This window comes from Macaca fascicularis, chromosome 1 (assembly GCF_037993035.2).
Source record: "Macaca fascicularis isolate 582-1 chromosome 1, T2T-MFA8v1.1".
In the NCBI taxonomy this organism is placed as follows: domain Eukaryota; kingdom Metazoa; phylum Chordata; class Mammalia; order Primates; family Cercopithecidae; genus Macaca; species Macaca fascicularis.
The window spans coordinates 209,569,808-209,630,569 of NC_088375.1; the positions used below are offsets into that span (position 1 = coordinate 209,569,808).

The 60,762-nt window shown below is 53.3% G+C and overlaps 1 protein-coding gene across 11 annotated transcripts; it reads right to left on the reverse strand.

Annotated features, from left to right (window-relative positions):
- Window positions 1–1,849: 1,849 nt before the first annotated feature.
- On the reverse strand, window positions 1,850–48,506 carry LDLRAP1 (low density lipoprotein receptor adaptor protein 1). Of its 11 annotated transcripts, none has more exons than XR_012424388.1 (10): window positions 48,306–48,506; window positions 38,755–38,897; window positions 37,773–37,885; window positions 35,533–35,647; window positions 33,644–33,707; window positions 29,982–30,054; window positions 29,545–29,628; window positions 28,907–29,037; window positions 27,494–27,525; window positions 23,513–25,553 (listed from the first exon to the last, which is right to left on the reverse strand). XR_012424388.1 is itself a non-coding variant. In XM_074016496.1 (10 exons), the coding sequence occupies exons 3-10, from the start codon at window positions 38,848–38,850 to the stop codon at window positions 25,409–25,411; spliced, it is 789 nt and encodes a 262-aa protein (XP_073872597.1). In that variant the 5' UTR covers window positions 38,851–38,897; window positions 45,678–45,879; window positions 48,306–48,506; the 3' UTR covers window positions 23,513–25,408. The 11 variants fall into 11 exon arrangements, 9 of the variants coding, with proteins under 9 accessions (XP_073872620.1, XP_073872597.1, XP_045233645.2 ...); XR_012424387.1 differs by having other exon boundaries at window positions 27,494–27,528; XM_074016496.1 differs by lacking the exon at window positions 33,644–33,707 and adding an exon at window positions 45,678–45,879.
- Window positions 48,507–60,762: the final 12,256 nt, after the last annotated feature.

A 60,762-nucleotide genomic window follows, 5' to 3' on the forward strand; every position in this document is an offset into this window, starting at 1 on the left:
TCCATCTCTACTAAAAATCAAAAAAAAAATAGCCATGTGTGGTGGTGAGCTCCTGTAATCCCAGCTACTCGGGAGGCTAAGGCAAGGGAATTGGTTGAACCAGGGAGGTGGAGGCTGCAGTGAGCCAAGATCACACCACTGCACTCTAGTCTGGGAGACAGAGTGAGACTCCATCTCAAAAAAAAAAAAAAAAAAAAAAAGAACAAAAAGAAAAAAAATGTGTTTTGTCCAACTTCCCCTCTAGAATGAAAAGGGAATCAGATAAAATTAATAAAAACAAATGTATCTTATAGACAATTTCAACTTCTAATAAACCCTTTCGAGAAATTAAGGCAGGGCGCGGTGGCTCACGCCTGTAATCCCAGAATCTTGGGAGGCCAAGGCGAGCAGATCACCTGAGGTCAGGAGTTCAAGACCAGCCTGGCCAACATGGCGAAAATCTGTCTCTACTAAAAATTGAAAAATTAGCCGGGCATGGTGGTGCATGCCTGTAAATCCCAGCAACTCAGGAAGCTGAGACAGGAGAATTGCTTGAGCCGAGAACCTGGGAGGCTGAGATTTCAGTGAGGTGAGACTACGCCACTGCACTCCAGCCTTGGAGACAGAGGGAGACTCCATTTCAAAAAAAAATTAAAAATTAAAACAGGGTTAGGAGATTTTTTTTTAAGGATAATGATGGCAACAACAGCTGCTATTTTATTTTTATTTTTAAACTTTTCTCAGTATATTATACCTCTTTGTGGCTGCTAATTTTGAGTGGGGTCAGATGAGGCTTCTCTGAGGAGGTGACATTTGTACAGAAACCTGAAGGAAGTGAGGAAAAGAGGAACAATGGAAGAGCACAGGTGAAGCCCCCAGAGGCAAACCAGCATGGCGTGTTTAAGGACCACCTAACTGGGTCGAACCACACACTGCACCCCTGCACACCTGGGTCTGACCGCACACTGCATCCCTGCATACCTGGGTCTGACCGCACACTGCACCCCTGCACACCTGGGTCTGACCGCACACTGCATCCCTGCACACCTGGGTCTGACCGCACACCGCATCCCTGCATACCTGGATTTGACCGCACACTGCATCCCTGCACACCTAGGTCTGACCGCACACTGCATCCCTGGGTATCTGGGTCTGACCGCACACTGCATCCCTGCACACCTGGGTCTGACCGCACACTGCATCCCTGCACACCTGGGTCTGACCGCACACTGCATCCCTGCACACCTGGGTCTGACCGCACACTGCATCCCTGGGTATCTGGGCCTGACCGCACACTGCGTCCCTGCACACCTGGGTCTGACCGCACACTGCATCCCTGGGTATCTGGGTCTGACCGCACACTGCATCCCTGCACACCTGGGTCTGACCGCACACTGCGTCCCTGCACACCTGGGTCTGACCGCACACTGCATCCCTGGGTATCTGGGTCTGACCGCACACTGCATCCCTGCACACCTGGGTCTGACCGCACACTGCGTCCCTGCACACCTGGGTCTGACCGCACACTGCGTCCCTGCGCACCTGGGTCTGACCGCACACTGCGTCCCTGCGCACCTGGGTCTGACCGCACACTGCGTCCCTGCGCACCTGGTTCTGACCGCACACTGCGTCCCTGCGTACCTGGGTCTCACTGCATACTGAAGTAGAGTGAGCTTCCAGGATGCAGCAAGCCTGGGACTGTGGCACTCATTCTGGAATTCAAGAAGGAGGCTTCCCTAGGCCTGAGAACATGTTCTGAGCAAACAGGAAGGAGGAAGCCTTCTTCGCCAGCATGCCAGTCAGCACGCCAGCCTACTCTGAGCCCAGCCTAAGAGACTGCCAACGTTTGCAGAAATACTTCCTGTTAACATTTACCTTGGCTGATGTTTATTAATCGGGTCTATTAATAGACTTTTTGTTTGGCCTTTCCTAAGGAATAACTTCTAGAAGAAGCATTCCTACCCAATTATGCCCTGCCTTGCACAATGCTTAGGGTTTGTAAATTGCTATTCCATCCTTATCTCTTGATCCATTCATTTATTTATCCATAGCACACAATTATTGAGCAGGGAACAAGACAGACTCAACCCTGCCCTTGTGGAGCATATATCTTTTATGAGAGACAAGTGTGGAGGCCCCTGGTGGCTCATTTTCTTCCTGCCTTTGGTAGTTTAGCAGAGCTGTCTCCGCTGGACCAGGCCAGGCTGCAGGGAATAGCTGACATCAGCTTTGGCGGATAGCAGCGCTCTTGTGTGCAGAGGATTCTTCAAGAGACTTCCTGAGTCCTCGGCATGCAGCCCTGGGCCTTGGTGTATTAGTCAGGATCTCTGGAGAAACAGAACAAATAGGATATAGAGAGATATACATATAACAGGGTATTTATTTAATTAGGAATGGAGTCTCCTTCTTTCATCAGGCTGGAGTGCAGTGGTGCAATCTTGGCTCACTGCAACCTCCGCCTCCTGGGTTCAAGTGATTCTCCTGCCTCAGCCTCCCAAGTAGCTGGGACTACAGGCTCGTACCACCATGCCCAGCTAATTTTTTTGTGGTTTTTTTTTTTTTTTTTTTTTTTTTTTTGAGACGGAGTCTCGCTCTGTCGCCCAGGCTGGAGTGCAGTGGCCAGATCTCAGCTCACTGCAAGCTCCGCCTCCCGGGTTCACGCCATTCTCCTGCCTCAGCCTCCCAAGTAGCTGGGACCACAGGCGCCGCCACCTCGCCCGGCTAATTTTTTGTGTTTTTAGTAGAGACGGGGTTTCGCCGTGTTAGCCAGGATGGTCTCGATCTCCTGACCTTGTGATCCGCCCGTCTCGGCCTCCCAAAGTGCTGGGATTACAGGCTTGAGCCACCGCGCCCGGCCATTTTTTTGTGTTTTTAATAGAGACAGGGTTTCACCACGTTGGCCGGGATGGTCTCGATCTCTTGACCTCGTGATCCGCTCGCCTCGGCCTCCCAAAGTGCTGGGATTACAGGTGTAAGCCACCGCTCCCGGCCTGTAAGAGGGTATTTATTATGGGAGTTGGCCCACACAATTATGGAGGCCAAGAAGTTCCATGATCTGCCATTTGCCAACTGGACAGCCAGGAAAGCCTTGGTGTAATTCAGCCCAAATCTGAAGACTCAAAAACCAAGAGCTTCAATGCTGGAGGGCAGGAGAAGTTGGATGCCCCAGCTAAAGCAGAGAGAGAGGGAGAATTTACCCTTCCTCCAGCATTTTATTCTATATATTATTCCTCCATTCTTTCATTCTATGAGAGACTGGATGGTGCCCACCCACATTGGTGTGAGTGGATCTTCTTTACTTAGTCTGTGGATTCAAATTTGAATCTCTTCTAGAAACGCCCTCACAGACACACCCATAATGATAGTGGGTTTACCAGCTATCTGGGCAACCCTTACCCCAGTCAAGTTGATACATAAAATCAACCATCACACTTGACAAGCATACTCCTTAGTGTTGCTCACTCCCAGCCCTTGATATATTTATTTCTTTTTGAGATGGAGTCTTGCTGTGTTGCCCAGTCTGGAGTACAGTGGTATGATCTCGGCCCACTGCAATCTCCACCTGCCAGGTTCAAGCAATTCTCCTGCCTCAGCCTCCTGAGTAGCTGAAACTACAGGTATGTGCCACCACGTCTGGCTGATTTTGATATTTTTAGTAGAGAAGGGGTTTTGCCATATTGGTCAGGCTGGTCTCGAACTCCCGACCTCAGGTGATCCCCCTGCCTTGGCCTCCCAAAGTGTTGGGATTACAGGCGTGAGCCACCACACGCAGCCCAGGAAGACTTCTTAGAGGAAGGAACACTTCATCTTGCAGCTGCAGAAGTGGGCATGGAAAGAGGAGTGGTCCAGGCAGCGGTGAGAGCACACAGGACCTAAAGGCAAGATGGAAATGACACTCTCAAGGAGCTCCATGACCCAAGAGAAAAGCAGGGCGGACCCACTTTACGATGGAAACACAGAACCTCTGTGAGGCCACTTGACCCATCCAAACTAAGGTTACTGACACACGGCGGAGCCTAGATTTGAACCCCAGCTGTGACTGCATCCAGAGTCCTCCCACCGCACCCGTTCCCACTGTGGATAACAGTTCTTGGTCACTCTTTCTTTTCTCTGCGTTGGCCATTTCCATTCTCCACATTCCCACTCCATGCCTCTGTGCACAGTTTGCACGGCTCTGCTCGGTGAAACACTAACTTTCCTTCTGGTTCGAGCACAAGTCCTGCCATGGGAAGGGATCTTGGGCTCCCATTTGGGCTAGGTTTGAGGTTAACGGTTGGTTGGTTGTTTGGAAATTAGGGGTTAGACTGTGGTCACAGGCACAGATCAGCTAGGGATGGAGGTCAGGACTGAAATTAAAAGTGACTCATGGCTGGATGCAGTGGCTCACACCTGTAATACCAACACTATGGGAAGCTGAGGCAGAAAGACCACTTGAGGCCAGGAGTTCAGGACCAGCCCAGGCAACATGGTAAGACCCTGTCTCTACAAAATAAAAAATAAAAGCAGGGCATGGTGGTGCATGCCTGTGGTCCCAGCTACTTGGAAGGATGAGGCAGGAGGATAGCTTGAACCCCGGAGGCTGGAGCTGCAGCAAGTCAAGATCACACCACTGCACTCCAGCCTGGGCGACAGAGTGAGACTCTGTCAAAAAAAAAAAAAAAAAAAAAAAAAGGCTGGGCGCGGTGGCTCACGCCTATAATCTCAGCACTTTGGGAGGCCGAGGCTGGCAGATCACGAGGTCAGGAGATCGAGACCATCCTGGCTCGAAACCCCGTCTCTACTAAAAATACAAAAAATTAGCCGGGCGTGGTGGCAGGTGCCTGTAGTCCCAGCTACTTGGGAGGCTGAGGCAGGAGAATGGCGTGAACCCGGGAGGCGGAGCTTGCAGTGAGCCAAGACTGGGCCACTGCACTCCAGCCTGGGTGACAGAGCGAGACTCCGTCTCAAAAAAAAAAAAAGTAAATAGAAGTGAATCATTACAGAATTTCTGATCAGAGTCAAGGTTTAGTTAGGGGCCAGGATTAGAGTTTAGTGTATAGTAAGGGTCCAGCCTGGAACAGAGTTCAAATAATTGTCTAAAAGATGAGGGCTCAGTTTTAGAGCAAGTTCAGGGCTCAGCCTGGAACCAGATTGAGGATCCACCCTGGAACCAGGATTAGGGCTCCGTCGGAGCGGGGGTCAAGCTCACTCTCGGGTCAACTTCGGGTCTCAACTTAGAACTAGAGTCAGGGTTCAGCTCAGGCTGGAACTCAGATATGTGAATCTGCGTCTGAGAGTGGATTGAGGACTATCAGGGCTCAGGCATCCCTGGTCAGGGCCCCCATCTGCTCAGGCCTGGAGTGTGCCCTGTGCCCAGAGTGGGAGTGAGGCAGGAGAAGCCCAATGAGGGTAAAGACACACGTCAACAGAGCCCCCACCCCTGCTGCAGTGCTGTGCTCCAGACCTCCTAACTCATCCCCTCCCCGACCCAAAACACACACGCACACACAGGCACACACACATGCGCATGCGCGCACACACACGTGGGAAACAGAGATCTAGGTATATGGCCCTGGGAAGTGCTGTGGCCCTGATGGACGCTGGTATCTGCAGGGACCAGTCCGCCCAGATCAGATGCAGCTGCAGCACAATCAGCTCTCAGGCAGGCCCGGAGATGAGTGCAGGGACAGGGAGGGGCTCAGGCTGCAACTCTCCAGCCAGCCCACCATGAGAGCCCCGGGCCACCCAATCTGAATACCAGTCCTTGGTCACTCTTTCTCTCCTTTGGCTTGGCCATTCCCATTCTCCTATCACGAGAGCTCCTCAGCCACCTGTCTTCAGAAGTCTGGGCCTCCACAAAAACCATCCGCCTTGTCTACAAGTTGGCCCCTTGGACTGGCATTGCCCAGACCCCTGGAAAGATGATGGCCAGGTATAGGGGAGACAGCCCTGGGCTTGGTGCTGGGCTCCTGGGTGCCACTGTCTTGCTTCCCTTCTCTGGGCCATCTGTAAAATGGGAATAAATGACACTGAAGGAGGGTGGGTATTTGACAAATGAAGAAACTCACAATCAGAGAAAAAGGAAGAACCTGACCGAGGGTCGCACAGCCCAGTGGGGGGCAGTGTGGGGACTAAAACCCAGGCCTGCTGACAGCAAAGGCCTTACTTCTCTTGTCAATCAGGCCTCCTTTGTCTCAGAGGCTGACCTGTTCATGTCCACCCCAGCCCCTCATGCAGGCTCCTAGGAGTAGGCAGTAGAAAAGAAGAAGGGGTGGGTGGTTAGGGGCGGGACAGACTGCCCCCTCCTCGGGTCTGCTAGGATCTCGGAGCACAGGAGAGTCGAATAGGCCCAGAGGCCAGCTCCAGCTCTGGACCCAGGTTAAAACCCCAGCTTCCCCACACACCTGCTGCATGCTGTCAGGTGAATTGCCTCACTTCTCTGAGCAAGATTCGAACCTCCGTGTACAAAAGAGAGATAATCAGAGCTACTTCCTCTTTTGGATTATTAAATAAGAAATGCATAAACAGAAATGATCTATAAATGTTGCTGTTGCCACTGCGCCACTGCCAGCCTCAACTCTCACCGCTCTGTCCTCGGTCTCACCACCCCACACTCACCGGTCTTCCCATCTCCCCAAGTGCCACACTCCTTCCTGTTTCAGGATCTTGGGACATGCCATTCTTTTGACCTGGTCTGACCTCCAAAAGTCACTTCCTCAGAGTGCCCCCAGATGAGATCAGAACATTCTCTGCCCTGCCCTTTGTCGCAGTTGCCAGGACTGTAACATGAGGCTGGGGTTTTATGTGGAACAGGATAGCAGCAGGAGCTTTTCCATTCGCCCCAAAACTGACAACTGGGGTGCAGAGCCAGGGTGAAGTATTGCAGAACACCCCAAATCCTGAAGACAGGCCCCAACAAATAGGTCCAGATGCTCCCTCTAGGGCTTGCTGAGAAGGCAAGACTGGCCCTCCCATCCCTCTACTTCTAGATTTATATGGGGGAAGGGATTCTTCAGGGATATGAAGCTTCAGTTTCATATGGAAGCTGTGGATTTTCTCTCCTCTTCCCCACCACCCGAGACCCCTCTCAACCAAGCCCAGTGGGAGAGGCACCAAGAAAATCACACGTTATTATGGAGGTGGGAAGGCCCCTGCTGAGAGGCAAGACTGGTATCTCCCTCCTGGGGACCTTTGCTGGTGTGGCCAACTTGTTCTGTCCCTGGGCCTTCTGAGCAGGGGAAGACAGTAGTGGAGAGAAATGGCAGGGTGGAAGGGGCTGGCAGTAAGACAGTCTGCATGCTTGCCATTTGCTGAGGCCAGCAGAGAACACAGAAAAAAGAGCTGAACTTGTACCATCTTTTGGGACCCAACCAAGAAGACACCCACCACACAAGGGGCCCCAGCAACAGGAACCATGGGGCGGACTGCTGCAGGCAAGGGCAGGGGGTTGGGGGGGCATTGGAATAGGTTATCAAGAAGCCAGATAACCACATCAGGTGACTGTGGAGGCTGAGGCTCCCACAGGACCTCCAAAGAGCACACACAGGCTCCCACAGAGCCAGCGTTCAGACACCTGCCATGCAGAGGACATTGGCTGCTGACAGGCTCGACCCACAGACAGGAGCACGGTCCGGGTGGATGAAGAAGGAGATATTGCCTGTTGAGCCCCTGTTCTCTCAGTCCCTGTGCCGGAGAAGCCAGATGTTAAAAATAGGGAGGAACGAAGCACTGGCATGTGCTACAACATGATGAACCTCGAAAACATCCCACAAAGCAAAAGAAGCCAGACAAAAGATCATACAGGTCATATGAATCCATTTATATGAAATGTCCAGAACAGGCAAATTCGTAGAGACAGAAAGCAGATTAGTGGTTGCCTAAGGCTGGGGGAGTCGGGAGTGTAGAGACATGGTGGAGGGTGGCATAGGGGTTTATAATGGATGGGGATGGGAAGCTACAAAAGGTGTAACTTACATATAATGGGCATACCAGAAAGAGAAGACAAAGAGAAAGGAACGGAAGAATATTTGAAACAATGACAACAGAATTTTTCCAAATTTATGTCAAGCATCAAACCACAGATCCAGAAAGCTCAGAGAATACCAAGCAGGATAAATACAACAACAATAACAAATCTACACCTAGCATATTGTTTGTAAACAACAGAATATCAAAGATTTTTTTAAATCCCAAAAAAAGCTGGGCGCGGTGGCTCACGACTGTAATCCCAGCACTTTGGGAGGCTGAGGTGGGCAGATCACTTGAGGTCAGAAGTTTGAGACCAGCCTGGCCAACATGGTGAAAACCTGTCTCTACTAAAAAAGTATAAAAAATTACCCAGGCATGTTGGTGGGTGCCTGTGATCCCAGCTATTTGGAAGGCTGAGGCACAAGAATCACTTGAACCTGGGAGATGCAGGTTGCAGTGAGCTGAGATGACTCCATTGCACTTCAGCCTGGGACACAGAGTGAGATTCTACCAAAAAAAAAAAAAAAAATCCCCACAAAAGCCAAAGGAAAAAAACACCTTACCTACAGAGGAGCAAAGAGAATTATATCCAACTTCTCAGAAACCATGCAAACAAAAAGAGAGTGGAATGGACTTTTTCTTTTTTTTTTTGAGACAGAGTCTCACTCTGTCCCCCAAGCTGGAGTACAGTGGTGTGATCTCGGCTCACTGTAACCTCCGCCTCCCAGGTTCAAGTGATTCTCCTGCCTCAGCCTCCCAAGTAGCTGGGACTACAGGTGTGCATCACCACGCCTGGCTAAGTTTGGTAGTTTTAGTAGACACAGGGTTTCACCATGTTGCCCAGGCTGGTCTCGAACTTCTGACCTCAGGTAATCCTCCCACCTCGGCCTCCCAAAGTGCTGGGATTACAGACGTGAGCCATCGTGCCCAGCTCGTTGTACACTTTAAATGAGTTGTATAATATGTGAATAATATCACAACAAAGCTGTTATTTTTAAAAGGAGGGGGATTCAAGTTTAAGGTGATGAAAAAGTTCTGGAGATAGCGGGGAAGGCTGTACAACAATGTCAGTGTATGTAATGCCATTGAACTGTACACTTAAAAAGGTGAAAATGGTAATTTTTTTTTTTTTTTTTAAGATGGAATCTCGCTCTGTCGCCAGGCTGGAGTGCAGTAGCCCAATGTCGGCTCACTGCAACCTCCACCTCCCGGGTTCAAGCGGTTCTCCTCCCTCAGCCTCCCGAGTAGCTGGGACTACAGACGCCCGCCACCACGCCCGGCTAAGTTTTGTATTTTTAGTAGAGACGGGTTTTCACCATGTTGGCCAGGATGGTCTTGATCTCCTGACCTCGAGATCTGCCAGCCTCGGCCTCCCAAAGTGCTGGGATTGCAGGCATGAGCCACCGCGCCCAGACCATTCTACCATAATTTTTTGAGACAAATTTTAAAATAGAGGGGCAGAAGTATCCTATAACCAGATAATGCACCCCCAAATACTAGAGTCAGTGGGCCAACGATGGACCACCGCAGTCAATGTCTGATGAAAGAATGAAGAGCTTCCCCTATTTGAGAGACAAGAAAACTGAGGCCCAAGGGGAAGCCACAGCACTGCCCAGGGCTGCACAACAGGGCCAAGGCAGAGATCTGGACCAGAATCCAGATAAGTTCCAGCCCCGGGAAGCCCAGGCCTGTGCTGGGCGGGGTTGGATTTCACCAAGCCCCTCCCCCAGCTGTGCACATCTGTCTGTCTCAGTGGGATGAGGCCATTGCCCAGGAAGCTGGCCAAGGACTCAAACATCCAGGACAGAACAACGGAGGCGCTTCCAAGGGGCGGTATTGGCAGCCTCGCACTTGAACCTGGGCCCTGTGGGGCTGCCCGCTCCTGCCTGGCTCTGGGGGCTGTATTTCTAAGGCCACACTTACTCTCCTTACCCCAAATCCTCCTCCCTCAGCAGGAGCACCAGGATGCAGTCCAGGTCAGCTACTCCCTAGGGGAGGTACTCAGCAGGTCCCTGCCCCTCCCAGGGTCTCCATTTCCACTTCAGCATAGTCAGGTTTCATCCAGCTCTGCCGGTCCCACTCCTCAAATCTGAGCAGCCTTTCCTGACATTGCTGTCTTGGAATACTTAGCGCTTCACTGCCCTAGTCGGAGGGAAGAGACGTGCTGCCGTTAGAAGCCTCAGCCCGAAGTTGGAGACAGAGCCCTGCACACAGGAGCTCCCGATGTGTCGGAGGAGCGAGAGTTCTGCCCTTAGGAGCCTCCAGCCCAAACGGACCACTCCGGATTCAGGAACTCCTGATCTGATGGGGGAGACCTGAGCCATCGCCATCACAGGGTCTCCTGTGTCAGTGCTTGGGCCCTGGCTGGTATCTCTCTTTTTCAGAAACTCTCTCCTCTCCCCGGCTCAAGAGGCCAGGGGCCCGTATCTACCTCTCTGCTCCTCAGAATTCAGCCGCTCTCCTAGTTTACTCAGCAGGGCCCCCACCCCAGGCTGCTGGCTACAGCGAGCATCACGACAGACTGCCCATGTGCTGAGGCCCGGCAGAGAACACATGTTCCTCACACCATATTTGCTTTTGGTGAGAAGCTCTCCACCCCAGCACGGCACCCTCTTGGTCCAGGACTGGCCCCCAAGCAGGCCAATGGCGTAACATCTAGAATTAGGAAGTACTCAGTCTAGACAGGCTCTTCCTGCCTTTGCTAAGGCCAACAGACTAAGGCTGGCCTAAATTTAGGGAAGCCCCTCCAGAGCCTGGTTCTGAGCCATCCAGGATTCACGGTGTCCTGCCAGGTTCTCACAGTACCCCAAAGCCTGGGGTTACTACTGAAGAAACTCAGAACCTGTTCCCCATCTATAAAATGGGGTTGATAAAAGCAACACCTCTTGAAAGATAATTGTGGGCCAGGTGCAGGGGCTCACACCTATAATCCAGCACTTTGGAAGGCCAAGGCAGGAGGACTGCTTGAGACCAAGAGTTCGAGACCAGCCTGAGCAACGTAGTGAGACTCCATCTCTACAAAAAAATTAAAAAGTTAGCCAGGTATGGCAGCTCACACCTGTGGTCCCAGCTACTTGGGAGGCTGAGGAGGGAGGATGACCTGATCCCAGAAAGGTCAAGACTGCAATGAGCTGTGATTGTGCCACTGCACTCCAGCCTGGGCAACAGAGTGAGAGCCTGTCTCAAAAATAGTAATAATTGTGAAGATTAAATTGAGATAATGAAGCCAAAATGTTAGCACAACGTCTAGCCAAGGTGAATATTTTCTTTTTTTTTTTTGAGACAGAGTCTCGCTCTGTCTCCCAGGCTGGAGTGCAGTGGTTCGATCTCGGCTCACTGCAAGCTCCATCTCCCGGGTTCACACCATTCTCCTGCCTCAGCCTCCCGAGTAGCTGGGACCACAGGCGCCCGCCACCACAACCAGCTAATTTTTTGTGTTTTCGGTAGAGATGGGGTTTCACCGTGTTAGCCAGGATGGTCTTGATCTCCTGACCTCGTGATCCGCCCACCTTGGCCTCCCAAAGTGCTGGGATTACAGGTGTGAGCCACCGCGCCCGGCCTTAGGTAAATATTTTCTGGCTTTTGGTTTTGTTTTGTTTTTCTCACTCAGCATTCAAACCCCTTTTTAAAAATGTTTTGTTTGTTTGTTTTAGAGACACTCTGTCACCCAGGCTGGAGTGCAGTGGTGCTCCTTAGCCTCCCAGAGTGCTGGGATTACAGGCAGGAGCCACCGAGCCCGGCCTCAAGCCCAGTGAACCTTACAGGAGACAGCTCTGTCTTCCCGTGCAGGAGCTGACGTTCACCCTAGTCAGCTAGAAGCAGGCATTACAACGACTCCATCCACCAGGAGCCTACCCTGAATCTGTGGAAAACAGACAGAACAGACAGAAGCAGACATCTGTAGGGGCACCCTGCCTGCGTCCTGACTGCCAGCTTCCCTCAACAGCTGTTCTCTCTCTGAGCCCACTTCTCCAGCCGATTGCCTGAGCTCCTTGGTGTCTTTCCAATAAGTTCCTTTCTGCTTAAATTAGCAAGGGTCAGTTTCCATTGTTTTCAACTTGGAAACCTGGCGGGTTTGGAAATTGGTTGGAGGGGGTGGTTTCACACTCCATACCCTCGGGAAAATGATGATCTGGTCTAGTCGGAGCTGAAGGAAGGGAAAATCCAGTTAGTGTTCAGGGATGAGAATCTAGCAGCTGTGGTATGTAGTGGTGAAACAGCTAATTAAGTTATATTAATTAATTAAATTATGGCCTGTGGCCATCTGGGAAAAAAGCGCCATCGAAGGTAGAGCTTTGAGGGTCTGAGTCGACACTGCTATTGAACACATGAATGGCATGAAGATTTCAGAGATGGGGTAGCTGCTTCTGTGGCACTGGGCAATTCAAGGAAAAAGAATAACAAGCTTAAATCCCTAAATTCTTGGCTCAAGGCATAGACTGGAGCCTAGGAACTTTCTATAACTGTGCTGAAAAAAAATTCTCTTATCTTTTATGGCAGCAGGATTAAGTCTGTGAAAAAACAAATGTAAAATCTGACCCTTGGCATCACCACATTACTGTGGCAGCTGAGCTCACGGCCTCCTCTTCCTCTGCCTGCTGCACAAATCCTGTCCGTTCCTCTGGGCTGCTCCTGGGTTTTCTTCTCTTCTTGCCCTGCAGTCCTCCAGGGTGTGGGATGCGTTTGGCCCCGAGTAACAGAAAGCTGCCCACGGAGGCAGATCCGTGGTGCAGATCTGTGTGCAGGTGCTTTTCGCTCCCAGCTCTGCTGTTCTCAGGGCTGGCCTCACCGAGTGGGGTGCTGGAGCCGACTCTTCCTGGCTTGCAAGAACAGACTGTGTGCATCTTAACTCCAGGTTAAGCGATGTCATGTTGGTAGCTTGACATTGGCCATATTTATACTAGGAAATAGACAAACACTACAAATCAAGGTTTTAAACAACACATGGAGAGGTGGCATACTGCATACTGCTAGCTTCTTCCCAGATCTGGTCCTCTGAAGGGGTAGCATGGGTCATGTAAGACAAAGTAACGAATTTAAGAAGCCATGTTTCTCATTTCTGCATGCCAGCATCATTTCACAAGCCCCTGATTCTGTGACAACGTGCAGCAATCCAGGAAGATGCTTTAAACACAAACCCCCTACGTCTCTTGCCTGAGTCACTATATTCTTTAAAAGATAAACGAGACCGGGGCGGTGGCTCACGCCTGTAATCCCAACACTTTGGGAGGCCGAAGCAGGTAGATCACCTGAGGTCAGGAGATCGAGACCATCCTGTCTAACACGGTGAAACCCTGTCTCTACTAAAAATAAAAAAAAAATTAGCCAGGCGTGGTGGCGGGCGCCTGTGGTCCCAGCTACTCGGGAGGCTGAGGCAGGAGAATGGCGTGAATCTGAGAGGCGGAGCTTGCAGACAGCCAAAAGATGGCGCCACTGCAGTCCAGCCTGGGCGACAGAGCAAGACTCCGTCTCAAAAAAAAAAAAAAAAGATAAATGGCCACACACCAGGCACAGTGGCTCACACCTGTCATCCCAGCACTTTGAGAGGCCAAGGTGGGTGGACTGATTGAACCCAGGAGTCTGAGACCAGCCTGGGCAACATGGTGAAACCCTGTCTCTACAAAAAATATATAAATTAGCCAGGTGCAATGGCATGTGTGCCTGTAGTCCCAGCTACTTAACGGGCTGAGGTGGAAGGATCGCTGGAGCCAGGGAGGTTGAGGCTGCAGTGAGCCATGATCACAACACCGCACTGCACGCCAGCCTGGGCGACAGGGTGAGACCTTGTCTTAAGAAAAAGAAAAAAAAAGAAAGATAAACAACCCTAGTCCTTGCCTTTTCCTGCACATAAGGTAATGATGTCTAATCTAATGGGGTTAGCGATGATGCCTCTGTAATCTGTCACCAGATGGGTTCCTGCACCCAAACTTCGATGTGATTTTGCACTACTGAACCTCCACCAGCTGCATATCAGCAGTGGGCTCAAATGCTGTGCCGTAGTCGTCTGACAAACCCTCTCTGGAGGGTTGCTTGTGGGCCATAAGCCTCTGTCTATAGTCATCAGCAAGACTTCTGTATAAAACTAATTTTAATTATTTAAAAGCTTGATTTTTTGTCTTTAGTTGATGGTCACGCGCTTCTTTGTGTGCTCAAGAGAGAGGGACAGAGAGAGAGGAAATAACTCTCCCAGTGTTCCCTGAAGTGCAAGAGCCCTGTTGGGGTCAGATCTCTGAACAAAACTGTTTTTTTTTAGGGAATGAGGAAAGAGGAAATGGAGGTGGGGGGGCTCACCCACACCTGCTGCTTCACCGATGACACAGCTACGTCCCCAGCCCAGAGCCCCCTGAGCTCCTGACTTATGTAACTGATGACCTGCTGGAGACCTCCACTGTGACAATCCTAACAACAGTCCCAACAGCTCGTGCACACACACTGACGCATGCCAGGCGCTGCCCCAAGTGCTCTCTGCAGCTCCTCTCATCCACGCAAGAGCCTCACCATCACCCCCATTTACAGATGAGGAAGACGAGGCTCCGAGGGGGGCATAACCTGCCCAGGTCACTTGCCAGAGCCAACTCATGGTGATACCGGGACGTGAGCCAGCCACCCGGCGCCAGGCCTCTGCCCTGCACCCTGTCTTGTCCCCGCCAGGTGCCTCAAACGTTCCACCTTCCCTCACACCTGCTTGGAGCCCTTCCCCTCCTCGTCGAACTTCAACACAGTGAGGTCTCACCGCAGGCCTCCCTGCTCTAGAAAGCTTTTCTAACCGCACGCCAGGCTCGACGCCCATCTCTGGCTGGCACGTGACTCTGCCTCCTGCACTGGGCGTGGTAACTGTCTGCATGAACCCTGAGTTCCTTGAGGACAGGAAACCAGCCCAGGACCTGCCCACAGGGCCACCTGGTAAGGAACAGGTCAAGGAAAGCCCAGCCCAGGCCCTGGTGGTCTTGGCACGTCCCTTCTGCCTAGACATCCAGGCCTTCATCCTGGCAGCCCTCCCCCACTCCACCTCCCAGCTGGGTCTGCTCCTCATGCTCAGCAAAGCTCCCCTCACCTCCGTTCATCAGCCTCCTTCCTGCTCTACTCTTTTATTAAGATTCTAATTAAATAATTCTAATTAAATGTAATGAGCTGAATCCACAAACTTATTGCAATAAAGCAGCGTTCAGAACATGCTTCCTCCCAATCTTTCTCAGGCAGTGGATGCAGGGATGGCACAGGGTCTCTGCTGCCTGGGGTGACCAAGTGGGACTAGGACTGACTGCCACGCTCACAGAACATCGCCACAGGAGGAAACCACTGGCTGGATATCCATGGCCCAGCAGGACCTTCCCACGTGGAGTCGCCCCAGACTCCCTGAGCCGGGCAGAAGTTTCTCTGCTCTTAGAGACAGCAGGTGCGGGCCTGGACCACCCTGCTGGCTCCTCCTTGGGTCTGTGTCTCAGGCCACTCCTAGTGCCTCTGCCTGATGGCACCATCCTGCCTCCTCCACATCAGGAGGGGCGGGCACCACTCCAGGCCTACAATGGGGGCTTGCTAAGCATATGGGTGTCTGTCTGCCCCTCAACCCTGCTCTCTGAAGAAGCAGCAGCCCTGGGCCTGCAGGACTGCTTCTGTGTGACCTTAGCCAAGTCCCACCCCAAATCTGGGCCCGATCTCAGTTTCCACTGAAGGGCAGGCCAGATGGGGTGGGAGAGAGCCTCTGTGAAAGAGAAAGTGGATGGTGTGTTGGGTTAGGTCCAGCCTCAAATCTTGGCCCTGTTCCTTCCTGGCTGTGTGGCCTGGGGCAAGTTGCTTCACCTCTCTGAGCCTCAGTAGTAACAGCTACCACTAGCCAGGTACCCAAAGCCAGGTGCTCTGCTTTCCTTTCACTGTCTCGTGCTGCTACTTTTGTTTTTGTGTGTGTGTGGTTTTTTTTTTTTTTTTTTTTTTTGAGACGGAGTTTCACTCTTGTTGCCCAGGCTGTAGTGCAATGGCACAATCTCGGCTGACTGCAACCTCTGCCTCCTGGGTTCAAGCGATTCTCCTGCCTTAGCCTCCCAAGTAGCTGGGATTACAGGCATGCGCCTCCACGCCCAGCTAATTTTGCATTTTTTAGTAGAGACGGGGTTTCTCCATGTTGGTCAGGCTGGTCTTGAACTCCTGACCTCAGATGATCCACCTGCCTTGGCCTCCCAAAGTGCTGGGATTACAGGCGTGAGCCACCGTGCCCGGCCTACTTTTGCTTTTTTTGAGGTGGAGTCTCTGTCACCCAGGCTGGAGTGCAGTGGCACAATCTCAGCTCACTGCAACCTCTGCCTCCTGGATTCAAGCGATCTTCCTGCCTCAGCCTCCTGAGTAGCTGGGATTATAGGCATGTGCCACCACACCCAGCTAATTTTTTTTTTTTTTTTGTATTTTTAGTAGAGACAAGGTTGCACCATGTTGGCCAGGCTGGTCTCGAACTCCTGACCTCAAGTTATCCGCCCACCTCCATCTCCTAAAGTGCTGGGATTACAGGCATGAGCCACCGCACCCAGCCTCGTACTGCTACTTTTGAAGTCAGGCTGCCTGGTTCAAATCCAGGCTCTGCTCATTCCCAGCTGAATGACCATGGGCAACTCACACCGCCTCTCTGGGCCTCAGTCTGCTCTTCTGCAAAATGGGGCCAGTACCCATTCCATGGTTATCATGAGGAGGCAATGGGGTGGTTTGTGCAAAGCTCTCAGCCCAGGGCTGGGTATGTAGTCAGTGCTCATTTAATCTCCACACTAGGTCCAAGAGGCCAGTCCTGCCTCTGCAGATAAGGAAACTGAGCAGCCATTTGACTAAAGTTTTGGAACTAGGAAATGACAGAGCAAGTGTTTGTTTGTTTGTTTGTTTGTTTTAGACAGGGTCTCATTCTGTGGCCCAGACTGGAGTGCAGTGGTGCAATCACAGCTCATGCAGCCTCAACTTCACAGGCACAAGCGATCTTCCCACCTCAATTTCCTGAGTAGCTGGGACTACCAGTGCATGCCACTACACTCGGCTTGTTTTTTTTGGGGGGTTTTTTGTTTTGCTTTGTTTTGTTTTGTATTTTTTGTAGAGACAGGGTTTCTCCATGTTGCTCACGCTGGTCTCAAATTCCTGGACTGTAGCGATCCACCTGCCTTAGCCTCCCAAAGTGCTTGGATTACAAGCGTGAGCCCCTATGCCTGGCCAGAAATGGGATTGTAACTCAGGTACTTCTGACTTCTAACTCTGTGCTCTTTCCACAGTGCCGGAGTCCTGGCCTTCCCAGGAGGCCCCCAGGTTTAGGGGTCTGACTCTTCCTTGGGGCTGGCAAGGCTCAAACATCATAGAGTCTTCCCAGCCGGGTGGTGAGAGCCCTGGTCCAGCCTTGTGACCCAGAAAGGAGGGTCTCTGGGTTTAAAGCGTTGCATCTGGGGACCGGGACAGTAAGTCTTCCTTACCTCCCCAAGATGCCCGGGGAGCAGACCCTGAACCCAAGTCCCCAAGAGGCACAGGCCAGTCCTACTGGGTCCTGGGGCTGTCTGTTTCGATTCATCGCAAGAACTAGAGCTGAGTTGTGGAATGTCAAGCCAGCATGACCCAGACAGTGACAGGCCAAAGTCAAAAACACCCCTCACTGCTGCCCACTATGGACAAGCAGGAACCCACGGACATGCACAAGGAAACACACAGACCTCTCACCCTCAACTCATGTACAGACCTGCAGGTCTACACGCCCCTGGCACATACACAGTCCCACTCACACACACCCAGAGAAATGATATAGCATGCCCAGAACACTCGGCACATCAGCCTTTCACATGGTTGGCAGGAACAAAGAGACACCAGCCCTCCACATCACACGGGGATACATCAATCTCTGACTCAGGCCACTGCCAGAGGCCTACAGACACCCACAGGACTCCCGACACACAGACTTGGGACCACCACCAAACCCAGGCCACTGGCCACGCACACATCCTTTTCTTCAACAAACCTGGAAGCTCCTAATTGGACAACAGAGCGGGAAGACACGGGGTTGCCTTTCCAACCTTCCACCTGCCCCCTTGCAAGCCCGGAGGTTGCTCTCTCTTGGGTCCGACCCTGGATGACAGCCTCACTCTCCGAGAGCCTCCGTCTCTGCATTGCCCCTGGCTGTGCAGCCTTCGTGTCCTCGAGACCCCACACTGAGCCCTGCACAGCAGGTCTGAGCCTTGCCACTGCCCTCTGGTCCAGGCGCTGTGCCTGCTCTGAGCCCATTTCCCAGCTCACCTCCTTCCTCCTTCTTCTCCAGCCGCAGACCTCCTCCTGCCCTTGGCACATTCCAAACTGCAATCCTGGGGCTTTGTGCTTGCTTTTTGCCCTCTCAAGTGCCTTTCTCTCGGGCCTCCCTACCTCCTCCAGGGCTCTGTCCAACGCCGTCGACCACCCCAGGTGGAGCAGCACGTCTGGCCAGGCCACTCCCGTCCCCTCCCCTGCCCTTTTTCCTTCGAAGTGCTTACACCACACTTATTTTCACATATTTATACATATTTATACATATTTGGAGGAGTATCAGCTCCATGAGGATGGGGATTTCTGCTGTTTTGTTTGCTGCCATGTTCCAGGCGCCTGGCATGCATCCTGGCATGTAGTGGGCACTCAATTGCTGGGCATTGGATGAATGACCCTTGACCCAAGCCTGGCTCAGGGAGAGGCAGGAGCAGGCCCCACCCATATGAAACAGCCCTGGGGTGCTATCCTAGCTTTTCACATCTCAATCAGATCAGTTCACCGCCTCACGTTGCTATCCTAAGGCTTACATGATAATGTGTGCAAAGCCTCGGCATAGCTCCTGACACAGTGTGGCAGCCAGGTTTTCTTGGGGCTAACCTCTCCCAGCTTCTTTTACCCTCCCTGCCCCCCAACAGTGTTGGGGTGGTGGGGTGCCAGAGGGTCTGCTGCATCTCAGCACCATTTCCCTTCCCTTCCCTGTGCCCTCCTGAGCCACAGGGGCTGGATGTCTGCAAACCACCTCTTCCCAACTTCTGTTGTCAGCAGCTTCAGGCCAGCTCTGCCCTGGGATGCAGCCACCGGGACCTACAGGGGCAGCAGCCGCCAGATCCCTGAGCCCCTGCAGGGACCACCTGCACCCTCACCCTGCCAGGGCTTTTGTGATCTGGCGCTCTTCACTAAATACCTTCCTACTGGAACAGCTAGACTGGAATGCTTTCCTGGCTAGGCCGTGGAGTTTGTTGAGTTTTTCCTGAGGGCACAATGTGGTGGTCTCAACGTGGCGGGCCTGAGTGTGCACCTGGGTGCATCAGGGGAGCCGGTAGGACACAACCTGTCTCCTCCCCACCTCGGCTACCCTGGGTGGGCCTTACCCCTCGGGAGAGATTGGTCATCCCCACCCCCATCTGACCTCCCCCGGCCGCGCAAAGCAGCCCCTCTGTTTGGACTGCACCTTTATCCTATTTAACAGGTGAGAAGACTGAGACACAGGCTACTAAGTTGTTTCTGCGGCTAAAAAGCGGTCGTCTGGGATTGAAACCCAGTCCTGACTGCTGTGGCCCCAGAGGCTGCACTCAGAACCGCAGCTCCATGCCCCCTCTTCTAGGCGTCTGGCCAGCAGCCTGAGCGGCAGATGAGACTTCGGGGCCCTTGAGGGGGACAGTGGAGAGACGGATGATGAGCTGGTGCTCATTACATGCTCGAGAATCCACCAAGGTCCTTTCTCCAGCCTCTTGTTATCATCACATCCAGTTCCCCGCAAGCGCGTGGCCCCCTTCTAGCGAGACTTCTCTCTCCTCTCCCCCAGTGGATGGAGGACTGGGCATGGAGTCAGTGGAAAATACAGCTCAGATCCCAGCTCTCTTAACTGCTGTGAGTCCCGGGCAAGTCCTGTGCCCTTTGCAGGCCTCAGCTCCCCATTATAAGCACAGTGGGTGGGCTGGGACCCATCAGGGGCTCTTCCAGTACTAACATTCTAGAATCTTACTTTGAAGACAGCATGAAATCCAAGATCTTTAGTCGGCGCAGAGGGTGGACCACACAATACGTTTTACCAAACCGGGATGGGTGTGCCACGCCACGGGCTGTGTGTGATGGAGACCCAGAGTGCCTAAGCCCAGTGCACACCGGGGAGCTGTCACAGGATGCATGTGACAGCTGGCAAAATGGACCCCCAGGCTCCAGGGCTCCAGCGCCGCCTGCTGAGCCAGGGCTGCCCCTTCTCGCAGCTCTCATGGGAGCCAGGCTGGTTCTCCCCTCCTGATGAACTCACTGATGGCCACTCTGTGCCAGGTGGTAGGCTGGGCACTGAGGCCATGGGGCGAATCAGACAGGCATGTCCTCAAGGAGCTCCCAGGCTAGCACATGCAGTCGCCAACCATTCTACCCTTCCTTCGAGGCCCACCAGGGATAAGTCCCTCTTCTAGGAGCCTGCCCCGGCTTCCCCAGCTGCCATACCTCAGCTCTGACTTCCAATGTCCCGCTGGCCTGGTGCAAGCCCGGCCCATACCCGGGAGCTTTCCAGGGTGCCATGAACTACAACCCCTGGACTGCGAGGGGGTCAAGGGCAGCTGTACCTCAGTCACTCTGAGACAGGCTGTGCCAGGGCTCAGCAGGTGCAGTCAGAATTGCTGTCTGGCAACAAGGATTCATGACACAGCCCACATCTGTCCTGGCCACAAACGCACCATCTGATCCAGTACCTCTGTGCTGGACACTTGGCTAAGGTTACTCTGCGCTGGGTTCAGAAGTTCCTAAGCAAGCAAGGTCATCCTGATTTGCCAATGTTCCAACTGGCCTGCAGAGGTAGCCACCCAGCACAGTGGAGAACACACAGGCTCTGGGTCTCAGGCCTGCCGCCGAATAGCTGCGTGAGGCTGGCCGATCATGTAACCTCCACAGGCCTCGGTATCATCATCTCTAAAATGAGCTAACAATACCTACAGGCACAGGTGCTGTGCAGCAGCTTAAACTAGCTGGTATGTGTGGATGCTGCTAGTGTTCAAGATGTGCACCCTCCTTTCCTGCCCTTCCGAGGCTGGCATTCACCTCCCAGAGGAAGCCTTTCTTCTCTGAGGGGCACCAACACTCACTGTGGGCCCCACTGGCAGGCTGAGCAATGCCATTGGGGACAAAGCAGGGTCTCAATGCAATGAGACACACCCCTGTGGAGTTCTAAACTAGACATGTCCAGAGAAGTGGCCCCAAAGGGCAGCCACTGGGGAAGAGATGGGATCTGTTCTGGTGTCTAGCTAGGAAGTCAGCTCTTGCCTGTGGAGACACCCACTGGCCAGCAGCTTCCAGTGTCTTCCGTGGTAGCTGGGGCTGCTGGCGAGGCAGAGCAGGGCACGGCAGCTCGGTTGGGGTTTACCTTGATCTACACGGAGAGGCACTGTGCAGTGGAAATCTGGAGCGCTGGAGTCAGAGCAGGGTTCAAATCCCAGATCCCCGAGTGGATGTGAGACTTTGGTCAACTTGTTGATCCTCCTTCACCCTCAGCTGCCTCATCAGGAAAATGGGACTAGGACCACCTACCTGGTAGCATGTGAGGCTGCGAGGACTGGTATCACTGGTGTTAGGTGCAAAAGACCTAACAAGCCCAAGGATTACTTCTTTTATTTTTATTTTTTGAGACAGAGTCTCGCTGTCACCCAGGCTGGAGTTCAGTGGCGTCATCTCGGCTCACTGCAAGCTCCGCCTCCTGGGTTCACACCATTCTCCTGCCTCAGCCTCCCAAGTAGCTGGGACTACAGGCGCCCGCTGCCACACCCAGCTAATTTTTTTGTATTTTTAGTAGACGGGGTTTCACCGTGTTAGCCAGGATGGTCTCGATCTCCTGATCTTGTGATCTGCCCACCTCGGCCTCCCAAAGTGCTGGGATTACAGACGTGAGCCACCGCACCTGGCTGGGTTACTTCTTAATATACAAACCGGCACCTGTTCTGATCAGTACCTGGGAATGGTCAGGGGAAGGAGGCCGGAGGAAGACCAGGCCCCAAGCCGGCACCCCAGATGCAAATCTGCCCCGATTCCCTAGCCAGGCTTGTTGAAAAGTCCCCAGAGAGATTTACATGGGACAGGATCTCTTCCTGGGAGAGAAGATCCCAACATGCACCCAGTGAAGCTGAAGGTCACATCACATCTGAAAGGCGACTTTGTTCTCCCGGCTTCATCCCTTACGCATGAAAGAGCACACGGCGGGTGCTCAGGATTCATAATCCGAGACATCCGGAGACTAAAGACATTGGCCAAATTTAAACCGAAAGATGAACTTGTTGGCTGTCTTTTCAGATTATGAGGGAAAGAAGAAAGGGGAGAATTTCTTAAGTCATCCACGAACCATTGAGAATTCACTAGGAGTCGGCCTGATGCTGATATGAGGGCTCTGCCTCTGGGTTCCGGACACTTAAAATACCACCGTTTGAAAGGGATAAAGAGATACATGCCCAAGGGGACCCCCACAAGCCATAGCTGACGGGCAGGGGAGTCTCCGGAGAGTGGCTGAAAGAACCTGAAAACAGTGGTCCTTCTGTGAAGGTCACCGCACAGGTCAACAGGAGGCCTCAGGCAGCATATGGCCAGACTGGGCTCCCGGGAGGCCAGGACATGGTGAGGTGAGGGCCACACAGGTCGGAGGCTTGGCTGTGGCCCTGCCCGGCACTGGAAGCACAGCTGCCTTCCTCTCCCGTTACTTCCTCTCAGCAGTAGCGGGAACGAATGCCATCTAACACCATCTGGGCTCAGCACAACCGTTCCGATATGGTGCAGAGCTCGGCACAGCCCTTGGCGCATAGCAAGAGCTCAGTTAACACTAGTTGCTAACAATTTTACTTTGCCATTGTTAAACATATTGAGTTCCAATTGCCTTTGGCTCTGAGATAACCTGAATGCACAAGTGTTCTACCAACAACGTGATCATGGTCACCGCTGAGTCACACAAAACCCAGGGTGGTAAAAGCGGGGAGGTCGTTGCACCATTTTCACAGATGGGAAAATCAAGGCTTAAGAGAAGAGGTGACTGATCAAGCGTCACAGCTTCCAAGTGGCAGAGCTAGGGCTAGACCTTGAGTCTCCCAAGACACTGAAATACTTCCCACCATCCCCCAACACACTGAAACGACACATCCTGAGTCCATCGGGGGACGCCTGGACCCCTGTCCCCAGTACTGAGACCCAGGCCCAGTCCACGTTCGGCCTGGAGCAAGGCTGTGGAATGAAAAAGTGTTGCGGATCCAAAAAGTGATGGAAATAACGGACATCCTCTCTGGGGAAAACGCCCATGTGGACACGTACACAACCTCATGTACATTGTGGGGAACTCACAGCCCCTGGCCAGGGTCCCCCGCCCAGGCTCACAGACACTTCAGCTGATGCACCAGATCCCTGGTGTGGCCTCCGTGAGTCATCCAGAGGTGACCTCATCACACACACACCCAGCTGCTGGCTGAAAAGGGGGCCCCACTGGGCCTTCAACGCCGGGAACCTAAGACCATCACCCCCCAGCTCAGTGCTGCACCTGGGCATGTGGCCCCACCCAGCCTGCAGTCACTGCTGCTGCCATCCCCAAAGGGCAGGAGCTGCCGGACGCTGCTGCCGGTCTACTCCATCTGATGAGCGCTGCTTGCGTTTCAAAACGAGAACATTTATTATTTGTTTTTTCCTCATTAAACTTTCACAAATAAAGCACAGCAAGACTTGTCTGCAGACACACAGGAGGCACACGGACAGCCCGTCAACGAGATGGAGACGAAGGCCAGTGTGGCTCTCATAGGGCAGCGCTTCTCAGAACCCCGGGCCCCCCCTGTGCCAAGGCTGGCCTGTGTCAGGCCTCGCCCACGCCACCTTATGACAAATACAGAGGCTGATGCCAAGGAGGTGGCTACAGAGCTGGGGCAAGAAAGTTATCCTCTTGTTCTGATAATGACCCTACAAATCCCACCCCACCCTCAGGCACCTCCATCTAAGGTGTCCGGTTACTCCAGGTAAGGAGGTTCTAAGGAGGGCTGGGTTTTCCCTGGGGCTGATGAAACTTGCTCAGACAAGCCAGGCCACTGGGAGGCACCTCAGGATGGCAAAGATGCTGGAGGCTTTGCTGGCTTTCAGGATGCCGGGAGCCCCACGGGGGCAAAAGGGGAGGAAGGAAAGAGATTCTAAAGACAGACTGCTGCTGGTATGTCCCGACCCAGGGTCACAGTGTCAGCAAAGAGAACAGCCCGATTCTGACAGGGTTGGATTTTGTTTCACCCTCGGGATGAGCAGACTTCAAACACTGCATTTTCACGGAAATCAACAAGAGAGACAGCTAGCAGGACACGGGGCTCCTGCCAGTTCTGTGTGGAAAGGCACCAGATGGTTTGTTATGAAACACATTTTGGTCAGAAAATAGCTGGGGTTTTTTGGTTCCTGGGAGGACAACAAAGCTAGAAGCAAAGGAGGTGTGAGTTGTGTGAGGAGGAGGCAGAGAAGAAAGCAGCTTTGGCATCAGACCTGGGTTCTACTCTTCACTCTACCCCGCCATGCTTGAGGCCTCAGTTTCCTCGTCTGTAAAGTGGTCATAGAATATTTCCAAATAAATCTAGGTGTCAGGTTTCACACATCATCCCAGGAAGTATGGGGAGGCGGGGCAGAGACACTCAAAGGGACACACAGAGAGCAGAGGAGGAGCACAGCCTTGCGTGCAGGGGAGAAGGCAGGGAGGGGCCCGACGGAGGGCGGTCAGAGATGATCCCCGCAGTCAGTCCCTGGGAGCGGGGAGCAGCCAGTTACACTGGTTCCAAGCACAGGTGGAGACCATCCACGGGGACCTTGGGCCCCTTCTCCTGGAGGAAGGGCAGAAGGAAAGCTGGATTCAATGCAGCACCATGGAGGAGCCCTCAGGGCCACACCTGCTGTGAATGCTTTAAAGTGCCAAGCTGTATCGTCTTTGGTCAGGAGCTGCCCCTTAGTCTCTAAAAGCCTGGGGTCCAGGACTCAAGTCCCGCCTGCTGGGCCCTGAGGAAAGAGAGCAGGAGGACACCTTCCCCTTCTGAGGCTGTGGGTGCTCTCCTATGCTGGGGGGTGAGGGGAAAAAAATCACTGAAATCCAACGGCTTTCAGAAAGCAGGATGCCCCCAGGGAAATTTGGGTCCTTAGAGAGAGAGTGAAGGGACTAGAAATGCTTTGGTCACAGTCCTGATACCCACAGCCAGGGCAGAGCTTGCTACAGGAGAGCAAGCGGGAGCCGACTGCAGCACTGCACACATCATGCAGCAGGAGACGTGCCTGACGCAGACTGGCTTCCGAGCATAAGCCAGAAGTCACTGAATAAATATTCAAGGCATCTTTTGGTTCTCAGAGAAAGAGCAGGGCTTAAAAAAAAAATCTCTCCCCTGCCTGACTGGCTGCAGCTCTGATCTCCAGGCTGACAGTGCTGAGGGCTGGGAGAGGTGGCGGGTGGGTTCCGGAGCCGGCTCCCCTGCAGCAGGTGGCTTTGGTCGTCAGATGTCAGGGTCGCTTGTGTCCGGCTGGCCCCGGGCCCTCAGAAGCTGAAGAGGTCATCCTGCTCTGGGCCGCTGCTGTCAGGCTTGTCCCAGTCGACAGGCGAGAGGCACTGGGCGTAATGGATGTCCTGGGCTGTCAGGCCAGTGTCCAGGACCTGAGGGTTCGTCCGAGACTGGGCAAGCCTGGAAGGCAGAGCTGTGTGAGCCGAGGGCCTGGGTGAGGGCTGGCGGGCCCCAGGGTCAGATGCGAGGAGGCAGCAGTGGGGAACAGCAGGGCAGGTGGCCCAAAAAGGAAGCCCCAAGTACAGTGGAGGTGGAGGAGCCTCAGATCAAAGCACCTCCCTTGAAAGTCAAACAGCTCAGAAAAGTCTGGGGCAGCCAGTGGTGCACCCACCCCCAGGAGAGGCCAGAGCACCCACTCTGTGGCCCAGCTCAGTCAGGATATGCCCAGGAAAGAGGAGAAGGGGCAGTGCTGGTAAAGGGAGCGGCAGGGGTGGTGTGGGGTGGGGAACAAGCTGTGGGAGGGAACACGGAAGATTCTTTGGCTATAACTGTGTCAACACCGTGCTGTTCGAAAAATAAATTTACAAAGGGAGACAACCTACGTGTCCAAAAGAATAGGGGAGAGTCAAGTAAATTACAGACGCTTCCCTTAGGAGAATGTTAGGCAGTCAATGGAAGGGGTGTTTACGAGGAGTTTTTAACAGCCTGGAGCAATGCTTCTGACACAATGCTGTTAAGTGAAAAATCAGGATCCCAAAATGCAAATACGATGAGCTGATCAATGCAAAATAATGTATATGTATAGGATTAGCATGAATTAAGCCCAAAACTCTGAGCTGTGGGATTATGGGATGGTGTTACTTTCTGTTTAACGCTTTGCTGATTTTCAAAATTGTTAATAAAGGGCACACAATGCTCAAAACAGTGTGGAAAGATGAAACAGTGTGTGAAAGATTTTCTTCAGAGGGCGGGTTTAGTCAGCCAGTGAGGCAGGAAGGTGTCGCCCTCGCCCCAGGCTGGACCAAGGGGTTTCCACCAGTCCCTGGCAAGGAGGAGGCAAGGAAGAGGAAGGAGGAAGCAGGAGGGCAAAGACCCTGACTCTGTCCCCACTCGCTGGACCAAAAATCACGGACCGCAACCCCAAACAAAGCCCCTGATGTGGGAGGGCTGTAGGAGGCTGCTGAGGGTCTCAAGGGAGAAAGGGAGGCCTGACAGACGGGGACCCAGGGCTCGGAACCCTGACCTGCCCAGGCCTCTCCTCAGCCACAGCCTTCTCAGTGGCATGTCCCCAAGCTGCAGGGGACCACAAGGATGGCCCCTGGGAAAATAGGGAAATGCCACCACCCTCAGGCTTTACCAAAACACCTCCCCACTGTGCCTGACCTTCCCCGCTGTGGAACAGTCCACAGCTTCATTAAGCACTTTCTCCCTTCCCTTTTTCATAAATGCAGACCTCTGGAGAGCAAAGCCTGTTAAAAAAACCGCCCCTTTTTGAAGGCCAAGCCAGGCGGAGGAAATCAACTTGAGCTGCAGTGTGTTTCGCTCAGCTCAGACTGAGGCAGAGCAGTCACCAGGAATAGTTTTTGACTCAACAGTAAGAACTTTCTAACAGCTCTGGACAACATTGGAAGGGGTTCCCTCCCCAGACAGTCGGCTCCCTGCCCCTGGAAGCATTTGAGTGGAGGGATGGGTCTGTTGCTCTGGAGGGGTCCGAGTGGCTTGTGGTTTTTTTTTTTTTTTTTTTTTTTTGAGACAGAGTCTCGCTCTGTCGCCCAGGCTGGAGTGCAGTGGCCGGATCTCAGCTCACTGCAAGCTCCGCCTCCTGGGTTCACGCCATTCTCCTGCCTCAGCCTCCCGAGTAGCTGGGACTACAGGCGCCTGCCACCTTGCCCGGCTAGTTTTTTGTATTCTTTTGAGTAGAGACGGGGTTTCACCGTGTTAGCCAGGATGGTCTCAATCTCCTGATCTCGTGATCCGCCCATCTCGGCCTCCCAAAGTGCTGGGATTACAGGCTTGAGCCACCGTGCCCGGCCGCTTGTGTTCTTATCCCCAGGGGAAAGGGTGGCAGGGCCAGCCCACGCACGCCAACCCCACCGTCCAGCACAGGAAGCTCACGTTACCTTGAAAACGCTTCATCCAGGCCATCATCCAGCTCCTTGGGGAAAACAAAGCAGGAGATAAGAACTCTGTTTGGGGGAGCCCACGCTCACAGCTGGAGCTTGTCCCAGCCCTGGGTAAGCTACAGGGAGACTCAGGACACAAGCTCAAGGTGGGCGCCTAGAGGCATGGGCTCAGGCAGGCCTCCTGCCTGGGTGCATTGCCAGCATCTCAGCCCAAGGACCCAAAGCTGGAGACGTGGGAGAGGAGAAAGGGCATGTCCTAGAGTGTCTGGAGACCCAGGTGGGTTCAGTGCCCTGCTCCACTGCTACCTGCCCACGAGACCTTGGGCAAGTCACTGCTCCTCTTTGAAACTCAGCTTGTCCTTCCGTAAGAGGAGAGCGTTGGACCTGATAATTTCTATGGCTTTCAAATTCCAAAAGGAAGAGGGTGGGGAAGGAAGTTTTCTTGCCTTCATTTATTTCCAAAAGCCAAGCCAAAATTCCAAGCTCATGAGGGATAACTGATGCCAGGAGTCCCATAGCCTCAGTGGAAGAGCGATGGGTGAGGTCCCTCCATGGCCTGCTGGTGAGGATGGGCAAGTGGCAAGGGTAGTTCCTGAACAGCAGAGAACAGGCTCAAGGGACACCTGGGGAACTCCCAGTACCCAGATTTTTAAAAATTAAAGAGACAAGTTAACATGTGATTCTGCAATGGATCCTGGGCCAGAAACAGGACACCGGAGGGTCACCTGGAGAAACGTGTAAGTTCTACAGATTATACACAACCGCATGGTATCGTGTTTGTTTCCTGATTCTGACCACTGTAATGTGGTTATGCAGGATGTTAAAAATTGGGGAATCTGGATGAAGGGTGAACAGGAATTCTTTGTACTACTTTTATAACACAGTCTGAAATTATTTCCAAATGAAAAATTAAAATTTCAGGTTCCTCGGGGAGATTCTGTTGGCAGAGGTCATCACCCTCACTGAGATGAAAAAGTTGAGACAGAGAGGTCAGGGGGCTTGTCCTGAGTCCCTGAGGGAGTCAGGGACCAAGCTGGTGACTGCCCAAGTCTCTGGGTCCTCATTCAGGCAGCTGAGGGGGAGGGGTGTCAGCAGCGAGCTCTGCCACGCCAAGAACAAGGGCGCCTTTGGCTGGTCTTGTGGTGGGCAGAGCCGTGGACGCTCAGGCCAAGAGGCCAAGCATTGTGAGGAGACAGCTGTGCTGGGAGCCAAGCTTGTTGGGGACGCAGCCTCAGGTTCAAAAGGGACATTGTTTATTCCCCATCCTGGGCCTGGGCACTACCGGGCTGGGTCTGGTCCTCCCAGAGGCCCACAAGTCACGGGTCCCAGGGCCTGGTCCCTGGAGCAGCCCAAGGCTTGCCCAGAGGTCAGGCTGAGGATCACCAATCTGCTGGCCACACAACCACTCACCCAGACAACACTGCTGCCACTCAAGGCTTGTGGCCGTGGCACCTCGTCCACGTTGGTGGTGTTGGCGCTGACCGTGGACAGCGGGGCCTTAGCCGTCTCCTCTAAGTCCAGCAGGTTCCCAGTGGCGACCACTGTGAGGGATCCGGTCAGGTTGTCAGTGGGAGATCAGCCTCTTCCTTCCTGGCCCCCTCCTGGGCTGTCCTGGCCCTGACCCTCCCCTCTGATGTGGCCTTGCCCAGGCTTCCTAGCAGAGCCCAGCCCTGGCACCTCCCCACGGCAAATGCACAGCTGCCCACAGAGTGAGAACCTGACTAATGGCTTAGACTGAAACTTTTGTATTCACAATAGTTAAGTTTTCTTAAGCAACCACACAACAGTATGTTAAGTATATACAAAGGTAGACACATATTTATATATTTGCATAGGGATATATCTCTAGAAGAAAATGTACTAAAATGAGTTATTTCTTCCCCTTATCTACATTTTCTAATTAATCTGTAATGAACGTGTATTATTTATCTAACAAAACAAAAGTGGAAAACCAAGAGGCTGCCCCAGCCCAGGCAGGAGCGGGACCCCCTGGTGAAGCACAACCCCAACACCCCACGGCAGAACCCCGCTTCCCTGTCAGGACTCACAGCTCTTCAAGGCGGGGGTGCAGTCTCGGCGGACCCCCAGGACATCCCCTCCCTCTTGGCTGGCTTTGTCCCTCTTCTCTTTCTCTGCAGGATGAAGGCACAACATGTTGGAGCCTCAGACCCCAGCACTCCGTCCCCAGCAATCACCGGGCAGGGGTGATTAGCTGTGGCCAATCTCAGAGGACAGTTTCAGGTTTCCAGCCAGGAGGAAAGAAACCTTTCGGATGTCAGTTAATCCTCACAAGCACCCTTGGGGAGGGAGACAGCTGTTCCCATTTTTCAAATGGGAAAACTGAGAGTCCGAGCGGTGAAGGGACCCGCTCACAGTCACAAGTCAGGTGGGTGATAAAGCAGGAAGTCCGTCCAGGTCTGACCCCAGGGCCTTCACGTGTCTCCCCACCTCCCACCACACCCACAATGTAGATGCAAAGTCTCACCTTCCTTGGACACCTGCCAAAACTCAAAGGCGACTTTGAAGGCCTGGGCTACGGTGAGGGTAACAGCCTGTGCCTGAAAACAGGAAGTGGGGATGGGGAGGGGTGCAGCGTCAGCCAGGGCAGAGCAAGTCTGCACTGGAGGGCTGGGGACTCCAGGCCAGGACCCCTGGCTCCCTCCCTGCAGCTTCTGCAGCTCCATCCCAGGCTCTGGAATGCCTCCTGGGCAGAGAAGGGTCCTGGCCCTTCCCAGGTCTCCAAAGCAGCCTGGCGTGTCATAAGGCCACAGCCTCGCAGAGGCAGTAGGGGCTTCATCTTTACCATCTCTGGTCCCACCAAAGTTCTCACCCTCACTCTAGGGCCCCTGCCTGCAAAGGCTGCTCACCTCCATGTCTTTTCCTTCCCCTTTGGGCTTCCCTAAATTCAATGAACTGTGAGGCTTACTTCCTCCAAGCCCTTCCTAATTACCTGTGGACTTAACTTAGCCCTTGGAATTGGAGAACAGAAATGCCAGAATTGGAAGGGCCCAGCCATTGCCCCAAATGAGCCACAGCCAGAGAGGTGAAAGTTAGGTTCCTGTTGGGACTATGCCAGGGTTTATAACTGGATCCCACAGAGTAGAAGGCTTGTCAATTTCCTGATAGAAGCAAGATGTCAATGAAGGCCCGGGGACCAAAACCGGTCAGTGCTATACCCACCTGTAAGGAAGGGCCACACCTCGGCCCTTCACCCGGGGGGAACTCCCCCCACACCCCTCCAAACCGGGCTCAGATATCTGTCACCACCTCTCTCCTATCACCAGCCCCAGACTCCTCTAGCCCCACCCACCTCCCTCTGGCACCATGCATGTGAAAGTGTCACTGGCTCCCCTGCCTGTGTTTCCCCCAGCTGTGTGCACCCTAAAAGCAAGAATCAGTCTGAACACCCCCGCCCTCTGGAGCGGGCCAAAGCCTCCCAGAGGTGGCAACAATGCTGGGTGAATTATATTCATCTGAGGGGCAGGCCTCATTCCAGCCAGGACCTATCCCCAGCCCATATTCATCTCAACACCTTGCTCTCTCAGCCATTCCAGTCCAGGGTTAATCAACTCAGCTTCTGGGAGTGGAAGTCCCAGAGTTCGCAGCTACAGCCGGAAACATCTAGCTTCCTTCTGAAGCCCTGGCTGAGAGAAGAAAGCACCAGCCTCTTTCAAGTTCACAACAAGTTCAGGCCTTACCAGCTTCAGCCCCACTCCCTGCCCTCCCCCAGACAACTCAATTTAATTGAGAGACGGACCTGTGGCCACTGCCTTTAAAACTCCTTTAAAAAAAATATTTAAAATTCCTAAACAAACTGATGGATCCGTGCCAATTAAACTTCACAAAAGTATAAAACCTCATTTGAATGTCTCCAACATTTACATTTTTGATGGAAGTACAGGCACTTTATGGCAAAACTTAAATATGGTAATTAAGTATGAAACTCTTCGCAGCTGTTTACAATTTAAGCTGTCATATCTGAATCAAGTTTAATAGACCCAGTTACCATTGAGAATTGCCCATGAACTAAAAATATGGGCTAATTACCAGCCCAAGTCAGATCACTATCCACCCAAGCAAGGGCTGGTCACCCAATGTGGCAGGGATATGAAAACGCCATTATTTAAGCCTGCTGGAAATCTGGAGACTGCAAAGGCTGTTCACCTCCATGTCTTTTCCTTCCCCTTTGGGCTTCCCTAAATTCAACGAACTGTGAGGCTTACCTCCTCCAAGAAGCCCTCCCTAATTACCTGTGGACTTAGCCCTTGGAATTGAAGAACAGAAAAGGGCTGGGCCCTTCCAATTCTGTTTGCATAAATCTGCTTGTTCATTTGCATACATTCCTACCCTTTTGCCCTGAAGTCCCAAGCTGTAAGTTAAACCGAATACAACCCAAGAGGTGGATGTGTGCAGGTGGCTGCAAGCCCAGGCTGGGCAGGGACTGGGAGTGGGGTGGGCCCTGCTTCTTGGGGTGGCTGCAGGAATCCGAGGACCAGCATTAGGTGAGGGACTGCTCGGGCCTGCCCAGGCGGGATGCCCGCCCCTCCTGACTGCCTCTGGCCTGCAGGTCTGCCTTACTATCCTGACTGGATGCTACCTTGCCCAGTTTTTCACATTCCTTGTTCCCAGGAACCAGGCTGCTCATGGCTCAAAAGGGGCCAGAAACTCGGACCAAGACAGCCATGTGCCCCCCAGGTGGAAATGCGGGTAGCACTTTGCTTACCATCAGCCCAGGCCCAGCAGCTGCATGACACCTTCACTTTGGAGCCCAGAGGCCTCCCAGTTGGGCAGATGGAAGGGAGTCCTTGGAGGAACCCAATGCTGGCTGTGCCCAGCAGCACCAGGGAGGGGAGAGCTGCGGTGGTTGTGCTGCCCCAGAGTTCAACTGACTGGTGGGTGATGTAGAAAGGAGCCCCTCTCCCCCAACCTGAATGGGTCATGAACTCATTCAGGCAGCCCAGCCAGGAAGAGTAGGGATGTGGAGGCCCCCAGTCACAATGAGTGCGGTTTTGTCAACATCCCGATTCAAGTCCCTCAACATCCCGATTCAAGGCCCTCAACATGCCGATTCAAGGCCCTCAACATCCTGATTCAAGGCCTGCTGCAAACGGAAGCCGCCTCACCACCCACCCCAGCGGAACCATTTCACTTTGCCCCTCTGTGCTTGCACGTGTGTTAATCCCGTGCTGCTGTGCACTCACCACCCACCACCCGACCCCCTTCGTTCGGCCTAGCAAACTCCTCCTGGCTCCTCAGCCTTCAAAGCCCCATTCCAGGTGTCTGTCTCAGGGAAGTCTCACTGACTCTCCCGTGAGATTTACTAACTTCCACCCCAGAACTAAGCCCCCCTGGGTTCCAGATACTGAAGCTGGACTGTTCTCTACCGCCTTGGATGTTTTCTCCATGGCGCAGACCAGGACAGACGGTGCCAAACATCTGTGGCGGAGCTGCCAGCAGGTGCGGAGGCTGACACAGCCATTCCATCTCCTGCCTCCCCCAAGAACACTTCCACTTAGCTCAAGAATCTAGGATTTCCAACATGACGAGGTCATCAACACACTGTCAGCCCGGGCTGGGCTAAGACCTTGAGGCAGCAGGTGATGTATTTACACCATGCTGGGCTGGGCTGTCTTGGAGAGGGCTCCGCAGGGCCCCTGAAGCAGGGAGGCCAGGTAGCAAAGGGTAGGGAGATAGATAAGCCACTCCAGCCATCAACCCAACCCCAGAGAAGAACACACTAAGAAAGATGAAGAATTTGGGTGTCTGGCAGGGGCCCTTCCTGCTGCCCGGTCAGGGCTCTGCAGTCAGTGGCTGAGCAGTGGCCTGGCTCTGTTTTCCTCGGTAATTCACCCCATGGCCTGAGAGTAGGCTGATTTCGCTCAAGTCTGTGTGAAGTCCTCTGACCACAGGCCAGGTCTCCCTTGTAAGAGCTGGGCCTGCACCTCTCTTACTCCCAGACCCCTCATCCCAGAGGAAGCCTCTGCACTGTCGAAGGCCCCTCCCACCCAAGGCCAGCTGTCCCTGCCCAGGGCCTGCCCTGGTCAGCAGGGAGGAAGAGATGAACAATGGGGACATAAGGAGCTGTATTTTTAAGTCTGCGTGGGCTCCTAAAAGACAAAGCCACGAGTCACATCTGTGGGAACTCACAGGAGATGCCACAGCAACTTGGAGCCCTGGGACCTCACGAGGCAAATGTCCAGTGACACTGAGTCTGCAGGAAAGAAACAAGGTGTTCAAAAGAACCTGGGGCCTTTCAGAACAACCCTAGAGGTCACTGAGGCAACCTTCTCATTCTGCTGACAGGCAAGCGGCCCAGAGATGGGCAGGATCTTCTCCAAGGTAACACAGCAAATCAGCCAGGATCAGATGGCTAGACTGTCTCCTCCTATAGTGCCTCTTCCATGACACCTGTGGTGGGCTGAATTGTGTGTCTGCCCCCAAGATGTCCACATCCTAATCCCTGAGACCTGTGAATGCTGCCTTACACAGCAAACGGGCTTTGCAGATGTGGGTTAAGGATCTGGCGATGGAGATTATCCCAGATTACTCAGTGTGTCCAAATGTAATCACAAGGAGTGTTGAGCAGGGTAGGAGAGTCAGAGCTAAAAGCAGCAATGTAACAACGAAATCAGGAGACCGGAAGATGCTACATTGCTGGCTCAGAAGATGAGGACAGGCCCACAAACCTGGAAGTGCAGGTGGTCGGTCTCTGGGAGGTAGAAAAGGTAAGGAAATGGATTCTCCCCTAGAACCTCCAGAAAAAAACGCAACCCTGCCAACCTAGTTTAGACTCCTCATCTACCTCTGTCACAGAATACATTTTTCTTCTCCATAAGAGAATAAATTTGTGTTGTTTTAAGGCACTAAGTTTGTCATCATTTGTTACAACTTACACAATATCTGAAGTGTGCCCTGATGGGCAGCAGGAAGCCTGGGGACCACAAAGACTGTGATGGACCTGACATGTCCTTTGATGACAGCGGAGGGAAGGGGATCTTGTCTCCTATAGGTTCCAAGGGCTACAGGGCATGGGGACTGGGGCTCTGAGCTGTCAACAGAGGTCAACAGGTGTCAATGCTCCATCAACGGGTGTCAGGAAGCACCTTATAGGAAGGATGCTCAGATCCTGGGGGTCTCAGAAACAAAAGCTGCAATGCCAAAGTTTGACCCACTCCACTCCTTGCCCCCAAATTCAGGACGAATCCCCAGTGACCACCAAGGTTCCCACTCATCCCGGCTAAGATGTGGTCAGGGGTGTTCTGGAAATGAGACAAGGAACTCTGAATTTCCCAGTCACGCAGGGAGGGGAAGAAACGTGGGTTTAAACCCCCACTCTAACCCTGACTGGTTGTGTTACCCTCAGCAAGACAGCTGGCCTCTGGGAGTCTGTTTCCTCATTGAAAATTTAAAAAAAGAAGAAAAAAAAATGGAGAGAGTAACAGTTCCCACCTTGCAGAGCTGTGAGGATTAAACGAGTAAAGACCTGGAACCTAGCACTGGAATGTACACACAGGAGGCACCGAGAGATGGTCACTGCCCTCCACACTCCGGTCACAGCTGGAATGGACACGCAGGAGGCACCAAGAAATGGCCATTGCCCTCCTCACTCCGGTCACAGCAAGCCCAGTTCTCTGATGGCTCTCGCCTTTGCCTTCCACCCCAGGCCCCCCGATCTCCCATCTCCGAGGACCAATCCCTACAAGGCCCTGCACCCCTAGACCATATTAAAGACAGCAGATCCAAAACAGCCTCAACCCAACAAATCACGTTACAGAGAGAAAGGGGCCCAGACAAACACTGGGGACACGGGCTAGCCACTACCCACACCAGGCTGACTGCCGGGTCATCTGCCTGCCAGCAGCCTCACCACTGTACCACTTAGCTCTCAGCACCCACTTGGGGTTCCCAGGGATTTCACCCTCTTCTTCAGTAATGGTCACCTTTGGGTCCTGCCTCCCACACCAGACAGCCCCCCACCCACAGCAGGGCTGCCAAGGCCGCTGGAGCCTGCCCCAGCCCCAGCCCTCCCCGCTGACCATCTTCCGCTTGGTGCAGAGGAAGGCGTGGCACTCGAGGCTCTGGTTGTGCTGGCTCTGTGCGATGTATGCAAACACCTTGTCATGCATCTTGTCTGCCGTGCAATAGGAGATCCTGAAAGGCAAGGAGGAAGTATCACCGGACCTGGCACGGGGGCCTGAGCACATGTGGGATGCCCTGTAGGGCAGCTCCCCTGAGTTGCAGAGAACCTGCTATTCCCACTCCACCAGGGCAGACTCTGAGAGTCCAGCCTTGGCCTCCAGGGTGGGTACCTAGGCCATCTGTGCAGGAGGGGCCGAGGCCAGGCAGGAAGGAAGGAATGGGGTAAAGACTGGAAGCAGGGCACTTCCCCTCTTCCTCCCATCCCACACTGAGCCACACCCCAAAACAGTAATAGCTGAACCCTTACCACATACCAGGCAATGTGCCAAGAGCTTTCTAGATCTCGCCTCATGTAATTCTCAAAGCTACCCTCTGAGATGGGTTCTATCACTATCCACGTTTTTCAGATGAAATAAACTGAGGCTAAAGACCGGAGCCCAGACCTGAACTCACTTGTAGGACTCCAGAGGCCATGACTGCCATGCTGCCTCTTAAGGCTATGTGCCAACTGGTTGGAAGGGGAAGCAGAAAGCAGGACACTCCCCTGCTCACCGATGCCCTTCACCTGGCCTCCCCCATCCCACCTGCCCTCCGACCCATGCCCCCACCCAGAGGTCTAGTGAGATTCGGGTCCGTCTCTCTCAGGGTGGCTGGGACCATTTGCATGTTCTGGAGCTGTGGCCAGGGGTGGAAGAGTTGGGAGTAGGGGTGGGGTGTGTGTGTGATAAGGACCCAACAAGGAGTCCTAGTGGGCCTGGGAGGAGACACACAGCAACTCCCTCTGCATGGAGCACCCTCTCTGCCCCCAGTCGCCACCCGTAACCTTGGGGCCACCCAAGCCCTCGGCCTCCCACCCTCCCTCACATGTCTGGTCCCAGCTCGTTGCCTCTAGTCAGCCTCAGAGTCTCAATCGGGGAGGAGGCGGCAGCCCAGAGGTGGGACCAGAGTGCCACAGACCCATCCCTCAACCACGTGGCCCCAGCTTTAATCACAGGCATCAACACTCCAGGTGGGCAGAGCGTGAAGGTGCCAGGGCCCTTCCTACCTATTCTCCATCCCAGGGGATCCAGCTTCCTGCTCTAAATGTTACTGGGTCCTTGGTATCAATAAACTAGATCCTGTTATTCCTCAAGCCCCAGCAAGGTGCCGCCTCCCCTGGGAGGCCTTCCTGGATTTCCCCGGGCAGACCCTCTCCTTGCCTTCTTGGAAAACACTATGCTCTATCTCCTGTTTCCTCCCAACTATTCCCAATTAGAGTGGAAGCTCGAGGGCATGAGCAGGATTGGAGTCCTCATCTGGCACAGATGTTGGCAGAACAGGTATCTGAAACTGTTGACTAAAGGCAGGCAGGTATGATCAGGCCAGTGAGAGGAAGATATCACCCAGGCCCCCACAACACACATCTATCCACCCTACTACTGGCCTGTGCACCAACGGGCGGAGCCATCTGCTTGGAGACAAAGCAAGAGGGTGGGGGGATGCCTGGCAGATGGGAGCCTGCTGGACAGGGCTCTGGCCTGGGTATCCTAGTTCCAATTCAGCTACTACCTCACCGTGCAGCCGTAGACAATTCCCTCTCCGGGCCTCAGATTCTCCATCTGTAAAATGGACCTGAGCTATCCCTTCCGGTTCTGAAAAACTACAACTGACCAGCTGAGAGAGGTGGGGATAGCCTGAGGCTCTAAGGGCTGACCAGAGGACCCACTAGAGAGACCATCCATACTGACCTCAGATCTTGGCTGAGGCCTCCCTGGAATGCCTGGCCAGATACCCAGAGCTGAGCCGCTGCATTCACAGAAGGAGGAAAAGGCAGTGACTCTGCAGTTCTCTGCTCCAAGCCCGGCTCAGAGGCATGCTGGTGGGGACTAGGGGGCGGGGCACAGGCAGGCTCAGCTGTCTTCTGTAACTGGTGATGATGACAGCAGCAGCTGCCACTTAACCAAGTGCTCATCGTGAGCCAGGTGCCATGCACTCGGCGTTTCCTAACAGCGCTGTGCAGCAGGACCTGTTCCCACCCCCATTTTACAGATGAGAAAACTGAGGCTCCAATGTCACCCAGGTAGGAAACGGTAGAGCCTGGATTCAGATGGGACACTCCAGTGGCAGAGTCGATGGGTCAACCCCATGCTGAGCGTACCTGTATATGGACACGTTCTCAATGAGCTGGTTGGTGAGGTTGTCTGTCAGGATAATTCCCCGTGGAGACACCTTCAGAGTCACCTTCTGCAGCTTCTTCCCACTGGCCTTAGCCTTGGGGCAGACAGGAGTCAGAGGAGTCTGCCAGCCTCACTTGAGACCCACGCTTATGGCCTACACTGCACTGTTCCTAGGACCCAGACGCGGGGCCCATCTCAGCTCAGGCGACTGGCAGCGGCATGGGGAAGACCACTCAGCCAGCACCCTCTTGTAACAGAAACAGGAGCAGCATCTGCTGAGCACCAGCTATCTGTCAGGCACCGTGGACCTCGAGTCATCCTCCCTCTCCCCAGAAGGAGATGGACTCAGAGAGGCTAAGGGACTTGCCCAAGGACACACAGCTAGGAGGGCACACAGACTCGGCACTGAATGAGCTAGCACAACCCAGCAGGATGACTCTTGGGGACTCTGCTCCATCCACTGAGCTGAGGGGTCCGAGGCCACCAAGGGAAGTGGATTTAAAAGGCCCACCCTTGCTCAAAACTAGGGAGGGGGCAATGTGCTCTCGGATGTGCTATGCTGTCTCTCAGGCCGCTGAGCAGGTAGTCAAGGGAAAGCAACCTCCCCACCCTTCCTGGTGCTGATAAGTCACCAATGCATTGGTAGGGAGCCTGAGGCGGGGGTGGGGAGGCTGGAAGAGGTCATAACGGCTGGAGGGAAGCACCAATGCATCAGCAGGGAGCCTGAGGCGGGGGTGGGGAGGCTGGAAGAGGTCATAACGGCTGGAGGGAAGCCACTGACCGTGACCTTGCAAGTCCAGTGGTTCCCTCTATCAAGGCCCAAAAGCTGGATGGAAGGAGAATCAAGGGCAGGGCCAGGCTCAGACACACCCAACTGGAGTAACAAGCTGGGACAAGGGCACCCTGGGAAGAAGCTGGTCCTTGGTCCCTGGTCCCTCCACCCTTCCCAACTGGGGTGCTCACCGTAGCCACGATCCTCTTGATGGCGGCGGCCGACAGCTCCTCGCCCTTGGGCTGCTCCACCAGCGTCATGCCCAGGTATTTGAGGCTGAACAGCATCCCCTCCAGCAGCGTCTCCCGAGTGTCCGTCCAGTTCTCAGGCAGCTCTGGGGTAGGACAGGGAAGGCCCTCAGACCCTGCGGCTCAGGGCCCACCACCAGCAACAGCTCTCACCAGCCTTCTTTCCTAGGAAACCCCAGCAAGTTGGCTGGGGGTCTCCCCCACCACTATTGTCATTTTTTTTTTTTTTTTTTTGAGACTGAGTTTCACTGTCACTCAGGCTGGAGTGCTGTGGTGCGATCTCAGCTCACTGCAACCTCTGCCCCCCAGGTTCAAGCAATTCTCCTGCCTCTGCCTCCCGAGTAGTTGGTCTCGAACTCCTGACCTCAAGTGATCTGCCTGCCTCAGCCTCCCAAAGTGCTGGGATTACAGGCATGAGCCACCGCGCCGGGCCTACTGTCACTTTTAATAAAAGGCTAAAGCTTTCTGGCACATATCAAGGCTCCATGTAAGCAGCTTTACCTAAAATGTTCTCATTAATCCTCCTTAAGAACCTATGAGGTCAACACTTTTATCAAACCCATTGACAGACAGAGACATGGAGGCCATGGAGACTCAACCACATAACCAAGTCCAGAGAGCCAGGAAGTGCAAGAGCCAAGTTTCGAGCCCCGTTTTCAAGCCCGGAGCCCTCTTTACTTCAATGCTACCACTTGTTGAGGGCAAATCATACCATTTCTTACTGAATCCTTAGTGCAATCCTGTGAGATAGTGATTCTACAGATTAGAAGACTGAGGCTCAGGGAGGCAAAGTCATGAGATGAAGGCCACATACAATGAGTCAGACTTCAACCTTGAGTGGTTCCCACGGCCCCAGCCTGCACTGCTTTCCTCCCTGTGCGCATCGGTAGAGACCCACGGGGGCGTGCGGGAGGCTGGGAAGGAGACAGTAGCCCAGGGAGAGCAGGGTAGGGTAAGGCTAGGTGGGGAGAGGAGAAGGTGATTTCCCAAATCTGAGAAGGCTCGAGACCCACTCTGCTTCCCACTCCCTGGATGGTCCTAGGGAAGTCCCCTCTCCTCTTTGGGACTAACACTGCATCCCCCTCTCTGGGCTGTGGCAATGGCACAGAGCAGGGTCCACAAGGAGAGTCCTCTAAAAGCACAAACCACACACATGTCAGGAAATAAGGGGATGAGCCTGCCTCACTGGTGGGCAAACGGACCAGGAGGGACATGTGGAAAGAGTGCCCCACCACATGGGTGAGGGCCTTGCGGAGGCAGATGGGCATGAGGTGAAAATCGGGCTATGCTGGTGGTTTCTGACCATCCCCGGCTCCTCGGAAGGAGATGAACAAAGATGAACGAACACCCCACACTTCCACCTGCCAGAGCCCCTGCCTGTCCTCTACCATCCCCTCACAGATGCTGTGCTTGTAGGAGGTGTTTGTTATGACTGCACCATTTTACAGATGAGAAAGAAAACTGCTCTTCAGCCTCACACACAATCTTGTTAAGGACAGAGCAGGATCCAGCCAGGGATCAGTTTCCAGGGGCCATGAGAGGTAGCCAGGGCCAGCTTCCCTAGACCATCCCCCAGGGAGGGGCTGGGAGATGTCCTGGGCCCTCCCTACCTCTGCCTGGGGCCTTCCTCACTGGCTCCGATTGAAAAGCCACAGGAAGAAAGTTTAGGTATCGCTGGTTCCAGGGCAGCTGAGGCTCCAGCAGGGATGTGGGCCCCTACTACAAGGCTCCGCTTGGCTCTGGAGTTCTGGCTCTGTCAAGAGCAGAAGTCTGGGTCCAGGTGGCATCACCAGGTCCCCTACCCAGTCTGGATCCCTGCTACCCCTCTCAGCTCCTGTCCTAGAGCTCTGGGCCTCCAGGGGCTCTGGTCCCCCTCTCCACAGCCAGAAGGGGCCTTGTACACCCACATTTCTCTGGATTTGCCTTGAGCAAGCCACTGTCCCTCTCTGAGGCCATTTCTTCATCTGAAAGAGGGTACAGGTGTCAGGGCTGCGGAGGGTTATACAGGAACTTACAGATGTGCCCAGTTCCCCTCATGCCTTGAGATCAGGTGAGCAGGGACTTACTGACTGTCATCTAGAACCTGGCATGCAGCTAGTGCTCAATACTTGCTCAAGGAAGAAATGATGAGGACAACCCCATCCCATCCCCAGCCCTGGCCCCAGGCCCACTGCCCCTTCAGCTCTAGCCCTCATCCCCGGGCTTCCACCTCAACATAAGGCCGGGCCCCCACTGAGATGACCCCAAAGCCCAACATGACCTTATCCTCTGTCCCATCAAGCACAAGCCTATTCCATTTGATCCTCCAAAAGAATGTGAAAGTCCCTGAGGTGTCCCCAGTCCTGGGTTGAGTGATGGGGCCCTGAGCAACTCAGACACAGACCCTGCTCTCAAGCTCAGAATAACAGCACCATCATCAGGGAAAAACGGCGCTTTCATATAACAAAGATACAACGATAATAAAGCTGTAGCTATTACCATCACCTCTAACACTCACAGCCACCTTGCAAGCAGGCATTCTTTCATTCCCATTTTACAGAGAGGAAACAGACTGACTCTAAAGCCCAAGCTCCTGACCATGAGACCATACTACCTTATCATGCAGCAAACTACCTTAATTCTAGCAAAAGATCAGGTTTTTGGAGGTGGAGGCATTTCTTCTCACCTGGAATTAGGTATTCCTAATACCTAAGGTTTCCCATCTGCAGGCTAGGATATCCAGACCACCACTTTCAACCTGAGACCCATCTAAGCAAGGACAGCAATGGAGAGAAGTGATACTGTGCCTATGGCCCGTGCCCTTGGCAGACATTGATAATCAATTGCAGCTCTACTTCCCTCTGACCGTTTCTCAGCACAAGGCCCCAGGCGGGCAATACTGATTGATCAAGTTTTGAACATCTCATTATCCATTCCTACCCCTGGCAAACATTCTCCACCCTCCCTCTCCAGCCCCCATTTTCATGTCCCCATTCTCCCACTTCCTCTGGTTCAGCCCTTTCCTGGCCCCTTTCCAAAGCCACTTCCGCTCCCTCCATTCCAAAAAGCCAAAGCCTGCCAAGGTCACTGGTGATCTCTTTGCTGTCAAAACATTCCCTAGTCCTCCCTGACCCCTGAAATGTTCAGCATTTTTCTGCATTCCTCCTTCCCTGGACTGACCCTTCCCCTCCTCTAACCACGTCCTTACAGACTGGTTGCCACTCATCAGCCTTAGGCCCTCAGCTCAAGCCCCTCACTTGATAGATGATACAACTGAAGACCAGACAGGGACAGGACCTGTGCAAGGTCACAGGGCAAGTCAGAGGGCCCCTCCTCACCCCACCCAGCCCACTATAGACAATCCCCACGATGACCAGTGACTGTGAGGGGATTTTAAGTTTCCCCGTCTCTTCTCCCACAATATCCCTACACGCTCCCTACCCCAAGAAGCTCCAACCATGCAGAGCTTCTTCCTAATAATGTCACATTTACTGTCTAACTTCTGTGCCTTTGCTCAGGTAGTTCCCTCTATCCCAAATGCCCTTTCTTCACTTGATCAAATCCCACACATCCAACCTCTTCCAGGAAGCCTCCTTTGAGGCAATGTAGCCTTGTGGTTAACAGCAAGGGCCTTAATCCTAAGATATCAGCTCCGATGCTTCATGTCTGAGCCATTTTGAGTGAGTTCATTACCTTCCCTGAGCCTCAGTTTTCTCATATTTTAAAATGGGGGAAACAACAGCTCTGACTCCTGGGGGCTGTTGTGGCCCGTGGATACGTTTATAGAATTTAGCAGAGAGGCAGGCCCATCGTAGGTGCTCAGTACACCTTCCAATGGGGCCTCATCCCTCCTGTGGGCAGGCTGCTGGTGCCTTTCTTGAACGTAAATCTCTTCTTCCTCCCGCAGCCACACCACCCACTGCCAAGCACTGCCCGCACGTCTCTTCCCTTTAAAGAACCTGCCATTCATGTCTGCTTCCCCAGGACCTGGCACGGAGGTGTACGCCTGCCCAGTGTGGCCGTCCAGTCTGGTCCTGTTTCTCCCTTGTCCCCCATGTTCCCAGGCCCCACTGAGATGCTCCTTTCTCTCTAGGAAGCTGCTTCCCTCCTGTGGTCTGTGCACGTGACTCATCTCTTCACTAGAGCGTAAGGCCCCTCATGCCCACACCCTCCCCACAGAAACCAGCACCTGGGAGCTCTCAGTGAAGGCTCACTGGTAGGGCTCAGGACCACACCCGCCCCCCTTGCCAGCCACAGCCGGAGGCCTTATTCCCGGTGCTCCCAGAGGACCCGGGCAAATACAGGCCTGAGTGCACAGCCCTGTTCCGGTCCTAGTTATTTTTGGCCCTGTAGTGGGTAATGACTGTGCTATTTTAACGCTGCAATTTTACAGATGACCTGCTCCCGGAGTTAGCTGGGGACAGACCATATGCCTGGTCTAAATTACAGCTGTGAACACGTGCTCTTTCCTCGTTAAGGTCCCCCCAACCACCCAGGAGTCAGAGCTGGGCTGAATGCCCTTGTGCCCCTTCTGCTGCTCCCAGAGACCCAGCCTGGCTGGTGTGTCTGCAACATGAGAGTTGCAGCCAAACCCAGGGGCCAGAGGAGCCTCTGACCAGGGCTCTGGCCTCCAGTCTCCCCCAGCCTGGTGGGGAAATGGCCTCAGAGGCCAGAATGACAACATCTCAGAAGAGGGCTCAAGCTCTGCCCTGACCTGGAGTGTAGCTGCTTCTCTGGGCTATAATTCTATCTGACAAATGGGTTCAGCCCCTCAGGAGCATCATCAGAAGTTTCTGGATGTGAAAAGTACTAGGAAAATTTTGGAAGTCAAAGCTGTTGAGATTGTTATCAAAAGAAAATAAGTTTTAAAATGATAAATTGCAGCAGCTACCACGTCCTAAGTACCTACTTACACAGTAAGAGAAAAATATGCTATGGGCTCTGGAGTCCGTAGTCACTGAACCTCCCCAGACCTCAGTGTCCTAACTTTAAAACAGAGACAAGACAGGCACAGTGGCTCATGCCTGTACTTCCAGTGCTCTAGGAGGCCGAGAAGGAAGGATTGCTTGAGGCTGGAGTTCAAGACCAATCTGGACAACATGTTAACACCTCATCTCTACAAAAAATAACTAGCTGGGCATGGCAGTTGTGCACCTGTAGTCCTAGCTACCCAGGAGGATCCCTTGAGCCCAGGAGGTCGAGGCTGCAGTAAGCTATGACCACATCACTGCATTCCAGGATGGGCAACAGAGTGAGACCCTGTCTCAAATAAATAAATAAATAACAGGGGGCCGGGCGCAGTGGCTCAAGCCTGTAATCCCAGCACTTTGGGAGGCCGAGATGGGCGGATCACGAGGTCAGGAGATCGAGACCATCCTGGCTAACACGGTGAAACCCCATCTCTACTAAAAAAACACAAAAAACCAGCCGGGCGAGGTGGCGGGCGACTGTAGTCCCAGCTACTTGAGAGGCTGAGGCAGGAAAATGGCGTAAACCCAGGAGCCGAAGCTTGCAGTGAGCTGAGATCCGGCCACTGCACTCCAGCCTGGGCAACAGAGCGAGACTCCGTCTCAAAAATAAATAAATAAATAAATAAATAAATAAATAAATAAATAACAGGGACAATAGGAGTATCCACCGCAGACGTGGTGGCTCACGTGTAATCCTAGCACTTGGGAGGCTGAAGCAGGTGGATCACTTGAGGTCAGGAGTTCAAAACAGCCTGGCCAACATGGTGAAACACCGTCTCTACTAAAAATACAAAAAAATTAGCTGCGCATGGTGGCGGGCACCTATAATCCCAGCTCCTTGGGAGGCTGAGGCAGGAGAATCACTTGAACCAAGGAGGTGGAGGTTGCACTAAGCCAAGATCCCAAGGCTGCACTCCAGCCTGGGCAACAGAGGGAGACTCCCTCTTAAAAGAAAAAAAAAAAAAAGAGTATCCATCCATGGGATTGTCTTGAGGATGAATTGAGTTCACACCTGAGGTGAGCTTAGAACCCTGTCTGGTACATACCAAGTATCACAAGTGTGAACTACTGTCATTACCAATGGTCAAATGCAAAGAGCTTTAACATGTCCATGGCCATTCTCATACTGAAAGAAGAGTCCAGGATAGATCAGTGTTCCCATTTCACAGATAGAGAAGCCCAGAGGAGTCTGACCATGGCTCACAATCGACAGCACTGGGACTCCAGTCCACACCTGCCTCCTGCAGCCCAAGCCCCTTGGTGGGATCAGGCAGAGCTCTGTAGGGCTGCTCAAAAAGAGTATCTGACCCTCAGTGGGCAGTGGGTGACCTCTGACTCCTTCAAGCCACATGCCCCTCACACAGCCCCCAGGCCCGTGAGAAGCAGAGTCTTAGGCTCCAGTTCACCATTCCCTGCACTTGCTGTTCCCTCTGACTGGAACGCTCTTCCCAGACTCCTCCCTCCTGGGATTCACCGGTGTGTACTGAGTCACCTTCTCACAGGGACCTTCCCTGGTGCTGTCAATGGCCGCCCTTATCCCCTCTGCATACCACTTCCATGTTGTGCTGACTGCCAGCACCTGCCGCTCTACCTGCTGGAGATGCTGAGGCCGGTGCAGACTGGGGAATGAAGATGTCCCATCCCCAGGAGTCCTCCCCTCCGGCAAGGTGCTGCCCTTCTCTGGGCTTGTTTCTCCACAAATAAGCAATGCTCATGCTAATCCTAGTGGGGACCTTGACGGGGAGGAACAGGTCACAACTGAGAGCAGCGTTCGAGTCTAACTTTAACTCCACTGGCTTCAGTTTGGCCTCAAAACTCAACCACAGGGACCAGGTCCAAGGCCCGGATGGGTCACAACCCTGAGCAAGGTGACCCTAGCACCCCCACCCCCACATACCCCATGGCCCCTGCTCTAACCTGTGGCCACTGCTGTCAGAGGCTGCCAGCCCAACCTGGGGTGGGTGAGGACTGCTCCCAGCTCCTCCCATGGCAGAATCCACCAAGACCTCTGCGCTAGGAATGTGGAGCTCTGCCTCTTAGACGTTCTGTGTCTGGGGCCAATGACTCCAATGCTCAGAATCTCAGTTCCTTTGTCTCTAAAATGGGCCTGCTCTGTCACCTCACAGGAGTCAATGAGAGAATGGAAGCAAAAACACGTTGTAAAACAGTTACAAAAAAAGTAGTTACCATTTACCAAAGTCTTCCTCTATGCCAGGCAAACGCAATTTCATTTGATCCCCACAAACAGTTGGAGGCAGGTACTACTGTTATTTGCAATTTACAGGTGAGGAAATTGAGACCTCATCACGAGGGACAGGTGGGGCTCGGCCCGCCCTCCTTCAGGTCCAGAGGCTCCAGGACAGCACTCTGGGCTTACTGGGGCCTGGAGGAGGGAGAGAGGTGCTCCTCTCCTTTCCTCCAAAGGTGCAGACGAGCTCTGGGCCCCCAAAACCCATCTCACCACAGTACTAATCATGCTGGCGGCGTCCCAAGGATAGGCAGGGGGAAGAGGAGCAGGGCAGAAGAAAGCCACCAGTTAGGAGGGAGCATTATTACCAATAATCTCCTTGATACTCCTGCCAGGTAAGAGTTTTTATCCCCATGTTGCAGATGAGGAAACCAAGCATCAGAAAGGACAAGTGACTTGCCCAAGATTGAAGATGGCAAGAGAAATTCTCGGCCGGGCGCGGTGGCTCAAGCCTGTAATCCCAGCACTTTGGGAGGCCCAGGCGGGCGGATCACAAGGTCAGGAGATCGAGACCACAGTGAAACCCCGTCTCTACGAAAAATACAAAAAATTAGCCAGGTGCGGTGGCGGGCGCCTGTAGTCCTAGCTACTCAGGAGGCTGAGGCAGGAGAATGGCGTGAACCCAGGAGGCGGAGCTTGCAGTGAGCCGAGATCGCGCCACTGCACTCCAGCCTGGGCAACAGCGTGAGACTCCGTCTCAAAAAAAAAAAAAAAAAAAGAAATTCTCTTCCACCATCCAAAGTGGCTACCTCTTCTGCGTCCCCAGATTCAGAGATGTTTCTTTCTAGCCTCCCTTCTCTTGCCAGCCCCCCTTCCTTCAAAACCACTTCCCCGGGGGCTGCCCTGCCACACTCCCGCCCTCATTCCTGGAGAAAACCGCAGGATTCTCCCGCTGGAACAGATGGCCATTCTCAGAAGTTCTGGTCAAATCTTGCCAGTTTTTAAAGGGTCTATTTTGGGAGGCAATCAGTGTGATAAACGGTGCATCCCCTGGCCCACTGGCCCAGCCCTAATGGGTCTCTGACACCACCCCCCACCAGCAGGCACCACCCCACATTCCCAATGCCAGTGCCAGTCTCAGTTGGGAGGCGGCCACAGCTGAACAACAGAGTGGGGCCAGAGGAGGAGCAAGGCGGGCCCTCTAGGCCCAGACACGCTGGCATTCCTGGGACCAGGGAGCTCGGGCTCCCCTGGTGGAGCCCTGTAAGGCCAAGAGGGAATGGGGTGAGGGGGTGCTGTACTGTCAGTTGTTTCCTGATGAGGGGAGAGGCTGTGGCCCGAAGTGGCTGGCAGGGAGGTGGGAGTGTGCAGCAGTCCTGGGTTCTGGCTCCAAAACCGGCAGGAAGGTCTGTGTGACCCCAGGCAAGCCACTCTCTTCTCCCTCCCAAACAACGAGACCTGCGACCTGCGCTGGGCTGGTCTTCTGGCTTCAGGGGAAGGTGCCAGGAGACAAGTTCCTTGAGCGTAACCAGAGACAGGGAGAGAAAGAAGCCACAGGGAGGCCCCTCCCAGCCTCCCAGACGCTCCAGGGAGAGGTGACAGCGAGTCTGCCGTTGGCCTGGGCGCCCAAGGGACTTTAGAAGCCCGAAGGGAAAGGTGCGAGAGGAAACAGGTTTCAAAAATAGTTGGGACGCCAGGCTCGTCACCTGGACCCGACTAGAGGAAGGGACGCAGGGGTCTAGACCGCCTCATGTAGGGCTCTCCCGAGGCACCCCAGGCGGGGCCTCTCTCCCAATTTCAAGTACGTACCTGCGACCCCGGGCTCACACCTGGGTGGGTGTCTGGACACCCGGAGTCAAAAGTTGGCCCGGTGGGTCGGACAGGGGGCGGGAGAACGGGCCAGTGGGCTCCCGCCCGCCGCAGCCGCTGGCTGGGGCGCAGGGGTGCGGGACGGGGGCGTCTTTCCAAGCTCCTGCGCCCTTTCCTCCTCCCTCAGGCACCGACGACCAGGGCCTGCCTCCCCCTAGCTGGCCAGGACAGCAGGGCGGGAGGTGCCGCGGGTGGCGGGGGCCTCTTCTCCCAACCTGCACCCCACCCCATGCCGGCTGCACCTGGGGACCTCGAGCTCGGGCTCCTTCCTCAGCGCTGCCCCTCCTCGCAGCGGCACCGAGCGGCCGGGGAGTAGGTGCGCAACTTGACCCCGGCCGACCCCCTGCCCCGCAGGGCCGGGAAAGGGCCACGCCGGGACCTGAGCGCCGGTCAGGCCCCGCCTCTGCCCAACTTGGCCGCACTCCGGGCGCCGGCGGAGGCCCCGCGCGCCGACCCCGGCCCGGCCCGGCTGACGCGCGCACACTCACTGCGGTGCCGGCCGCCGCCCCCCCAGCTCTGCTTGGCCAGGCTGGGGCTCCGGATCAGCGCCCGCCCCGCGGACTTGAGCGCGTCCATGGCCCGCTCCGGCGCCGCCACCGCTGCCGCCACCAAAACTCCGTCAGGAAAAACTTTCCGCCCGGCCCTGCAGCGCGCGGGCTGCGCGCTCCTCCCCTCCCGGCGCGAGCTCCGCCGCGGCGTCCGACGGGGCGGGGCAAGGAAGGACAGGCCACGCCCCCAGGCGGGCCCCGCCCCCGACCGCCGATCTCGCCCCGCCTGGTCCCTGTCCAGGCCCAGGGTCCAGGCCCCAAGAGCTTCTGAGGCCGCCCGAAGGCGCCAGAAGATAGCGAATCGCAAGCCCCAGACGCCCCCGCTTTCCTCCTTCTCCCCAATCCCCACCCCGTAGGAGCCTGCGGGTCTGAGAGCAGTGGCCTAGATTTCCAGTGACCATTTTACAGATGGGGAGACTGAGGGCTCCTCCAATGGTGAAAGGTCTTGTTCAGGGACAAGAACAATGCGATGTCCAGGGCAGTGGGAGACTTAGGAAAGAGTGGAGGCTGTAAATCAGGGATATCCAGACTTTTGGCTTCCTTAGGCCACATTGGAAGAAGTGTCTTGGGCCACACATAAAATACACTAACAACAGCCCATGAGCTAAAAAAAAAAATATATATATATATATATATATACACACACATATATCTCTCAAAAGAAAAAAAAAACTCATGAGTTTTTTTTGTTTTTTTGTTTTTTTTTCCTGAGACACAGTTTTACTCTGTCGCCCAGGCTGGAGTGCAGTGGTGCGATCTCGGGTCACTGCAACCTCTACCTTCCGGGTTCAAGCTGTTCTCGTGCCTCAGCCTCCCGAGTAGCTGGGATTACAGGCATGCACCACCATGCCCGGCTAATTTTTGTATTATTAATAGAGATGGAGTTTTATCATGTTGGCCAGGCTGATCTCGAACTCCTGACCTCAAGTGATCTGCCTGCCTCAGCCTCCGAAAGTGCTGGATGGCTGTAAGCCACCGCACCCGGCCCAAAAAGTCTCATAATGTTTTAAGAACCTTTACGAATTTGTGTGGGGCCCCATTCGAAGCCGTCCTGGACCTCACATGGCCAGTGGGCCACAGGTTGGACAAGCTTGCAGTATAGACCCTTGTTAGGCGCAGGGTCGGTATATAAAAGTTTGCCCTTACTTTACTCATCCACGTAGCTCCCTGGCACCACCTGAGCATGCTGGGCCACCCCATGCCCCTGCAACTTCCCAGGTAGCCTCAGAAATGGTATGATCTGGAATGTGCCCCTGACACTGACTTGCTGTGTGACCTCAGGCAAGTCCTTCCCCTCTCTGAGTCTTGTTTTTCTGTGAATGAGAGTCAATGCTATCTCTAGTGATCCTTCCAACCTGCCAGGGTCAAGAATCTGCATGACCTTGACCCTGACCCCATGCTGCTTCCTAGGAGCATTCGGAGGGCAGTCTGAACCCCAGAACTGCTCAGGCACAGATGTTCTAACTCCAGGATTGGAAGGATTTATTCTAACTCTCTAGGATGCCGTGCCTTCCTTTCAAACTGTGCCAAAAGTAGCCAGAGGGAGGACACACACATCCAAGCCACAGCCTGGCTTCTTTTAGAAGAGGGTGCCGCAGGCAAGGCCAACTTCAGCCTCTGTAATTACTCCCAGCTCAGAAGCCAGCAGTCTTCTCTGTGTCGGGAGAAACATAGCACTGTGCTGTCCCCAGCTGGATAGGGTGGCCTCACTGACATTCCCCTGTTTATAAACCAAGTGCTTTGTTAGCCAGTCTGTCCTTGGCTTCCCCAGCAACACTGCTTAGGTGGACCCACTTAACAGATGAGAGCCCTAGGTCAGGGAGGGAAGCATTCACTGATAGTCTCCGAGAGTCAGAGATTGGGATCAGACTCGGGCCCATAGGCGATGGGGTAGAGTATAATGCCAGGGGTTAGAACTCAGCTGTCCTTTTGGTGGTTGTGAACTCACCCTTCTGAGCCTCATCTGTAAAAGGGGCAACTGTACCTATTTCACGGGGCTATCCGTAAGGACTAAATAACAGGAGTTGGAATGGCTGAATCCTGTTCTTGAGAACCTACCTTTAAAGTTGCCTCCTCCAGGAAGCCTTCCCTGACTACCACCCATGGATTAAGTTTCTCTTTGTGGGCGCCCACAATCCTGAACTTTCAGCACTGCAAGCACTGCTGCTGCCTGTTTATACTCTTCTCATCTCCATTAGACTTTGTACCCTCCAAAAGCAGGAAGTTTTTCTGATTCATTTCTGAATCCCAAATGCCTAGTAAGGGGTCCAAATGGAGTTGGAACACAGTCAGTGTTCCTATCCTTCCTCCCTCCTTTCCTCCCCTTCTCCCTTTCTCCAACTTTTCACCAAACCAGGCTGCCTTCTGCAAAAGGGCTGTGGCAATAGGTAGGTGGGTCCGCAGGGCTGAGCCCCCCGGCTCACTTATCCCGAGCCAGCTAGATTCTGGAATAGTAGAGAGAGCATTCTGGAGCAGGGAGGAAAAGTGATCCCCCAGGGCAGACTGGCCAAAGGCAGCTGGTGGTGTCCGGCTGGCAGGGGGCACCATATGGGCCTGATAAGCAGGAAGGCCTGGGAACTCTGCGTGTGCAACGAAAGCTGTTTACCGGCCTTTGCAGTTTCCCGGAGATGGCTTGCTGGGAGCTGTCAGCCATGTGTCCCCTGCAGAGGGGCAGCCTGCTAGTGCCCCTTCTGCCAGTCGCAGAAACAGAAGCAGAAACAGAATGTCAGAGCTGTGAGTGGCCTCCTCTGAGGTCACTGTGGCCGAACCCTCATTTCACAGATGAGGAGGCTAAGACCCAGAAAGGGATAGGGACTTGTGCAAGGTTACACAGCAAGCCAGGAACAAATGCCAGGTCTCCTGCCTCCCACCTTGGATGCTTATAACAAGGAGGAGGCAAAGAAGTAGGGCCAGGCGCAGTAGCTCACGCCTGTAATCCCAGCACTTTGGGAGACCAAGGCAGGCAGATCATCTGAGGTTGGGGGTTTGAGACCAGCCTGACCAACATGAGAAACCCCATCTCTACTAAAAATACAAAATTAGCTGGGCATGGTGGCACATGCCTGTAATCCCAGCTACTCGGGAGGCTGAGACGGGAGAATTGCTTCAACCCAGGAGGTGGAGGTTGCAGTGAGCCGAGATCACGCCATTGCACTCCAGCTTGGGCAACAAGAGCAAAGCTCCGTCTCAAAAAACGTAAATAAATAAATAAAAAAGAAAAGAAAAGAAAAAAATAAGTCCTGAAAGTAGCTCAGTATTCAAGAGGGGCTTGAAAGGGGATTTTTCTTTTCTCTTCTGTTGTTTGGTTTTCTGTTTATCTGCCCTAACTTCGTAAACATTTCTGTAGTGATCATGTTCCTTTAGTGATCAGAAAAAGAACAGTAAAAGGGGTGGGGGAGCTACCTATGGGAATAAATGGCTTTTGTCTTTAGTCAAATGGCATCAGCTACAATCTTACTCATTTCTTCCTCAGCGGACCCACAGGACCCCAGCAAGATAGTGGATGCCAAGGGGTTGACAGGGCTCTCAGCCTCTCTCCAGCCATCATTTGGGCTTGTAGTGGGACCAAGACAAAAGCCTAAGCTGGGATGAGAGGCCCTGGGGTCCTCAGGTGGTCTGTCCTCCCTACTTCCCTGAGCCAATCCCTTCCTCTGTTTCTTCATCTGTAAAATGGGAGTTATTAGTGGAAGACACCAGAGCGCAGTAGTTAAGCACACCGATGCTGGATCCCGGGATCCAGGCTCCCCTATTTCTTTACTACATGGCCTTTGGCAAGTCATTTAAATTCCATGGGCCTCAGTTTCCTCTAAAATGTAAAACTGGTGCAATGGACTGAATGTTTCTGTCCTATCAAAATTCGTATATCAAAATCCTAACCTTCAAAGTATCAGGAGATGGGGCCGTTGGGAGGTAATCCCTTCATGGAAGCAGAGGCCTCATGAATGGCATGAGTATAAACAAGACCCCAGAGAGATTCCTGGCCCTGTTCACTCTTACAGTGACAAGACAGCCGTCTATGAACCAGGAAGTGGGCCCTCGCCAGACAGAATATGCCAGCACCTTGAGCTTGAACTTCCCAGCATCTGCAACTGTGAGAAATACATTTTTGTTGTTTATAAACCAGCTGGTCTTTGATATTTTGTTAGAGCAGCCTGAATAGACTAGAATAATGGGGATTACACCTCATGGAGTCATCATGAGGATTAAAAGTTAATGTTGGCTGGGTGCCGTGGCTCATGCCTGTAATCCCAGCATTTTGGGAGGCCAAGGTGGGCGGATCACCTGAAGCCAGGAGTTTGAGACCAGCCTGACCAATGTGGTGAAACCTTATCTTTACTGAAAATATAAAAATTAGCTGGGTGTGGTGGCAGGCGCCTGTAGTCTCAGCTACTCGGGAGGCTGAGGCAGGAGAATCACTTGAACCTGAGAGGTGGAAGTTGCAGTGAGCCAAGATTGCACCACTGTACTCCAGGCTGGGCAACAGAGTGAGACTCCATCTAAAAAAAAAAAATGGCCAAGCGTGGTGGCTCATGCCTGTAATCCCAACATTTTGGGAGGCCAAGGCAGGTGGATCATGAAGTCAGGGGATCGAGATCATCCTGGCCAACACGGTGAAACCCTGTCTCTATTAAAAATACAAAATTAGCCGGGCATGGTGGCACATGCCTATAATCCCAGCTACTCGGGAGGCTGAGGCAGGAGAATGGCTTGAACCTGGGAGGCAGAGATTGCAGTGAGCCGAGATCATGCCACTGCACTCCAGCCTGGTGACAGAGCGAGACTCTATCTCAGGAAAAAAAAAAAAAAAAAAAAAAGAGTTAATGTTTGTGACATGTTTAGAATTCTGCCTGGCAAATAGTAAGTGATATATATGTTGCATACACACACACACACACACACACACACACACACACATATATATATATATATATTTTTTGAGATGGAGTCTAGCTGTTACCCAGGCTGGAGTGCAGTGGTGCCATCTCGGCTCACTGCAGCCTCTGCCTCCCGGGTTCAAGTGATTCTCCTGCCTCAGCCTCCTGAGTAGTTAGGATTATAGGCACCCACCACGCCCAGCTAATTTTTGTATTTTTAGTAGAGACAGGGGTTTCACCATGTTGGTCAGGCGGGTCTCGAACTCCTGACCTCATGATCCTCCTGCCTCAGCCTCCCAAAGGGCTGGGATTACAAGCTTGAGCCACCACGCCCGGCCACATATTTTAATAAAACTAAAATTGCTTTCCTAACTGGGTGGACAATGAAGATGGCGTGGCTGGAGCACCTATGAATATCATAGTTCTTGGCTGGGCCCCAGGGAAGGGAGCGTTCTGTCTTGGGATTGGAACCAGCATAGCCCAGTCTGAGCGGTAGGCAGGCTAACATCACACCCTCAACGGACAGGGTAGGGTTGCGCCACCCTCCCTGGGGCCCAGGTCGGAGACAGTCCTCTCCCAGGGAATCAGAAGGAGCCTAGGTTACTTACTGGTGAGTCACAAGCCCCAGGGCTCTGACCTTTTACCCCAAATGCAGGGCCTTTCCTGCCTGCTATGCCCGCTGACCTGACCACCCCAACCAGTTGCCTCTGAACCCATCCTTCCTCAGACCCTTCCCATGCAGCTGCTTCTTCCAGGAACATCCAGCCAGACTGCTTCAACTCTTCTGGCCTCCCCACCTTTGCCTTGAACAGCTACTTGGCCTCCTCCCTAACACCCATGGTCACAGCCACCCACACACCAGTAATCTCTCCCCAACACACACACACTCCTAAACAACTGTTAGACCTTGGAGCTCCACATACCTTGGCTCTAAAACAAATCCTCCATGTATGTATATGTAACCTTAGCTATCTCTGAGCCTCAGTTTCCTCATCTGTATAGTGGGCATAATACCTACCTTAGAGGGCTTTGTAAGGCTTCTGTGGGATAATATATGCAAAATGCTTAGTCTAGTGGCAGGCGTGTGGTGAGTGCTCAGTAAATGGTAACAGGGCTGGGTACGGTGGCTCACGCCTGTAATTCCAGCACTTTGGGAGGCTGAGGTGGGTGGATCATCGCTTGAGCTCGGGAGTTCAGGACCAGGCTGGGCAACAAAGCAAAACCTTGTCTCTATAAAACAAAATTTTAAAAATTAGCCAAGTATGGTGGCACACACCTATGGTCCCAGCTACCCAGGAGGCTGAGGTGGGGGGATCGCTTGAACCTGGGAGGCAGAGGTTGCAGTGAGCTGAGATTACGCCACTGAACTCCAGCCTGGATGACAGAGACCCTGTCTCAAAGAAATAAAAATAAAGATAACATTTTTTTAAAAGAGTAACTCTGATGATCATTATTATGATGATGGTGAGCCTGTTTGCCTCTTCCAGCATCTGGGCATGCCTCAGGCATGGGGGCTGGAAATCAGCATTCGCTCCAGGGACTCCTAGAGCTGCTGACCGGTGCCTGGCGCAGAGGAGGTGTCTCACACGCATCCAATGGCTTAACTTCTGTCCTCTCGTTCTCACAGTGTCTGGCAAGTGGGTGAGGAAGGAGGAGAAACAGCAGGTGGAGAAACAGCAGCCCCTAATGGGCCTGGGGAGGTGCTCCTGAGGGGGGGCCCTTGGTCCCTACCCCTCCAAATCGCCCTCCAAGGTGGGACCAGCAGTTGTCTCCTCCCCCAGCCTGGCATCTACGGGGAGATCTCTGGGCTGTGGAGCCACTGAGCTAATTAAGAATGACAAAGCACCGTGTAATTGCCAGCAATTGATGAGTCCCCTGCTTCCTCCTGCCCCCGCTTCCCTCATCCTCCTTGGCACTGTCTGGCCTGGAGGTCACCGCACAGACACGGAGGCAGGCAGAGTGGTATGACTGAGCACAGGCTGGTGTCAGGAGACATGGGGGCTGGCCGCCTCTGCCACCCTCTTGCAATGGCACTTTGGGCAAGGAGTTTCCCTTTTTAAATTGACTCTATTTCCCCTTTTCTGTCTACAGGGATCTTGACCTTGTGCTGAAAAGAGGTAGGAGGAGGGACAAAGTGAAGGGACGAGGCCAAAGAGGACTCTGCTTAGGGGTCTGCTGCACCTTCCAGACTGGTTGAGTGCGAGGCAGACAGCCTCAGGTTTGAGTCTCAAGCCCTACTCAGCAGCTGTGGGATCGTGGGCAGCCCAGCCCACCTACCTACCGTCTCCAGGCAGCAGGTTCCTCAGCTCTAGAATGGGACTCGTCTGAGAGCACTTAGCTCTTACTAGGACAACCTGCATGTGTCCTGAATCTGGGCCTATAAAGAGATCCCTGGACAAGCCCAGTCCTATCAAAGAGAATATAGATATTAAGGGTTGAGAACTTTTAGAGCAATTTGATAATTTTATGTCTGTTGAATCTCATTTTTTAAATTAGGCTTGTGTTTTTTGTCTTATTTTATTTTATTTTTCTAGTAATTCATTTTCCTTGTATTTTACAAAAGCATTGGTCTGTGACAGATTAGAAATTCTTTTAAAAACGGTCCTGCTCCACTGATGCTTTGAGAAGCACGACTTAGTGGACTTTATAAAACAGCCATTGGTGGCAATCTTGCCATAATATCTATATAGTTCCAGGGTTTGATTTCCAGGAACTTTCAACTTCTCCGAAGCCTATGGGATAAAGACCAAACCTCTTAGCCTGGCTTTCAAGGCCCTTCTCACTAAAGTCCCAACCCACCTTCCCATCCCTCGTCCTCCCCAGCCACATAGCCTTGTGATACTACCCTGTAGCCCCTTCCCCTAAACTTCCTGTATCCTCCTACTTCTCCATGCCTTTGCTGTTCCTTCTACCTGGAATGCCTTTCTCCACTTTGCCCTTCAACTGGCGAACTCCTTTTCATCCTTCAAAGCCCAGACTAAATGTCACCAAGCCTGGGAAGCCTTTCCCAATGCCACCCCAGCACTCACCCCAGGTGGGGTTGCTCCCTTCTCCATGCTTCACATGGAACATGTGTGGGGACAGGATATTGCTGGGGTTAAGGCTACAGGCTCAGCAGTCAGAACAAGGTGGGCTTCAGACCTAACTTTACCAGCTGCACAATCCTGGGCAGGTGACTTAATACCACTGAGTCTCATTTTCCCGTCTGTGCGGTGGAGTCTAGAGGTGATGTGTGAAAAGTTTCCAGCACCACGGCACACAGTAGAGACCTCAGATATGACAGCTGCTGTCAATGGTATCCCTTTGGTTCATAACTTTCCACGTCGCTTTTCTGTCTCCCTACTAGGCTGGGTGCTCCTTGAGAGCAGAAGCACTTGAGAGTATCTGGTTTGCCTAGATGTTCCCTTTGCCCAGCCCAGGGCTTGCACGGAGCTGTGCGTTGAATGTGGGTCTCTGGGTGCTCCCTGCCCCACGGTGCTGGCAGCTGCTACCTTGTCAGCGACGTGCTGATTAACCCCATTTCTGATTTGTACTGTTTGCCAATTTCCATGATGCAAATACACCCACCACAGCCAATTTCAAGTTACCAGAAGTTTAATAACCATCTTGCAGAACTGCTAAATATTAGACAACCTGCTCATTTGAGCCACCTGGCTCCTGCACCCCTCTGGGTGTGACTATGCTGAACAGAAGATGAGCCAGAGCAGGCTTGGGTCCCGGTTGAGGGACAGGCTGCCTCCCATGCTCTCTGCCCAGCCAGCACATTGAGGACCACCCAGGGAAGGGCCATAGGGTCAGCCATGCCCCACACAGAGGCCTTCGCTCATCTCCCTCCCCCAGGCCTCCAGCCCCTTTGTTCTCTGAGATAAAAAGCCTGTGAAATTGTTCATCTGTCTCCTCCCACAGAAGGAAGAACAGAGGCTGGTTAAGGGACCTGGCAGATCCATCCATCAATGGTTCTTGGGGGCCTGGGCAAGAGGGTGCTAGCCATGCGGCTCACAGGGCCTAATTTGCGATAGCCCTGTCCCCACCGCTGTTGCAAGCGAATAAGCTAAACCTGGTCACAATGGAGATCAGAGAAAGCTTGTGCACAACCTCCTCTAGCCTCCTTTCCTATGACCCCTTCGTCTCCGAGGCTCAGAAGGGTCCCCACTTGGCATTTTATGCTCTGCCGTTATCGTCCTGCAATTCTTCATAATTTCTTTTTTTTTTTTATTTTTATTTTTTTCTTTTTGAGAGTCTTACTCTGTCCCCCAGGCTGGAATGCAATGACGCGATCTCAGCTCACTGCAACCTCCACTTCCTGGGTTCAAGGAATTCTCTTGCCTTAGCCTCCCTGGTAGTTGGGATTACAGGCATGCACCACCACGCCCAGCTAATTTTTGTGTTTTTAGTAGAGACAGGGTCTCACCATGTTGGCCAGGCTGATCTCGAACTCCTGGCCTCAGGTGATCCGCCTGCCTCAGCCTCCCAAAGTGTTGAGATTACAGGTGTGATCCATCACACCCAGCCAATTCTTCATAATTTCATCTTTGAATTTGTGTTTTTTAAATGAAGTCTGATGGGACAGTGGAGCATGCCTAGAGGATTTAGAGCCTCAGTTTAAGTGTGTGCCAGCTCCGCGGCTGCTCCCCGCCTGTTAGCACCTGTTCGCCTCCTCTGCCTAGCCCCACTCTGCAGCTGTGCTGTCTCCTGTGCCAGGCAGGACCCTGGGCCCAGGCATGGGGGAGGGGGGATGGCTTGGAATCAGGTGCACACGCCCTTCATCATCTTGGGCAGGGCATGGCAGCAGCTCTCCCCACCCTGGGCTGGCAGCACCATGGCACATCTGGTGGGTAGCTGGCTAGAGGCCACATCTCAGTGGGGGAAAGACTCTGATCTAAGGACTCAGCACATCCTGGCATGGAGATTTAAAGACCCTTGGGGATGGCCCATCTGCCAAAGGGTTGGGGCGGTGGACCTGTGGGAAGGAGAGGCCTGGTTTGGCTTCAACACACCCCACTCACGCCCAGTGTACCTTGCCTCAGTCCCGTGTCTGGCTAGAGGGGAGCCTGGGAGAGTTGAGTGCTCACAGTACGGGTCACGTGGAGAGTTGAGTGCTCACAGTACGGGTCACGTGGAGAGTTGAGTGCTCACAGTACGGGTCACGTGGAGAGTTGAGTGCTCACAGTACGGGTCACGTGGAGAGTTGAGTGCTCACAGTACGGGTCACGTGGAGAGTTGAGTGCTCACAGTACGGGTCACGTGGAGAGTTGAGTGCTCACAGTACGGGTCACGTGGAGAGTTGAGTGCTCACAGTACGGGTCACGTGGAGAGTTGAGTGCTCACAGTACGGGTCACGTGGAGAGTTGAGTGCTCACAGTACGGGTCACGTGGAGAGTTGAGTGCTCACAGTACGGGTCACGTGGAGAGTTGAGTGCTCACAGTACGGGTCACGTGGAGAGTTGAGTGCTCACAGTACGGGTCACGTGGAGAGTTGAGTGCTCACAGTACGGGTCACGTGGAGAGTTGAGTGCTCACAGTACGGGTCACGTGGAGAGTTGAGTGCTCACAGTACGGGTCACGTGGAGAGTTGAGTGCTCACAGTACGGGTCACGTGGAGAGTTGAGTGCTCACAGTACGGGTCACGTGGAGAGTTGAGTGCTCACAGTACGGGTCACGTGGAGAGTTGAGTGCTCACAGTACGGGTCACGTGGAGAGTTGAGTGCTCACAGTACGGGTCACGTGGAGAGTTGAGTGCTCACAGTACGGGTCACGTGGAGAGTTGAGTGCTCACAGTACGGGTCACGTGGAGAGTTGAGTGCTCACAGTACAGGTCACGTGGACAATTTGACCATTGTCAGGCTCCAGAGAGTAGGAGTGTCCTCCACTGGGGCGTGGTGCCCCTGGGCACCCATGAGGGTCTTTATGAGTCTCCCTGTGCCCAGAAGCACTTTCTCACCTGTGCTGAGGGGATGACCTCATCCTCCTTCCAATTTTCCTGGGTCTGACTTCTGTCTGTCTCTTCCGGCCGGCTTGAGGCATCCTCAGGGAGGAGCCGTGAAATAAAAATTGAGTAATTTCTGTGATTCCACACACAAGTTAAAGGCTCTGATGTTTGCATTGTAAACTGACATTGCATAATACAAAGATGAATGGTAAAATTCATGCTAATAATTTAAATGTTTAATTTCTCCTTACTTAGAACCACATAAATAGCAAATAAAAAACACAGTGACAAGAGAAAAACCTCAGAAGAAAGAAAAAATAATTATGCGTGTACCTTCTTTTTCTTCTTTTTTCTTTTCTTTTTTTTTTTTTTTGAGACAGTCTCGCTCTGTCGCCCAGGCTGGAGTGCAGTGGTATGATCTCAGCTCACCTCTGCCTCCCCAGTTCAAGTGATTCTCCAGCCTTAGCCTCCTGAGTAGCTGGGACGACAGGTGCACGCCACCACACCTGGCTAATTTTTTATTTTTAGTACAGACTAGGTTTCACTATGTTGGCCAGGTTGGTCTTAAACTCTTGACCTCAAGTGATCCACCCGCCTCAGCCTCCCAAAGTGCTGAGATTACAGGCGTGAGCCACCGTGCCTGTTTTTTTTTTTTTTCTTTCTTTCTTTTTTTTTCCCCAAATAGAGACAGGATCTTGCTTTGTTGCCTAGGCTGGGCTCAAGTTCCTGGGCTCAAGCGATCCTCCTGCTTTGGCCTCCCAAAGTGCTAGGATTACAGGCGTGAACCACTGCACCTTTACCTGCCCACAAGTACCTTTAATGGCCCCTTTTGTCTGCTTTTTGAACAACAGGCCCACACACATCTTCATCTGGGATTGGGCTTTGTAAATTATGCAGCTGGCTTCCTCTGGTCACTCCTGATCCCTCTTAGCCTGTGGTTGATTTGTTTTATTTTTATTTATTTATTTATTTATTTATTTATTTATTTATTTATTTTTTGAGACGGAGTCTCGCTGTGTCTCCCAGGCTGGAGTGCAGTGGCGTGATCTCGGCTCACTGCAAGCTCCGCCTCCCGGGTTCACGCCATTCTCCTGCCTCAGCCTCCCAAGTAGCTGAGACTACAGGCGCCTGCCACCACGCCTGGCTAGTTTTTTGTATTTTTAGTAGAGACGGGGTTTCACCATGTTAGCCAGGATAGTCTCGATCTCCTGACCTCGTGATCCACCCGCCTCGGCCTCCCAAAGTGCTGGGATTACAGGCTTGAGCCACCGCGCCCGGCCGATTTGTTTTAAATAGCACGTATTGCATCCTGACACTCTGTGTAACTGATTGACTTTTTAAGGTTGTTGTCTATGGTCTGCTCCTGCCACCGAAATGTGGACCCTTAGAGGATGGGGTTTTGAATGCTGGGTTCAGGGCATAGCCCCAGGGCACAGAGTAGCCCAGTACACAGTAGGTGCTCAGTAAACATCCTGGGAGTATGGCATGATGAATGCTCTCCAGCCTGACTTTGGTCCCTCGTCTTTCCACTCCCCAGCTGCCCAGGCTTCAGTCCCTCCCCTTGTCCGTTTTGCCCATTTTGGTTCCGATATCT

What these genes read in the sequence shown, in the direction of transcription:
- LDLRAP1 (XM_045377704.2), bottom strand. Translation starts at nt 48,393, where the DNA reads ATGGACGCGCTCAAGTCCGCGGGGCGGGCGCTGATCCGGAGCCCCAGC. An exon ending in GGGCGGCGGCCGGCACCGCA is followed by an intron (nt 38,898 to 48,305) that starts GTGAGTGTGCGC and finishes GTCCTACCCCAG; the next exon opens with AGCTGCCTGAGAACTGGACG. An exon ending in GAGAACGTGTCCATATACAG is followed by an intron (nt 35,648 to 37,772) that starts GTACGCTCAGCA and finishes CTTGCCTTTCAG; the next exon opens with GATCTCCTATTGCACGGCAG.